General features: G+C 34.8%; 3 protein-coding genes across 7 annotated transcripts; all 3 read left to right on the forward strand.

Moving 5' to 3' along the window:
- Nucleotides 1-25820: 25820 nt before the first annotated feature.
- LOC141724667 (glycerol-3-phosphate acyltransferase 9-like) lies at nucleotides 25821-50841 on the forward strand. 5 transcript variants are annotated; one of them, XR_012576848.1, is made up of 13 exons: nucleotides 25821-26108; nucleotides 26265-26322; nucleotides 35926-36044; nucleotides 36580-36679; nucleotides 36910-37005; nucleotides 37097-37193; nucleotides 43429-43516; nucleotides 43590-43686; nucleotides 44538-44623; nucleotides 47487-47606; nucleotides 47712-47827; nucleotides 48615-48716; nucleotides 50480-50841. XR_012576848.1 is itself a non-coding variant. In XM_074526888.1 (12 exons), exons 1-11 carry the CDS (start codon nucleotides 26017-26019, stop codon nucleotides 47788-47790), a joined length of 1032 nt encoding a protein of 343 aa, XP_074382989.1. In that variant the 5' UTR covers nucleotides 25823-26016; the 3' UTR covers nucleotides 47791-47827; nucleotides 50480-50841. The 5 variants fall into 5 exon arrangements, 3 of the variants coding, with proteins under 3 accessions (XP_074382989.1, XP_074382990.1, XP_074382988.1); XR_012576847.1 differs by having other exon boundaries at nucleotides 25823-26108; nucleotides 47729-47827; XM_074526888.1 differs by lacking the exon at nucleotides 48615-48716 and having other exon boundaries at nucleotides 25823-26108.
- Nucleotides 50842-56272: 5431 nt separating this feature from the next.
- LOC141660529 (uncharacterized) lies at nucleotides 56273-56722 on the forward strand. Its single transcript, XM_074467521.1, has one exon. The coding sequence runs from the start codon at nucleotides 56273-56275 to the stop codon at nucleotides 56720-56722; it is 450 nt and encodes a 149-aa protein (XP_074323622.1).
- A 127-nt stretch (nucleotides 56723-56849) lies between these two features.
- On the forward strand, nucleotides 56850-57551 carry LOC141660530 (uncharacterized). The gene has a single exon (XM_074467522.1). It carries the CDS (start codon nucleotides 56850-56852, stop codon nucleotides 57549-57551), a length of 702 nt encoding a protein of 233 aa, XP_074323623.1.
- The last annotated feature ends 14538 nt before the right edge of the window (nucleotides 57552-72089 follow it).

Raw genomic sequence — 72089 nt, forward strand, 5'->3', positions numbered from 1 at the left:
TCGATTTCGATTAGGACTCTGATCGAACTGGCCTTCAAAGTGACACTCTAGTCGACTGAAATATTGGCATAATCGACCAGAATTCCTGATCAATTTCGATCAGGATTCTGATCGAACTAGGTGGCTTTCTACCATTCTGATCGAATGAAATATCGATTTGGATCCTCTTCTGTGTCGATCAGGACTCTGATCGATCTTAGTGGTTTTCTTCCTTCTTGCTCGAATGAGATATCGATCAGGATCCTTTTTGGGGTCGATCAGGACTCTGATCGAACTTAGGGGATTTCTTTCCTTCTGTTCGAATGAGGTATCGATCAGGATCCTGTTTGGCGTCGATCAGGACTCTGATCGAACTTAATAGGTTTCTTCCCTCTTGATCGATTGAAGTATCGATTAAGATTTTCTTCTTTGTCGATTAGGACTCTAATCGAACCATTTTAAAATTCTGGTCGATTTTCGACCCTTAATTTTCCACAGGAGCTTCTAGATTATTCCTGATATTTCTAGTAGATGGGCTTTTAGGTTGGGCCTAGCTAAATGGGCCTAGAAATGCCTCGTATTCCGAGCTTTTCGCCTATATAAGTGTAGTGTGAAGTGAGAATCCTCACTTCACTTCATATTTCTCATTTTCTCTCACAAATCTCTCTAGAGTTCTCCCTTTGAGAAGGCGATTTCCGGCGACCTCAGCCACCGCAGCTCCACCTTTCTCAGGTTTTTCTGGGTTTCAAGCCTTCAACCGAAGCATATCAATGGCGGATCGTGACTTGGCTCGTTTGTAGAAGATGAATGTCTCTAAGAGAGGTACAAACATTCAAATTCAATCTCCATATACTTCCCTACTTGATATGATTAACTCGAGAGGTGATAAATATCCCTCTCTATCTGAGTTAGATTCGTATAATCATGGTAACACCTTTCATGAGTTAGATGGTAGGATAGAGTCTATGAACACCCTGTACAGACTTCCACCCCACCTTAGGATCACTCCAGCCGCCCCTGGGGATAGGACTTGTAATTGGGAGGGGGATACTTTGTTTATCTATCGAGGAGCCCTGACCGCGGGTCTCAGGTTCCCATTCCATGAATTTATTCCTCGCTTACTTGCAGATGTACAAATTAACCCTTGTCAACTCCCTCCTAACGCTTGGAGGAACATTATCTGTTTTATGGTCCTTTATCTTAGAAACAATTTTCCTCTTTCCGTAGCTGTCTTTAGGAAAGTTTTCCAATTCTATAATAGCGCCATGAATCAACCAGGTTGGGTTTTAATTCGTCAACGGCCCAAAATCCCTCATATCTTCGATAGTAATTCCATAGTTGAGAATAACCCCAAATGGAGGGACGAGTTTGTGAGGCTGACCTAGGCTGGGGGTGATTGGGCCACACTCTTTCGTAGGCCCTTTTGCAAAGTGTCAGATGGGAGTCCAGGTAGCATCAGATTATCTGATGAGGAGGAGGTGGCCTACCAAGCCTTAATTTCAGATGATGGGAAAACAGACACCTGGACCCTCTTAGAGGAGTTTTCTCTGAAGAAAGTTGGTCTCTCTCAGGCCAGTGATAAGGGTAAATTTATAACTGGATAACCATTTTTCCTTCCCTTTAATTGTAACATTTTATCTCTCCTGCAATTTAATATTATTTCTATCTTTCTTTTTCAGTTTGCGAGGCCATCAATAATGTCAACAGGCCCAAGGAAGGGGAGTCAGGCCGCCAGAAGAGGGCCAAGCTAAACAAGGACGCCACGAGCAAACCTGACGGTCCTTCTTTTCTTAAGCCCCACGTCCCGGTGGTCGAGTTGGGGGACGATGTGGATCCTCCACTTAAGGCACATTCCTTCAGGCCTAACGGGGGCTTTAGGAGGAGCGATACGGTGGTTGGATCCACCAAACATGCTAAGGATTGGTCGTACCATTCCATCACTCCCCACGACTTTACTGACATTGTTACGGGGAGTGATATCGAGACTATTGAGCTTCTGGGTTCTCAAGCCCAAGCTGCGGTAACTTTCTTTTTTCTCTTTTTCTTTGAATCCCAACTTTCTCGTATTTCAACGAACTTGTGCTAACTCACACATATTTCTTTGCAGAGTAATACCTACTTCCAGGCGGCCCTCCACCAGGCTAGGTCCTGGAAGGGTAACTCAGATGGGTTTGAGAAGGAGATGAAGAAATGGGAGGAGAGAGCCAAGGTCCTGGAGAAGAAGCTGGACACGAAGAAAGAGGAGCTGGCTAAGGCTCATTCCGAGCTGGTGAAACTTAGGAGCGATAAGGATAAGCTCATTGATGACTACATGGATTTTGACAAGTTTAAGAATCTCATGGAGATTCATGATGAGGGTGTTTATTCCCTAAAGTTTACTCAGGGATGGGATACGGCCGTAAAGGCGGTTTCTGAGAAGCACCCGGGCTTAGTCGACCCTAAGGACTTTATAAGTCCCGAGCAGGCTGAGTCGGAGGACAGCATAGATGCCCTCTTCAACTCCCCTCAACCAGATGATCGCATCTTGGATCCTAACATTGCTTCTCCTCCCGCTTCTCCTGCGAAGGATGCTGAAGGCGCTGATAAGGAGCAAGAGAATGAAGGCTCCCGCATGGAGGAGTAGTTTTTTTATTCTGTAATTTTATCCTTAACTTATGTCTGGACTTTTGTTTGTATTAAAACTTATTACCCTCTGGGGTTATTTTATATGCTACTTTCCTTATTCGCATCTCTCTCCTTTATTTTTCCGATACTTTAATATGCATTCAAACTTGGCCTAATGGGCCACACAAGTATTATCTCAACTCAAACATCCATAGGTTGAAATAATTTCGAACTCTTCAATTTCAAGTCTGGTTTTCCAAAACCTTACATAATATGGGTTCAAGGTGCTTTTAAACCTACTTGTCACAATGACAAGTGAGAATCGTACTTTGACTATCTTACACGTAGTAAACCTTCAGGTTTTGTGCGTGCCAGGTTCTCGGGACTTCAAAACCATCCATAGTCTCCAGCTTGTAGGTTCCTCTACCCTGAACGCTCTTGACTTTGTATGGCCCTTCCCAATTTGGGGCAAGTTTCCCTTTCTGTCCTACCCCAGAAGCTTCTATCTTCCTCAAGACTAGGTCACCTTGTTTAAAGAACCTTTCTTTAACCCTTAAGAATGGGCTTTGGAGTCCTAGATAGTAGGAAACTGATTCCTTATCCTTTTAGGTCCCCTTGAGGCCAATCTACAAGGATTTATATCCCCACTAGGACTTATCTTAATAGCTGTTTTCCTCCTTTATTTATTAATTATGAAATTAATAAATAATCAGGACTTTTGGGCCTTCTTTGTTCCATCAGGCCTGATCTGGTCCATCAGGCCTGATCAATGTGTTGACCTTCTTGGTTTGAATGTCATACATCTTCTTATTGGGCCTAGCAGCCCACATCTTGCAATATTTAATTATGGAATCAGGATTTATTTATCCCTATCAATAGTTACACTAAACGAGTCCCTTAAAACCTTAATTAATATAACCAGCCCCTTAAAAGCTAATTAATTTATATACTAAAACTAGCATATATTTCTATTTCATGATATCAATTATTTTAGATAGTGAATTCTTAACACTAACATTTATAAAGAAGCATACACTTCAGAGTATTATTCATGTTACAAAATTATTGGTTGGCCCCTGCCTTATTAATTTCTCAACAGGGTCAGAGCCGTTAGTCTTCAATCCACTTTAGTCGTTGTTCACCAATAATGACTCCTTAATCTCTAAGCTAGTACATATAAGTCATTACTTTTTATTTCAGCTATTAAAGTTCTTACTAGGTTCATATATGGACCAAAATTACAACTTAAATCTTAATTAATACATTAACAACTCATTCTTTTTACCATGTTATTCACCCTATCTTATAACGATCTGATCTGCCGAATCGGTGAAGTGATTAAAGTTTGTTACACATTTTAATTACATACCTAATTTCCACTCGCAACATATGGCAACATTACTTTAATTTACAAACCAACCTGTTGTAAACTACCTATTAAACATCTACATTGTCCTAAGTCGCAACTATGCACAAACTCACACTTGTAAGCAAACTCTAAATCAATTCCGTAAATAAAATAAACAAGCGCAAAATCAAGCACTTATAAGCAAACTCTAAATTATTTTGAAATAATGATTTGTAGAACTAATATTCAGATAATGCATCTGAATATCTCTTTGATGCAAAAAAAAAACTCGAACACAAAACAAGCAAAAAAACTAATTACAGTGAAGAACAAGACAAGTAACAGGTTATTTGTTTTATATCAAAATACAAACATACATAAATAAAGACAAGTAAACAACCCGACCAGGCAAAATCATAAACCGACCAGGAAAACATGAAGAACAAGACAAGTAAACAAAGATGCATACTAACAAAAAGAAAAAATAAGGGCATACAAGAAAAAATACCTAATTACAAGCAAATAAAAGAAGAAAATAGCTCTGAAAATAAGGGCATACAAGAAAAAATAAAAGCACATAAATCAAACCCTAAATACCTAATTACAAGCAAATAAGAGAAGAAAATAAGAGCACACCTGAATAAACCCGACTGAGAAAAGCTCGATTGAAAAGAAAAGAAAGCTTGACTGAGAAAAGAAACCCTAAACCCGACTTAGAAAAGCCCCAATTTTCGAACCCAACTGATTAGCTCTGAACCTAATTCATCTTCAGGAAATCTAACAACTATAACCCAATTGATTAGCTCTGAAAAGCTCAAACCCAACTGATTATCTCAAACCTAATTCATCTTCAGCCCCAATTATGTTTTGATGTTTGTGTTTGTGACGAGAGTGTTTGTGTGTATTTTGGACATGTGTTTTTGAGATGTGTTTTTGGGCAAAATAAATGAGCGGGGTATTAGTTAGTTTTGGGATGCCCAAAATTTTGGTCCAAAAAAGAACCGCCTAAATGTTGTCCAAAGAGTAAAAAAAGAACCGCCTAAAATTTCAGTTCTATGGTACCGCATTTTTTGACATCAATGCTTACAATTTTTTTTATGTTACAATACCAATTTGCTCCTGTCTATGGTAACAATTTCTAATCTCTACTGCAACGCATAAATTATTGGGTTTCGAGCACATAAACGCAACGGAAACAGTAATTAAAAACATAAAAAAATCAGAATTTTCGAAACCCACCGTAGGATTCATGCGAAAAACATATATTTAATTCATAGATCAGATTGTTTACTTTAAGAAGCTTTACCAATTGATTGACTAAAGGAGATCCAAAGCTTGTTCAATCACCACGCATCCCGCTCTCGCGATCTACGCTCTATCGGTATCCACACGAATGCTTGAACTCAAGGATTGGATGTGTACAAGCACAACCCGTTTCTTCTTGCTCTCCCCATCTTCTCTCTTGGTGGCTAGGGTTTTAGTAATAAAAGTCTTCTTTGCAAAATCAGTCACAAGAGATATTATATAGAGAGTAGAAAAATGAAATATAACTCTTAACTAATTAGGAGTTATTATTAATTTAAAATTCCTATTTGTATAATAATTAAGTCACACTTAATTATTTAATAACTGAATTTCATAATTAATATTAGTAAATTCGAATATCATTATTCATCTAATTAATTAAGTCATACTTAATTAATATTATAAATAATTCGAATCACTATAATATAATTTAAATACAATTTAAATTAAATAATTCTTCAAGCATTCTTAGTGTGTGACCGTATAGGTTATTATTATGTTGGCAACGAATTTTAAATCTAATTTAAAATCGTAAACAATGAGCGGCATCTAGTAATACATCATTGCTACCCAAGTAATAATAATTGAATCGATGATCGATTAAACCTTTCGTGAATAATGTTCAATGTAATATAATTCCTTTAACCACATATTATAGATTAAACTGGAGGCATGTAATGTGTCATTGTAATATCCCATATTTTCAAATATTATTATTATGATTATTTGGAATTGTTTATGTGATTTTTCTGTGAATTTTGGTGAATTATCTGGTAATCGGAGTGATGTTTTGGATGTTTATATGTGATATTCTTTGAGTATACTAATTTTTATATGTGCAGATCAAAGTATAGATAATTGTGATGTTTTTCAGGTAATTTTTGGACTGTTATATAATTTTATAATGATTTATGAATTTATTAATTATTTTTTGAGTATTTATAAAACTATTTTATAAAGCCGGAAATCGTCCAACTTCAATTGTTTTTGTGTTTTTACTACCCGAAACTTTTCCGAAAACTCCATCCTAACCTAATCTGGATATTATGAACATTTTCCGTGCTTTGACTTTTTCAATCCGGATTACGGTTTGACCCGTACGCGTCCCGTCGCAAAATTTTCGGTATGATAATCGTTTTGATAAATCAACAAAACCCGTATTATCGAAAGACGGGATATTATTACATTATCTTCGTATAAAGTGTTTTATAAGAAGCCCGGTTTTGATAATTATCCAAATCTGATATTAAATGGTATTGTTTCATAGTTACTTAGCGGCTAAGTAATGTATTTTCGGATTCGATATGACCCAATAGAATACTTGTTACGTGTTTAAACTACATTTATATGAATCGATCTGCAATCTGGACCCGTATTTATGTGCGTCTTTATCGAGGTATTCGTTTTATCTCGTTTTATGTGCATTTAAATGTATTATATGGGTTTTCGGTGCTTTCTGTTAATTTAGGAGTCGTATCTGTTTTTCGAAAATAAACGGACCGGGACCCCACTGGGACGTCAAAACCTACAAAATTCATGTTTTTATTTTTATAAAATTATTCATATTTTAAATACCCAGTATTTCTGCATTTTTGAATTATTCACAATTTTAGGGAATTTTAATACGAATTTTATATTTTACTGTTTTTAAAATTATTCTCCGTAATTATCATTTGGGGCTTAATTATTTTAATTATGGGAATGAAAACACCCTAAATTTTTTTTAGGATATTAATTTTACAGGTAATATAAATAGCCCATTTTCTTTTCTTTTATTTTTTTTTCATTAAAAACCAAAAATTCAAGGACAAAAGTGGGGGTGAAATTTTGTTCTTCATCTTTGATCGATGATTCCAGGAGCCTCAGTAATCCATTTTTGATGTATGAATAACCGAAATGAAGCTCTTGAAGGGCCCTTCCTTTTGATACCAATTTCATGATCTGAGGGTAAGTATAATGAAAAATCAATTTTTAGTTTATGTTCTTGAATTTCGATTCTGAAATATGATGATTGTTGATTGATTTTGATGCTATAGATAGCTTTAAAATGATCTGGAGAGTCAATTTGTGTACTTGGTTGAGTTGTTTTAGTTCGAAATTGATTAATCCGGGTATTGGTTTTTTGAGATTTTTGAATCGATTTTCCAGCTTAAACTGATGTTTTTGATTGTGCTTGAGGTCAGGATTAGATTGTACTTGTTGTAAGCTTCATTTTGGTACTAAGGCCATGATTTTTGGCGTAGAAATGAGAGTTTTCGATATTTACCGGGACCTCGCCGGATTTTGGTTCGTTGTTGGCCGGGAAACGAATTCTCGGGATTGTTTGGAGATGAGGACAGTTGAATCACGCTCCTGGAAGTTCAGAGAATCTTTTGGTATAGAAAAGCAAATGTTTTGATGCGTTTTGGAGGGGTCTAGGCTCGCCGGACCGTCGAACGGCGCTGACCGTTTTCTGGGTAACCCAGAATCCGGCGGCCTGTTCTTCAGGTCCCGTCCGTTCAACCACCATCCCACGCCCCCGTTTGATCGGGTGGGGAAGAAGGCAGCAACTCAGAAGTTGTTTCTGAGGTTTATTTTTTTTTTAATCAAAATGCTATTTTAAAAACTCCTAAAATCCTTTTTAAATAACAAAAATAATTTGGTTAATTATTTAATAATAACTGAATTATTTTAAATTCCAAAAATTGTTTCTTTTATTATTTTCAAAAATCCAAATTTTTTTAGTTATTTATAATTTATTTTAATTATTTATTTATAGATTTAATTAGTTGATTAATTCATTTAATCAATTAATATTATTTATAGATAGTTAAATAAAATACAATTATTTATAATTAATTCAAATAATTCCTAAAAATTATTTTTGAGCTTTTAAAATTTATATTTAGGTATTTAAGAATCAATTGATATTATTATTAATTGATTTATTTCTATTCATTTCTTATTTTATTCGTAGAAAATAAACCGTTTATCCGTTTAATACGAAACGAACGCGTACAGACTCAGAAAAATATTCCGCTTTCAATAAAAATACTTTCAAGACCCAAATTATTTTGTTTCGAAAGGTCGCTTGTTTTACAAGTCATTCCGAGTCGATTTTTTTATCGATAAATCATATTTTTGACCCGATTTCAGTTTTAAACGTACCTAGTTGAACCTTTTGGCGAACCGAGTCATATGTTATAGGAATTATATGATACGTGAGTTATGTGTTTACGTGCTATGTGAATTACGTGTGTATATGAGTTAAGAGTCTTGTGTTTGACTGTTTTAATTACGTGCGGGCTATCGTATGGGTAGAAAATAGGGTGTTGACGCGCAGTTCGTCGAGTAATTATCGCTTAGACACTTAAAGGTATATCTTTTAATTATAGATGCATATCATTAGAGTTGATTAGGAAAAGACGTTGGATAAATAATGAGATGGAATGGTATTGGATATCTGGCTTCTAGCAATCGCAGGAACATCATATCAGTAAAGTGTTGAAAAGAAGAACGGTGATGTTTTGAGGCAAAATGTCAGAATAAATGCGTCATTGCGAGTGTGACTAACTGCTAAAAATCAAAGACAAGTATCCCTATCATCACTTATTGTTCAAGTGATATTTATTTTAAATCTTCTTATGCAAGTATTGTTTTCCCTATTCTCAGTTCTGAATAGATAAATGTTTTACATATCGCTGAAATAAATGATTCTGTTTATGCAGGTACTTATCTGCTATTATATGTTCAGAATAGTCAAGTGTTTTACTTATCCAACTATCGGATTTATAAATGTTTTGGATTTTGAGAAAGATGTTGTTTCGGTTTTCCTGCCCAAGTAAATGGGGGAATAAAATTATTTTGGGTGTCAATTATTATGACCCCTTTTTCAATAAAAGGTTTTAAGATTAGATCATAATTGTTTAAGTGACCGGGACGGACGGTACAACGGAGGGCTATTTCTAAGTATCATATGGAATATTATGACACAATTTTTGCCACAGGCAGGTATATTGCTTTTTGTTCGAGTATTCGTGTTTTGGGGTCATGTTTCTACGAATCATGACTCAGTGCTATCACACGGGCTGATCAGCATGTGATATTACGTCCGTTGGAGAATGATCCCAATCTAAATTATCATATCATTTTTTAATATTCATGGAATAAATGATTTAACAACTGTTTATGTTTTGGATTAACGATGAAATGCAGATTTAATTCAGTTTCTGATTTTGGGGATACTTACTTTGTTGTTAAATATCAAAGGTGGTATTAGTATAGATGATTGATGTTGACTTCAGTATGGGATGTTGTGAGCATCAAAGTTCGCATTGATATCTAATTTGATATGACAACAAAATGAGTATTAATATCAAAAATTCAGTTTCGAATAAAGTTTATGATTCAATCCATAATCATTGCTTCTTGTTATTGATGTTTACGATATTTCCGTAAACATTGTTTTATGATTCTTATTCTCGTCAAGATTCAAAGTATTGCTGAAGAATTTCACTCAAAAAAAATATCAAAATGGTTTTGAATACAATTAAGGAACCAATTCTGGGGTTCCTCAACTAAAATTTTATGATTCAGCAATTTATGATTTTTAAAGGTTTTGCTCTATTGCAGACGTCGGTTTTATATCAAAAAGACCCTATATATGTTATAATGAACTTGCTGAGCATTTCTTCCGCTCATACTTGTCTGTTTTTAAATTTAACCTCCAGTGAGGATTAGCTTGCGCTGTTTAGCCGCGTAATTCGAGGAAGCAAAAAAAAGCTCTTGGAAGGTGGGTCCAGGGTTTGCGAACTAGTGTAAGTTCTATTGTATAAAGTTGTTTATATTATATTATATTATAATTGTGTTATTTTATAGTTGGGCCTAGTATACTTCTTTTCGAAGTTATACTAGGGGGTTTAACTTTGAGTTTGGAATTTATTGAAAAAAAAAGTTTTAAAAGAAAGTGAAAATTTTATCTGTGGAATTTGGATTTCTTGTTTCTAGAACTGTAACCTTAAAAGATCTTGGATTAGTTTGGGGTCATAGATGATAAATGTCTTCTGCTGGCATTTAATTATTGATTTAACAGATTATTTTTTATTGAGGTTTCATAGTAACGACCAAATCCTCTGACCCGGATTTGGGGGCGTTATAGGTTGGTATCAGAGCCAGGTTATAGTAAACTAGAAACGAGAGTGAGTAGGAGTGTGTACAGCTATATGAGGACGACTGAGCTCATATCGAGTTCCTATTGGACTATTGGATATAGTACCAATGAGTAAGTTAAGGTAGGCGCATTCGTTTGAAATGGTTGTGTTGAGCTGGACGGAACTCCGGGAAACTGCAAACTTCTATTGTGGAATCTTTTGAGGCTGCTACGATTCGACGACGAGGAAGATTATCGATATCCTTGGAACATGAAGAAGTGTCTAGAATCAGATGGTGAGTCAACTGAAGAGTTCAAATAGAAGATAAGTATTAAGACCTTGGAAATACCTTCTCTTTCTATAACTTCTTTTGACATTTCTCAAAAAGAGGTATCTGTTAGAGGATATATTCCCTAACACTTTTTTAATCATTTTGTGCAAGAATTTTGTTCTCTGGATTTCATTCTCTCCAGAAATATCAACTTTGAAATCTTTTCTGTTTTATTCATTTGATTTTGGATTCCTTTGATGTTCTTTTATTCTGACTGAGATGAACAACCTTAACTATAAGGGACACAAGGTATATCTGTCTGTGTGATAGGAGTTGGATGGTACTCCATCACTTGTGTGTATTATGACTACAAAAAGGTTAACAACCTTTAGTAGTGTCTTAATTTGGACACGCAATACCAAGTTCACTTGATCATATTGATCTCTCAGTTATTCTTTTATTTTAACAATACTTTTTCACAAATTCAGATTTTGGTCCCGTTAGGGTATCAAATTCTTTTCTTTTTGAAATTTCATGATTTATTATCCCAAACATTCGAAGGTATGCCAATCAACTTAAGTTGAGTTATCCTGATCAAGTCAAAGCAGGGTTATGTGATGGAATTACCAAGGACGACAATGGACTACAATGTAATTAAAATATCAGTGGCGTATAGCGAAGTCAATCAGTTTCTTTATTTCTCTCTCTATTTGTCTCTCTCTTTCTTTTTCTTTCTCTCTGTCTTTTTCTCTATTCTTCTTTCTCGCGATCAGTAAAAGTGGTTTCATTGAGGAATTGATCAAAGTATGTGGATGGAACAATGTTGCAGAGTGAAGCTCCCGTGGTAACTGTGTGGTATAAGGATTTGCAGTGTTATTGGAAAATTTTGAGAAAATTTGCATATGCAAGATTGGGAAGTTGGTTAGAAAATCCTCAGTGCTTTCTTATGCTGATTCCGAGGACAGAATACTTATAAGGGGGGTAGATTGTAATATCCCATATTTTCAAATATTATTATTATGATTATTTGGAATTGTTTATGTGATTTTTATGTGAATTTTGGTGAATTATCTGGTAATTGGAGTGATGTTTTTGATGTTTATATGTGATATTCTTTGAGTATACTAATTTTTATATGTGCAGAATAAAGTATAGATAACTGTGATATTTTTCTGGTAATTTTTGGATTGTTATATGATTTTATAATGATTTATGAATTTATTAATTATTTTCTAGAGTATTTATAAAACTATTTTATAAAGCCGGGAATCGTCCAACTTCAATTGTTTTTGCGTTTTTACTACCCGAAACTTTTCCGAAAACTCCATCCTAACCTAATCTGGATATTCTGAACATTTTCCGTGCTTTGACTTTTTCAATCCGGATTACGGTTTGACCCGTACGTGTCCCGGCACAAAATTTTTGGTACGATAATCGTTTTGATAAATCAACAAAACCCGTATTATCGAAAGACGGGATAATATTACATTATCTTCGTATAAAGTATTTTATAAGAAGTCCGGTTTTGATAATTATCCAAATCTGATATTAAATGGTATCGTTTTCATAGTTACTTAGCGGCTAAGTAATGTATTTTCGGATCCGATATGACCCAATAGAATACCCATTACGTGTTTAAACTGCATTTATATGAATCGATCTGCAATCTGGACTCGTATTTATGTGCGTCTTTATCGAGGTATTCGTTTTATCTCCTTTTATGTGCACTTAAATGTATTATATGGGTTTTCGGTGCTTTCTGTTAATTTAGGAGTCATATCTGTTTTTCGGAAATTAACGGTCCGGGACCCCACTGGGACGTCAAAACCCACAAAATTCATGTTTTTATTTTTATAAAATTATTTGTATTTTAAATACACAGTATTTCTACATTTTTGAATTATTCGCAATTTTGGCGAATTTTATTACGAATTTATTTTACTGTTTTTAAAATTATTCCCCGTAATTATCATTTGGGGCTTAATTATTTTAATTATGGGAATAAAAACACCCTAAATTGTTTTTAGGATATTAATTTTACAGGTAATATAAATAGCCCATTTTCTTTTATTTTATTTTATTTTTTCCATTAAAAACCAAAAATTCAAGAACAAAAGTGGGGGTGAAATTTTGTTCTTGATCTTTGATCGATGATTCCAGGAGCCTCAGTAATCCATTTTTGATGTATGAATAACCGAAACAAAGCTCTTGAAGAGCCCTTCCTTTTGATACCAATTTCATGATCTGAAGGTAAGTATAATGAAAAATTGATTTTTAGTTTATGTTCTTGAATTTCAATTCGGAAATATTGTTGTGCATATGTTGTGTACTTGATGATTTCATAAATAAAACATCTAAGTAGATTTTACTTAGTGAAATTATGTAGCACTCAATGGATAAGAATTATAGTCCCGATGGATAACTCATTATAGTCCCGACGGATGATTAACTTATTATCCATCGAGTGAGTAGCTTATGTAATAATAAGTTTGTAGCACAGTTATATATGCACCTTTGTATAGAATCTGTAGAAGCATATAAGTCATGTTGACTTTAACTAGATATGCAGAATAGGTTGATTAATTGTACATAATTGATGTCTTGTAATTCTGCATAAGTGATATAGAGTCAAGTGCCAAAATAGCTACCGACGGATGATTAACAAAGCCATCGACGGATGATCAAATGACTATCAACGGATGTTTAATATAGCAGTCGATGGATGATCAATTAAATCATCAACGGATATTCTGAAAGTCGACGGATGATCATATGAAGAATTCAAAAAACAGTTGAACAGTGAAAGCTGACACACAGCCGTCGAGATGTATACAAACACACTGTGGAAGCCCATTAACTGGGTAATAGAGGACGAAAAGCAGCAAAGCTTAAGACTGTTAGATTTTATATTTGTTCAGTCTTTTTGACTTTGTAATCTTGGTATTATATAAACCAAGAGAGTAGCAAATAGAAAAGGAACTGAGATAGCTGAAAAACACAAAAACAGAGAAATCTTTGTAAGCAGAATTTTTAGCATTTCATGTATTCTCAATAGTTCCATTTGTAAGCAGCTGTGAGCATTTCTGCACACAGAGTCCTCTCGATATATTATATATATCTCTGGTGGAAATTGTTTAAATCCACCAGAAAGTTTTTAAAGACTCTTGTTTTTAATTACTTATGTTTTGGTTCAATTAAGTTTACATTCCGCATTGTGCTAATCAAAACAAATATATCTATAATCGAGTTGAACATTTTTATTTCAAGAAAAAGGTTCAAGAATTCCAGTCAACCCCCCTTCTGTAATTCTTGCTACATTGTTAAGGGACTAACAAATATGATGATTATTGATTGATTTGATGTTATAGATAGCTTTAAAATGATCTGGAGAGTCGATTTGTGTACTTGGTTGAGTTGTTTTTGTTCAAAATTGATTAATCCGAGTTTTGGTTTTTTGAGATTTTTGAATCGATTTTCCAGCTTAAACTGATGTTTTTGATTGTGTTTGAGGTCAGGATTAGATTGTACTTGTTTTAAGCTTCATTTTGGTACCAAGGCCATGATTTTTGGTGTAGAAATGAGAGTTTTCGATATTTACCGGGACCTTGCCGGATTTTGGTTTGTTGTTGGCCGGGAAACGAATTCCCGGGATTGTTTGGAGATGAGGACAGTTGAATCATGCTCCTGGAAGTTAAGGGAATGTTTTGGTATAGAAAATCAAAAGTTTTGATGCGTTTTGGAGGGATTTAGGCCCGCCGGACCGTCAAACGGCGCCGCCCGTTTTCTGGGTAACCCAGAATCCGGCGGCCTGTTCTTCAGGTGCCGGCCGTTCAACCACCATCCCACGCCCCTGTTTGATCGGGTGGGGAAGAAGGTAGCAACTCATAAGTTGTTTCTGAGTTTTATTTTTTTTAAATCAAAATTCTATTTTAAAAATTCCTAAAATCCTTTTTAAATACCAAAAATAATTTGGTTAATTATTTAATAATAATTGAATTATTTTAAATTCCAAAAATTAATTCTTTTATTATTTACAAAAATCCATATTTATTTTAGTTATTTATAATTTATTTTAATTAATTATTTATAGATTTAATTAGTTGATTAATTCATTTAATCAATTAATTTTATTTATAAATAGTTAAATAAAATATAATTATTTATAATTAATTCAAATAATTCCTAAAATTATTTTTGAGCTTTTAAAATTTATATTTAGTTGTTTAAGAATCAATTGATATTATTATTAATTGATTTATTTCTATTCATTTCTTATTTTATTCGTAGAAAATAAACTGTTCGTCCGTTTAATACGAAACGAACGCGTACAGACTCAAAACAATATTCCGCTTTCAATAAAAATATTTTTGAGACCCAAATTCTTTTGTTTCGAAAGGTCGCATGTTTTACAAGTCATTCTGAGTCGATTTTTGATCGATAAATCATATTTTTGACCCGATTTCAGTTTTAAACGTACCTAATTGAACCTTTTGGCGAACCGAGTCATATGTGATAGGAATTGTGTGATACGTGAGTTATGTGTTTACGTGCTATATGAATTACGTTTGTATATGAGTTAAGAGTCTTGTGTTTGACAGTTTTAATTATGTGCGGGCTATCGTATGGGTAGAAAATAGGGTGTTGATGCGCAGTTCGTCGAGTAATTATCGTTTAGACGATTACAGTTATATCTTTTAATTATAAATGTGGATCATTCGAGTTGATCAGGACAAGACGTTGGATAAATAATGAGATGGAATGGTATTGGATATCTGACTTCTAGCAATCGCATGAGCATCATATCAGTAAAGTGTTGAAAAGAAGAACAGTGATGTTTTGAGGCAAAATGTCAGAATAAATGCGTCATTGCGAGTGTGACTAACTCTAAAAATCAAAGGAAACTATCCCTACCATCACTTATTGTTCAAGTGATATTTATTTTAAATCTTCTTATGCAAGTATTGCTTTCCTTATTCTCAGTTCTGAATAGATAAATGTTTTACATATCGCTGAAATAAATAATTCTGTTTATGCAAGTACTTATTTGCTATTCTATGTTCAGAATAGTCAAGTGTTTTACTTATCCAACTATCGGATTTATAAATATTTTGGATTTTGAGAAAGATGACGTTGTTTCAGTTTTCCTGCCCAAGTAAATGGGGGAATAAAATTATTTTGGGTGTCAGTTATTATGACCCCTTTTTCAATAAAAGGTTTTAAGATTGGATTATAATTGCGTAAGTGACCGGGATGGACGGTCCAACGGAGGGCTATTTCTAAGTGTCATATGGAATATTATGACATAATTTTTGCCACAGGCAGGTATATTGCCTTTTGTTTGAGTACTCATATTTTGGGGTCATATTTCTACAAATCTGACTCAGTGCTATCACACGGGCTGATCAGCATGTGATAGTACGTCAGTCGGAGAATGATCCCAATCTAAATTATCATATCATTTTTTAATATTCATGGAATAAATGATTTATCAACTGTTTCTGTTCTGGATTAATGATGAAATGCAGATTTGATTTAGTTTCTGATTTTGGGGATACTTACTTTGTTGTTAAATATCAAAGGTGGTATTAGTATAGATGATTGATGTTGACTTCAGTATGGGATGTTGTGAGCATCAAAGTTCACATTGATATCTAATTTGATATGACAACAAAATGAGTATTAATATCAAAAGTTCAGTTTCAAATAAAGTTTATGATTCAATCCATAATCATTGCTTCTTGTTATTGATGTTTACGATATTTCCGTAAATATTGTTTTACGAGTCTTATTCTCGTCAAGATTGAAAGTATTGTTGAAGCATTTCGCTCAAAAAAATAATATCAAAATGGTTTTGAATATAATTAAGGAACCAATTCTGGGGTTCCTCAACTAAAATTTTATGATTCAGCAATTTACGATTTTTAAAGGTTTTGCTCTATTGCAGACGTCGGTTTTATATCAAAAAGACCCTATATATGTTATAATGAACTTGCTGAGCATTTCTTCCGCTCATACTTGTCTGTTTTTTAATTTAACCTCCAGTGAGGATTAGCTTGCGCTGTTTAGCCGCGTAATTCGAGGAAGTAAAGAAGAAGTTCTTGGAAGGTGGGTCCAGGGTTTGCGAACTAGTGTAAGTTCTATTGTATAAAGTTGTTTATATTATATTATATTATAATTGTGTTATTTTATAGTTGGGCCTAGTATACTTCTTTTTGAAGTTATACTAGGGGGTTTAGCTTTGAGTTTGAAATTTGTTGAAAAAAAAGTTTTAAAAGGAAGTGAAAATTTTATTTGTGGAATTTGGATTTCTTGTTTCTAGAACTGTAACCTTAAAAGATCTTGGATTAATTTGGGGTCATAGATGATAAATGTCTTCCGATGACATTTAATTATTGATTTAACAGATTATTTTTTATTGAGGTTTCATAGTAACGACCAAATCCTCTGACCCCGGATTTGGGGGCGTTACAGTCATCCTCATCAATATTTAATCCAGGGTTCCTTGATCAATGATTAGACTATCATATCAAATCAACATTTGAGCGTGGCCACGCATTTCGTAGTCTAGCTCACACAAGAGGCCAATAATATCACTCCTAAAATAGGAGGGTTAAATCCCATCTAGATCATTCATATTTCTCATATGATTCATAATATACCTAATGTCCACTTTTATCTTTCCCCGGTCAAGGATAAATTTTAATGGAATCAATGTATATTAATTCTCGTATAGAAATATAATGACTTCAGGTCTAAGGACCATTACATCATTAGCACTGTGAGAATTACTTATGACACAACAGACATGTAAAATCTCACATCGGGTCTGTCCAGCACCATGTACATATACATCTGCCTGTGTCTTTGACTTTAGTATCACTATACCTATGATCAATGAGATATGATCATCAGTCAACAAACACACTAATCTTAATGCATTATTATTGTTCCTTAATAATAATAATACTCGACTAGGGACCTTTAGGAATATTGATACTATTCTCATAATCTCATTTCTAAGTCACGTACTTAGAGATATAGAATTGCATATCATATTCCAAGGATATTTATTAATCTAACATTTATATCGCAGTAAATTAAGAATTAATAAATTATAAAGGGAATAATCGATAGAACATAAACATTAATAATCCCAATGACTTAAACTAAAGCATCATAGTGTTGTCTCTATGGCACAAACACTAACAAAAATAATATGTTAGCTTAGATCAATTTTGGGGGATGTAAGGTAACATTTTTTCTTGTAACACCAAAAAAAGTGTTGGGAGAGGCCATATATGGTATAATGTCTAGTTAAAAATGAATAAAACTAAATTAATGAGTTTGGTTATGATTTTGTGTGTAACTCGCCCATTACAACGGGGCCCGCTCCTCTACTTTTAATAATATGATTTGAGTTGAAACTTTCTATTCAACCTCCCATAACATGATTAACCCTTAACACCATTGTGGTAGATAAATATAACTTTCTACTTGAAAGCTGCTTCTAAATGCAACCGTACATAGCCAAACTTTTATTTAGTTAAGTTGGCATATGAACTTACTTTAACTAATATTATATACACTTTTGACAGTCTTCATGTTGGAACTTGATCAAAATGACTCTCTGTGAGTATAATAGGTATCATAGTAAAAACTTGTACTTAAAAAGATCCACCAAGCTTGCTTTTTTTTTATCTTAACATTGTTGTACATAGACATAATATTTTTTTTATTCTGAATGACCTAACCGAACTCAAATTCTAACGGACCCGAACCGATTGAATTTAATATGATCTTTAATTGGGTTAAAAATTATTAAAACTGAATTAATTGGGTTGATTTAGAGCTTTACATTTAATCTGCCCAACTCGACCCGTGAGCACCCCTAATAGTCATTCTTAGAGTTATCTCACTTTGTTTAACTATGTGTAAGACATCGGTTAGTTCCCCTCAGGTAATATTTGTATACATCTTTAATGACCGCTATATTAGTATTCTTTTTAAAATTTACCGCTTGACCCTCGTCTATTTCTCATAACATCGGGTTCAGATGAACTCAAGTACACGGATATATATATCAAGTTCATAGTACATTGGTCTATACGAAGTATTGCACATATTTGATGATCTAATTTTTTAACTAATTTTAACACAAATTTACTGCAATTTTTGTTATTTTTTTGAATATTTGTGTATTTTATTTAATTAAGTTATTAATAAATTTATAAACAAATGTAATAATTTTTGGATTGACTGTAACACACACACACACATTACTTTAAGTACAAAAAATAATTGAAAAATAAGGTATATGTAATAAAAATAAAAATAAAGGTCACTAATTGCCCACGTATTTATTATTTGATTTAGATAATTGATTGATATAACTTTGCGCTTCAGTTTAATATATCTTATAAAAATCTGTTATAAAAGACACACATTTTTTCATTCCAATTTTACAAGTTTTTTCATATTTAAATTTACAAAAAGATTGTAGAATGTTTAATCGATGATAATTTCTTTTGTGTTTGCGATATCTTATGTTTTATAATCTCAACCTAGCTATTCACATTCAGGGTGAATATGGTGAATATGGAGAGTTCGAAAGTTTAGAAGTGTAAATGTTTTTTTTAAAAAAATCTTTGAATTAGTGACAGTGAAATAAATACCTAAATTAGTAAATAATGACATGTCATTTTAGCGAGCGTACATTACGAGAAAAATTAATAAGAAATAGATTGTACGAACATACCGTAATCGGGCTGTCCATTTTTGTCATATAATTTAATATATTTAATCAATGGTCATCTATTATAAACTATGTATTTGCGCTTTTCAATACTTGTTTTTTAAAGTTTTGTAGAAATTTCCGATATTATTGTTAACCGGTAAAAAATTCAAAATTTGCAGGTTATTAGTTATCAATACCTTAAATAAAAATCACATTTTATGTTATTTGATAATATTTTCCAAGTATGCGATGCATCACATACTATCCGGTTAGTACGAGAAATTATATAATAATGCTCAAATTCGGTTTAAATCTGATTTATAATATCCGAGACTACCTTATATTCGAATCAAATTATATTAAATTCAAATATAGACATTACAAATTAAAATGATCTCATTCTTGAGTATGAATTTATTCGGTTTCACCCCACTTTACACCCCCTATCAGTAACATGACTAATTTAAATAAAGTACATAAAATAATGTTATAATAATTAAAAAATATATTTAGCATTATTTAATCAAAAACAATTTAAGGATACTAAAATTTATAAAAGATGATTGAATTTATAATTATATATAAAACTATAAAAACCGAAAAAATGGAATTATATAAAAATATAATCAACATTTTATTTGCTCAAAGTTAAAACAATATAAGAAATTAAGACAGAAAGAGAGAATATGCTTTATTTAATAAAAATGTTAAAATAAATTCAAAGATCTTTGTAGCATAATGGTTATGAGATCAGTTTTCTTGTAGAATGTTAGGTGTTCGATTTTTAATATTCACATAGTTTTCTTATTTTAGCACAATTATATTCGAATGTCATTTTGTAAATTTTTTGTATACAAGGGTAAAATGGTAACTTCACATAATTTTCTTTTTTAGCACAATTATATTAAAATGTCATTTTTGTAATTTTTTTGTATACAAGGGTAAAATGGTAACTTCACACCTATTTTATTGGCTCAATTTGCCCATAGTCCCCTTTAAATATATAGAAGAAGACTATAATAACTAAATTAAAAAAACGGGGTGACATCAATAAATAATATAAATCAATATTTTATTTACTCAAAAATTAAATTTATTGAAAGAGAATTTAATAAAAAAAGAGAATATAGCTTATCTAATAAGAATTTTAGAATGAACTCAAAATGTTATGTAGCACATATGGTAGTGACATAAAATTGATACCTAGAAGGTAAGGGGTTCTATTTATAATAGATACAATGATTCTACTTATTTTTAACTGAAATTGTGTAAGAATGACATTATTATAATTTTTTAATATAAAGGGCAAAATCATAATTTTACAGCAATTAAAATGACTCAATTTACCCATAGTTCTCTTTTAATATATACGAGCTTAAAACCCGTGCGATGCACGGATGCACAGATCTTTTTTAATATTATATAATTTTTTAAACAAAAATATCTTGAATTTAATTTTTTAAATTTGTTCATTAATTTTTTTATTTCTACCTTTTCAAATGATATGATTTAGTGATAATTATATTAATACACGTATATGTTCATAGTTTTTTAAAAATATTATTATAGCGATTTTGTAGTTTTTTGAGAATAAAAATATAATGTTCGTTATTATGTTGGAACTTTAGAAAATATATATTATATTAGAGATGTTATTACTTAATCGATAAACTATAATAGTTATTTGGAAAAGATAATAGTACTGATTGAATGATATAGTTTTATTGATCATTTTATGTGTGTTTTAAAAATAAAAATACTTATGTTTAGTTAAAAGTTATTTTTGGTTTATATCAATAGAATACGAATTATGCTTGAACTGATATTAATTTGATTCATCCGGTATTAGTGGTTTACTTAATTTTATTTTAGCTCGAGGCCCATTACTATGACCAAATTCAACTAATTAAATTAAGTTTAATTTTAATTTTTTATGTCCAGATCAATAAAATAGTTTTGTTTTAGCCCGAATAATTAATATATGTGATTTTTTATTTTAGTTGGTTGAATTATATTTTAATTATTTTTGGATGATTAATATGTATTATTTCGTTTATCCTAGTTCAATAGTATAATTTTTTAGACGGATTGGTATTATTTATTATTTTTTCTTAACCGGATGCACATTATATCAACTAAATTCAACTAATTATATTTATTTTGCTTAAATTTATTTTTGTCCGAAATATCAGTAAGAATAATATAAAACTAAATGTGAATTAGAATTTAAAATTCGTAGAAGAAGTTGACTTTAATATCAATTAATAATGATATAGAGTTGGATATGAAATAGAATTTAAATTTTTAGAGAAAATTGACTCCAATAACAATTAGATATAATTAGAATTAACTAATCGATCAACAGAACAATTATAATTAGAATAATAATTAATGGTAAATAAGTAATTTCAGCAAGTACCGATCGACTACCAAACTTTTAATATTTCGTCTATTATAATATAGTATTAGTATATAACTCATGCGATGCACGATTGTTTTTATCATATATATTGTAAATTCTAATTTTGATTATACCTCTTAAAAAATATTAATTTTTTTTTATAATTTTAATATGTTGTCGGCAGAATTCGAACCTTATACCTCTTAAATCTATACTGTATCACAGTAGATGAGACATTAAAAGTTTGGTAGTCGGTCGGTCGGTCGGTACTTACTGCAATTACTTAATTACCCTTACTTAATTTTTCTAATTCTAATTATTGGGGTCGTTCAGTTCTAATTCTAATTGATATTGAAATCAACTTCATCTATTACTTTACCAATTTCAATTCTATTTTATATCGAACTTTATATTACTATAATTTATATAAAATTCAACTTATTCTACCAATTTAAATTTTAATTCATATTAGTTTCTATATCATTAATTTGTTACTCCGGGCTAAATTAAATTTAAACAAACTAAATATAATTCTTAATATTAGGTTGATATATAATGTGACTCGGGTTAAGATAAAATAATAATACTTTTATACTATATACTATATTATAATAGACGAAACATTAAAAGTTTGGTAGTCGGTGGGTCAGTACTTGCTGAAATTACTTAATTACCCTTACTTAATTGTTCTAATTCTAATTATTGGGTCGTTCAATTATAATTCTAATTGATATTAAAATCAATTGCCTCAATTACTTTACCAATTTCAATTCTATTTTATATCGAACTCTATATCACTATAATTTATATTAAATTCAACTTCTTCTATCAATTTAAATTTTAATTCATATTGGGTTCTATATCATTTTAATTTGTTACCTCTGGCTAAATTAAATTAAACAAACTAAATATAATTCTTAAAATTTGGTTGATATATTATGTGATTCGAGTTAAGATAAAATAATAATACTATCAATCCTCCTAAAAACATTATACCAATGAACTTGGATGAACAAAATAATATATTTTATTTATATAGGATAAATAAATACATTATACAGTTGATTCAGACTAACACAAAACTAAAATAAAAATACAATTCGACCAACAAAAAAACATATATACTAATTATTTAGTCTAAAATAAAATTATCTTATTGATCCGGAATTTTAAAAAAATAAAATTAAAAATAATTAGTTTGATTTGGTCGGTGTATTGGGCATCGGGCTAAAATAAAATAATGTAAATCACTAATCCGAGATAAATCAAATTAATATTAGACTAAGTATAATTCGTATCCTATTCATGTGAAATGAAAAATCAAATTTTATTTAAAACATGACTTTTTTAAATACACTTAGAATTATCAATAAAACTATATCGTTCAATCAATAATATCGTCTTTTTCAAATATCTTTTATAGAGTTATAGATAATCGATTAAGTAATCACTATGCTAAAATAATAGTTTTTTAAGATACCAACATAATGGAGACATTATATTTTTACCCTCAATAAAATAATAATTTCATTATTATAATATTTCCTCTCTTACCAATGTTATCACTTTAAATAAGTTTAAATGTTCTAAAAATTTATGAACATATACGTTCACTTATATATTTATCATGAAATTATATCATTTAAACTTTTAATTGAACAAAATTAAGAATTGAATTTAAGTATTTTTTAAAAATTATGTAATATTAAAAAAATTCCGTGTAGTCCGTGCATCGCACAGGTTTTAAGATAGTAATACTAATTTTTAAGAATAAATATAAATGTCAACAACGATCGACAACCAAACTTTCAATGTTTGGTCTTTAATATAATAATATAGATAGGAATATAATATAAGTGTCATATTTTAAATATAATAAAATTTATAGGCAATTAATTTTAGGTGTCCTGTTTTAAAAATAACTAGCTTAAAACCCGTGCAATGCACGAGCTTTGTATAAATTTATTAATTTATTTTATGTAAACAAATTATCTATGTTGAACTCTTGAATTTGTTCATTTAAAACTTTTACATAATGTGATTTATGATTAATATTAATATTCGTGTATGTTTCTTATTTTTAATAAGAGGTATTTAAAATTATAATATAAATGAACGATATGGTTTTATTGATTAAAAGTTAAGTTTTAGTTCGGATAATACATTTATGCTTTGTATTATATTAATTTTGTTTTATTAAGGATCAATAGTTTACATGTTTGTGATCTAACCCAAGGCTCTGACCAATAGTTTGCATTATTGTGTTTTAACCTAAAATATGTTACATCGACTAAATTTAATTAATTATTTTTAGTTTGATTATAAATTTTTTAAGCCCATATAATTTTACTTTAACTCAGATTAATAGTATATATGATTTTTTTTACTTGATCAAATTATATATTTATTTTTATTTTAGTTTGAAACAATTGTATAATATAAAATCGACTTCAATTCGACCAACTCAAACAAATTCATATATACTATAATTAATCGAGGCTAAAATAAAATTATCCTATTGATATAGGTTTAAAAAAAATTAAATTCTAACTACAAATAATTAATCGGATTTAATCGGTCAAATGGATCTCGGATTCGAAAAAATTAACGTAAATTATTGATCTATATATAACGAAACTAATTATGATTGTCGTGTACTTTTAATTTGAACTAAACTTAGCTTTTAATTAAAATTAGATTAATAGTATATATGATTTTTTTTTACTTGATCAAATTATATTTTTATTTTTATTTTAGTTTGAAACAATTGTATAATATAAAATCGACTTCAATTCGACCAACTCAAACAAATTCATATATACTATAATTAATCGAGGCTAAAATAAAATTATCCTATTGATATAGGTTTAAAAAAATTAAATTCTAACTACAAATAATTAGTTGGATTTGATCGGTCTAATAGATCTCGGATTCGAAAAAATTAACGTAAATTATTGATCTATATATAACGAAACTAATTATGATTGTCGTGTACTTTTAATTTGAACTAAACTTAGCTTTTAATTAAAATTTGATTATTTTTTTTTGTAAAAAACACATTCAAATATCAATAATCCTATATCGTTGAATCAATAATACTATATGTTTCAAATATCTCTTATTAAAAACATCAAGGAACTATACATGTAGTAATATATTTGTCATGTTATTTTATTTTAACCCGATACCCAATACACCGACCAAACCAAACTAATTATTTTTAGTTTAATTTTATTTTTTTAAAGTCTCGATCAATAAGATGATTTTATTTTAGACGGAATAATTAGTATATATGATTTGTTTATGTTGGTCGAATTTTATTTTTATATTAGTTTTGTGTTAGTCTGAATCAATTATATAATGTATTTTTTTTATTCTGGATAAATAAAATATATTATTTTGTTTAATTTAGTTCATTAGTATAATTTTTTTAGGAGGATTGATAGTACTATTATTTTATCTTAACCCGAGTCACATTATATCAACTAAATCTTAATAATTATATTTAGATTGCTTAAATTTATTTTAGCTCAAAGTAATAAATTAGAGTAATATAGAACTCGATATGAAAAAAATTTAAATTGGTAGAAGAAGTTGAATTTAATATAAATTATAGTGATATAGAGTTCGATATAAAATAGTATCGAAATTGGTAAAATAATAGAGGAAGTTGATTTCAATATCAATTAGAATTAGAATTGATCGACCCAATAATTAGAATTAGAATAATTAAGTAGGGGTAATTAAGTAATTTCAGCAAGTACCGACCGACTACCAAACTTTTAATGTTTCTTCAATTATAATATAGTATAGATAGATAGATATTAAGTGTCATAATATAAGTTTTTTATTTTAAATATAATAGAATTGATAGGCGAGTAATTTTAGGAGTATTGTTTTAAATATAATATTAAGTGTCTTATTTTAAATATAATATAACCACTAACAACTAAACTTTTAATGTTTCGTTTTAATATAATAGTTTAGAAGATAAGTTAAATTTATCGGTGAACCGGAAATATCTAAATTTTGAATTGGGCTTTGAACCCTCTCGAAATCGACAGCCCGGTTGGGGGCCTAGACCTAGATACAGTGACACAGCAAATTCATTTGCTAATTCTTCAAACTCTCAGTTTCATCTTCCTTTGCTTAAGCTAAGTACTAAAGTAAGACACCATCTAATGATAATTATAATAATTATATAATATTACTGAGTGTGATCAAGATCGAATTAGATATTATAGGATGAAATCATCTGGCTCGGAACTCAATATTGCAGATTATCTTCCTGCTGATTCAATCCCTCTACCTCCTTCACACACTCACCAACTTCACCTGTATGTATTTCATCCCCCCTCTCTCCCTCTCTCTGTTTTTATTTACATTTTAATTCTCCTATTTTACTTATATAACTGTTCTCTGTTCTTGTTTTGCATGATAATCGTGTAATTTTTAAGTACTAATCATTTTTATGTTACTCTATATGTTCACAGGCGCGATCTGCTTGACATTTCACCTACCCTAAACCAGGCTGCTGGAGCTATTATTGATGTATTTTTTATTATCCCTCTCTCCCTACGTTCTATGCTTCTAGTCTCTTTATTAGTACTAATTAGATTGCTTAAATTTTTGTAAATGTACATGAGCATTCTTAATAGTTCATAACTTTATTTTAGATTTTAACAGATTAATAATACTCCCTGGATTTTAATAGATTGTAGCCGATTTAAGCTTTTTAAATGAAGTCTATGTAGAGTTCACAGAGTTCATGGAGAGTTCATGGAGAGTTGAGACTAAATTTAATAGAATCACTTGGATTTAGGTGAGATTTCAAAAGTTTGAAATAAGTATGAAATACAACAAAATTCATTAATTTATAAATCCATCAAAGTCAATAAGTTTTGGAATACCACCAAATTTTAAAAGATTATCTATAACAAGATACATCCAAACTCTTAAAAATCTGGATTGAATACCATCAAATTTAAAGGAATTTGCCCGCAAGGGTTGGCTCAGCTGGTTAAAGAGAGAAAAACTATCCTCTTGGTCACAGGTTTGAATCCCATGGGAGGAGAATTTATGATTATGCCTCCTGAGTCAGAGCCTGTCGCTTAAATGCGGTTTACCTTGGTTCACATGGTTTGCAGGCTATTGCGTGAGCCCGTAGGATTTACCCAGTGCGCACCCGAAGGGTAGCGGCTGCGGGTTACCTACGATAAAAAAAAAAAAAATTAAAGGAATTTTAAATTCTTTATTGTATACAACCAAATTTTAATAGATTTCTAAGAATTCAAATTGAATACCCTCAGAATTTTGAAATCCAAAATGATCCTTTTGAATCTAGATTTTGGTAGATTTTTTTGTTTTTTTTTTACTAAATACTATAATCTGTAGAATTTTTTATAGGCTATGTTTGTTCCAAGGGATGAAGTTCGGGATTGGACTGTAATCATTCGTTTGATTCGTAAAACCTTAATTGTGATTATCATCCAGGGAACTTAACGGATTTACAAAATGACTTGTTAGACGGAATTAAATAATAACTCCTCAACCTAGTGAGTCACGTATTCTTTATTCCGAGTGAAATAAACATGTCATTGGACTATTTGAAGGATTATAATTGAAAAGTAATTTCTTATCAATGACAAAAATTAGTTGGATAATAGTCCTTGGACTAGAGGCTCCTCTCACAAACATAGCCCTTGATTGTTGTTCACTAAAAATGTAATAATTTGATTAGTATTTGTAGCCTTGTAATAGTTCCTTTTTTGGGTTAACACCTTGCTTTAGTCATATCATTCATATATATGGTGAACTAGATTAGCTACCGGGTTAATGTAATATTTTTAATTCAAAAAATATTTGAATGTAGTACAAATAACTTTTAATTGTACATATGTTAATTATAACATTCAAAATATTGTTCTTAGTACTTTATCTTTCTATTTTCAATCTATTGCAGCAATGATAAAGGATAGTGAAATAACCACATTCAATATTTTTAAAGCTACATTAAAATTGTACTAGAAAACTGAATATATTCGGTTACTTTTGTTAAAATATATGTTTTTTTTGTCATAAACAAAATCTCAAGTGGTAGTCGGTCGATAATCGACATTTGGTACTTGGGCTTTGGTCCTTAACCTAAATGAAAAGATTTGGTTTCATGACTTCCCGAAGAGGTAGGAGGTTGTGTCAAGACAGGAAGAGTGCCAGTATAATTAGCTGCTATTAGTTAGTCTATCAGTACAGTGTTATTGTCTGTGTGCGCGCTAAGCATTAGTATAATAGAAGCCAAGCCTGTGTGCTGAATACAGTATTGATTACTATTAGTGACTAAGGGTACTTTTGTCATTGTCCCGTGTTATGTATTGTGTGTGCTAGTATAAATACCACAGAACTGTTCTATTTGGATTATGAATTGATATATGAAAATGGGATCTCATTCCAGCACTCTCTCTCTATAACTGCTTTCTCTCTCTAAAATTCTGGCTTGTTCTACAAGCATTCTCTTCTCATCTTAAATCTGATCTGATCTCTTCTGTTTTTCATCTTATTTCTTCTGTTTCTCACCTACATTTCTGCTTAATCTCTACTGTTTCATTGCTATTTAGCTGTTATCTTACTTGTTAATTCAGAAAATACCAAAAATAAACACAAATTAGGTCAGAATCTCACTTGATCCTGACAAATTGGTATCAGCGCACAATTTTTGATCGAATCACTGCTTCATTAGAGCTGTGCAAGTCAAGGCGAGTTGTGCGGTTGAAGATCCACTGTAATCTCTTGAGTTGATGCAAAGTTATACCTAATCTCATTTCAGGATCTCTGTTCTCTGCTATATTTCACAGATCTGGAGTTAGGACGGTAAAAGCTGTGTTTTTAGGATAATTAGTAGTTAATTGCATATTGATTACCTTAGTACTAGTTGTTTACTGCTTCCTTATAAAAAAATCACAAAAGAAGAAGTGTGGAGTGAAGAATAGTAGAAATTGTTGGAGTGCCTGCTAAGTGTTTGTTGAATTGCTTGTGAGAGCTAATAGTATAAAGAGAAGTACTGAAGATGACTTACAGTACCAGGAGTAGTAGTAAACAGGTAGAAACTTCAGATCATGGAACATTGAGAATGATGAATCAGAATTTCAATGGATTTATGGAAGGTTCTGATCAAAAGTTTGATAAACTGCAAGAGCAGTTAGGATTGTTAATCAATACAATCGATGGAATCATGAATACGCAAGGAGAGGTGGAGGCTGATTTAGTAAATGAGAGTGGAAGTGAGTCAGGAGATGAAGCTGAACTTACATTACAGTCTAAAGGTATGTTTAGAGATCCTGATCATGCAGCTAAAATGAGACATAAGTCAGGCTCTCCTAAGGCACATAAGAAAACTGATGAGATTAGAGGAACTAAGGAAGGGAAGGGTGAAGGTACAACTGATTTCCACAATTTGAAGCATCTGAAACTAACCTTTCCTTCACTCAAAGAAGGGGGAGATGCTGTGGAGTGGTTAAGGGATTGTGAGGAGTATTTTGCTATTTTTGAAGTCAGTGATTACAGGAAGTCAGCTATTGCTGCAATGCACATGAGTGGGACTCCCAGATACTGGTATAAGTCATTCATGGTGGGAAAAGATAAAGTGTCTTGGCATCAGTTTACTCGGGCTTTTCTGGCTAGATTTGGTGAATTAGAAGCAGAACTGGTGTTTGATAATTCAAGAGACTACATCAAGTTTCCTCTGTAGAAGCCTATTTTGATGAGTATGAGAAGTGCAAGGGACAACTTCTTAGCAAGATTCCAAGCCTCACTTTAGAGTATTTTTTGGAAAATTTTGTTGGTGGCTTACAATCAGAAATCAGAGGAATGATAAGATTGTTAGAGCCTACATCTTTGGAGCAGGCCTTGAGGTTGGCTAGGTTCTATGAACAATCACATGGAAGTCAATTCAAGAAAAGGAGGAGGATATAAATCTACTTACAATGGCCAGAGCAGTTACAAGACTAATATCGAGGTTCCAAGTGCAAACACAAATAAGGCTGCTTTATTGACTCGTGTTAAGAGTACATAATTGCTGCCTTCCAAGCCAAGACCTCTGACTTATAGTCAAAGAGAAGGAAGGAGACAAAAGGGCCTTTGTTTTTATTGTGACGAGAAATTTATTAAAGGCCATGAGTGTAAAAATCCACAAGTTTTTTTAATGGTGGTAGAGGACATACCTGGAAATTATGATGGACCTCCCATTTATGATGAAGACCCTAATGAAGACCACTGTGATGAACATGAGCAAGAATTGGTTCTAGCAGCCTTGGAATTGCAAGAAAACAAATCCAAGGGGCCTATTCAGATTACAGGATTCCATCAAGAGAAGCAGTACAAGGTCCTTATTGATGGAGGAAGTTCCTTGAACCTTATATCAAAGGATTTGTGTAAGAAATTGCAACTGGAAGTTCAGCAGCAAGCTCCTGTATCTGTGAAGCTACCAAATGAGACTGCATTCATTAGCTCTGGTGTTTGCCCTAATCTACAAATAAAGATAAATGAAACAGACATTACAGCTAGCTTCCATGTAGCAGATCTCACTCAATGGCAGATGATTTTAGGAGTATCTTGGTTGGAACAACTAGGAGATGTGAGTTGCAACTACCTCCATCAGACTATTCAATTTACTTGGAAGGGGCAAAAGGTGAATTTATCTCCTACCTCACAACTAGTGATCAAGGAAACATGTTTTCAGTTATCTGAAGTAGTTCCCAAATGGATGGAGCAACTGGAAGCTAGTTATGAAGGAGACCTAGAGATACAGGCTCAAATTGCTGAATTAGCAATAGATAAAATGGGACCACAAGAGTATTACTTTAGACAAGGATTATTGATGTTTAGGGGAAAATGGGTTGTAGGAAGTGCTGGGGAATTAAGAAAACAGCTTGTAAATTTGAAGCAAGGAACGATGACGGTAGCAGAGTACATGCAAAAGTTCGATGAATTAAAAACAAGAAGTCAGTTTGTTGAAGATCCGCGCCATAGCTTGGCAAGATTTAAATCTGGTCTCAGATTTGAAATCAGAATGGAAATGCTGAGATACACTCCGTATAGCGTGGAAAATGCTTTCCAAATTGCACTTGACTTGGAGGAATATTTGAATATGACAACTTTTATAGGTTCTGCTCAAATGAAAGAGGTAGTAACGAGAAAGTTTGATGTCACCAGCGTTGTATCGAAGCCACAATACACTACAAATAAGAAAGGAGGGAGAGGAAATGGTGTGGACAATAGTGATCGGTGTTTCAGATGTGAAGGCAAGGGACATAAAGCTTATCAATGTCCATTAGGAACAATCTGCATATTGGTGTTTTAGAAGAAGAGTCGAAAGAAAATGAAATGGCTGAAATCGAAGATGGTGAAGAAACTCCCCAATTCAATGCCGATGACTTGGCTGATTCTGACGAGGAGAACTCTTTGAATATGGTTGTTTGACGCATACTTGCTGCTCCAAAAGTTAAGGAAGCGGATTGGAGGAGGACGATAATATTTCAAACACCAGTAACTTGTAAAAATGAGTTACTTAAGCTGGTGATTGATAGCGGAAGCTGCATGAATGTAATTTCAGTCTCGGCAGTTGTACGACTAAAACTTCCTATATAGCCACATCCTCAGCCCTATCATGTTGCTTGGATCGATAATACCCGGTAAGTAAACGCTGCCTAGTTCCAATAACGTGTGGTCGTTACAAAGATTCTATTCATTGTGATGTTGTTCCTATGAATGTGACGCACATTTTACTTGGACGTCCATGGTTATTCGATTATGATGTATATCATTGTGACAAGGAGAATACCTTCCATTTTTTCTGGGAAGGTAATAAAATTACACTTTATCCTAAAAGTTCCGAGGAACTGAAGGAAATGAAGAAAATCAGGCCAAAAGCTTCAGAAACTACAACAGATCAGAAGTTACTTGATTCAAATTCTGCAGTTAATAAATCAGATCAGCCATTTAAACGGGAAAAAAAGGTCCTACAGTTTCTAACAAAGAAGTTCTTGCGCGAAAGCAATGAAACTGGAGTTATCTATGGAACGGTGATCAAGCGAGTAAATCAGAATGAGGACTCGACAACAAAGAAATTACCAGATTAAATTATAACATTGTTGCAAGACTTCTTTGATATTGCTCCCGACAAACTACCTGATGCTTTACCTCTGATGCGCGAGATACAACATGCAATTGATCTTGTCCCAGGAGCTCAACTTTCGAATCTTCCAGCCTACCGACCGAATGAATCCCTCTGAACATGCTGAACTAAAGAAGCAGGTGGAAGGACTCTTGTCAAAAGGATTCATTAGAGAAAGCCCAAGTCCATGTGCGATTCCGACCCTTTTAACACCAAAGAAGGATGGAAGTTGGCGCATGTGTATAGATAGCCGTGCAATTATCAAAATTACTATTAAGTATCGTTTTCCAATACCACGGCTCGATGACTTGCTTGATATGATGACAGGTGCTACAATATTTACAAAGGTGGATCTAAGAAGTGGCTACCATCAAATCCGGATTCGGCCCGTAGATGAATGGAAGACTGCATTTAAAACCAAAGATGGCCTTTATGAATGGCTGGTCTTGGCATTTGGGTTATGTAATGCCCCTAGCACATTTATGAGGATAATGACCCAAATATTTCAGCCTTTTATTGGTAAGTTTGTGGTCGTATATTTTTACGATATTTTAATATATAGCAAGACCAAGGAGGAGCATCTCTCTCATTTAAGACGAGTTCTAAGAGTTCTACAAGAGAAACTCTACATCAACATAAAAAAGTGTTCTTTCATGACATCCAATGTTGTATTTTTGGGATTTATTGTATCTTCTGAAGGTGTGGCAGCAGATTCCGAGAAAGCGGCAGCTATCATTAATTGGCCATTACCACAATTATTACACGAGGCCAGGAGTTTTCATGGATTGGCAACCTTTTATCGGCATTTTATTAAAAATTTCAGCACTATTATGGCTCCAATTACAGATTGTATGAAGGGCAATTCAAGTGGACATTGGCAGCTTCTAACGCATTTGCAAAGATTAAGGAGTGCATGACTCTAGCTCCAGTTCTAAGGCTGCCAGATTTTACAACGGTGTTTGAAGTTGCATGTGATGCTTCACATGTAGGAATTGGAGTACTCAGCCAAGGACATCCGGTATCATATTTTAGTGAAAAGCTCAATGAACCTAAGCTGAAATATACTACCTACGAGAAAGAATTTTATGCATTAGTACAAGCACTTCGATATTGGCGTCCCTATCTTATTTATAAAGAGTTTGTGCTATATTCTGATCATGAAGCTCTTAAGCATCTTAACAGTCAAAAGAAGCTAAACCAGAAGCATGGGAAGTGGATAGAGTTCTTGCAAGAATATGCTTTTGTTATAAAACATAAGGCTGGGGTGGAGAATAAAGCAGCCAATGCTCTTAGTCGGGTAATTTATGTTATGAATACATTATCTGTCAAGGTGGTGGGTTTTGAAAGGCTTAAGGAGGACTATCTGTCATGTAAAGATTTTCAAGAGGTTTATTCTAGCATGACAACCGGACAAAAGGTTCATTCTACTTTCTCTTTACGAGATGGTTATTTATTCAAAGGGCATCGTCTTTGTCTACCATCTACTTCAGTTCGTGAACAAATTATTTGGGAATTACATGGCCGTGGTCATTTTGGAAGGGACAATACAGTTGCCATGGTTGAAGAAAGATTTTTTTGGCCACGTTTAAAACATGATGTGGCTGTTGCTGTTTCTCAGTGTCGCATTTGTCAAATGGCCAAAGGAACAAAGAATAATTCATGATTATATATGCCTCTTCCGACTCCTCACAAGCCTTGGCAAGACTTAAGCATGGATTTCATACTTGGCTTACCAAAAACAACTGAGGACATGACTCAATCTTCGTGGTTGTAGACCAATTCTCAAAGATGGCGCATTTTATCCCTTGTTCAAAGACACTAGACGCAGTCCACATTGCAAAGTTATTTTTTGAGGTAGTTCGACTTCACGGGCTGCCAAAGACTATAGTGTCAGACAGGGATGTGAAATTTCCAAGTTATTTCTGGCGAACCTTGTGGAAATTAATGAATACGTAGTTGAAATGTTCTTCTGCCTATAACCCTCAAACAAACGGGCAGACAGAAGTTGTTAATAGGAGTTTGGGGAATTTACTACGTTGTTTGGTTGAAGATAAACTTACAACTTGGGATCAGATTTTGGCAATGGCCAAGTTCGAATACAACAATTCTGTCAACCGAACTACTGGCCGCAGTCCTTTTGAGATTGTGTTAGGTATCCAACCTAAGAAACCAATTGATTTGGCCCCTTTACCTATATCTGGCCGTCATAGTGCAGATGCAGAAGCTTTTGCTGAACATATCCAGCAAATTCATGCCGATGTTCATCACAAAATTTCTGCCAGTAATGCTAAATACAAAAAGCAGATTTGCATCGTAAAAATACTGAATTTAAGGTCGGAGATCAGTTTATGGTGCGCATCCTACCTGGATGTTTTCCGAATAGCAAGTTCAAGAAGCTGCAGTACTCACGTGTTGGACCATATACAATCAGTCATGAAATTAATTCAAATGCTTACGTTCTAGATCTTCCAGCTGACATGGGAATTAGTAATATCTTCAATATTGAAGACTTAAACATTTATCACGGACATAGTGACTCTTCAAAATCAATTGCTCCACTTGGCTTGCCACCTGCTTCAATTGTTTGTGATGAGATTGAAGATATAGTGGATACAACTATTGTTTCTACTCGAAATGACGGTTATCAGAAATATTTGGTCATAAATCGTGGTCCGATTGTACATGGATTTACGATGAAGAATTTCAACGTTTAGATCTTGATCTTTATAACAAGTATCACTCGTTTAACTCGTCGGAGTCGAGTTTTTCCAAGCCGGGGAGAAATGATGCAAATTCAAGGAGGTATGGAAAAATATATGCAAGAAGGCAGAAGAAGGTTCCAGAAAATAATAAATTTCATTGTAAGGAGTCATAAAGTCCTAACAGAGTCAAACAAGTCTAGAAGTCTTTTAGGAGTTTGAAAGTCCCCTACATTAAATGTTATCTAGCCAGAATGTTCCAAAGATTACTATAAATTCTTGTACCCTATTTGTCTAAGGCAGAGTTGAATGAATTAAGTTTATTAATTTCCTTAGGTGTGAGACCTAAGTAATCTAGGTGTGAGGCCTAGTTATTCTCTCTTTCTTTCCATATAATTTTGTTATCTTCACTTAGTGTTCCATTATTTACTCTTGAGCTATTCTGTATAAGAGTTCAAAGCGCTGAATATAAAGATCCTACATTACTGCAGTTTAGTTCTCTTTAAATTTATCAAAGTTGTTCCATCACATAAGATAAATTTAAAAGCTAAGGAGTATTAGATGATAACACCGAGAAAGAGAAGAGTGATAAACTCTACACATTTTGTACGAAAAAAGAAAGATATACTAGTAGTATATCAGGAAAATGATACGTGTCAATTAAATGACTGAATTGGTGGGAGTTTGCTCACACGGAGTTTAGTCCATGTCAAGTTTAAGTACCGAAGCTTGAAATTACGTAAAAGCTTCTGGTTTGCCAATCAAACCTCTGATGAACGCCCATAAAATAAGTATTAATTAAATAAATTCCGGTGACTTGCACTTTTTCTAGGTTTATTAATTTATAAAATTTCAGTGAAATATTTTATAACTCAAATTAATTGTTTTATTAAATGCATATATACAACACAGCAAGTAATGGAGGATCAGGTTCTTGTAAACCTTAACAAAAACTAATTCAAGTAGTTATACATGAATGTGTGCATTGATTTGATTAGAGCAAATTGAATCAAAAACATTTTTAAATGTCACAATCTTGTTCCCAATCGAAGAAAGTGAAAAATGTATGTTCCATTATCTTCCGGATTCCAGTTATTCTGCTTGAATCTTACCAATTTGCATCTCCCCCTCTGTCCCTCTCTATGTATTGTTCTTCAGTATAGTAATTTTGTAGCTTATGTTGTTTGAGATTACTTTTCATATGTTTGTAGCTACTCCTGTCCTACAAAAATTTTGATTGTGAACTGACCATTATAGATTTTAAGGAAATATCTTTTGTATCCGCAGGATTCTTTTACGAGATGTTTCAAGTCTAATCCTCCGGAACCTTGGAACTGGAATATATATTTATTCCCAATGTGGTGTTTGGGGGTTGTAATTAGACATGGGATTCTTTTCCCAATTCGGTATATTTTCTGGTGCCTAAATAAAACAATAAGCTTATATTTGTGCTTGAATCTAATTTCCACTACACTTCTCATTTCAGTAAATAGTGTAAAATATAGTAATTTTTCCAAGAGAAGTTGAATTTATTATCGAAATTGTTAGATGCAAAGAGCGCAATCATTTATTTGTGAGCATCCTAATATTAGTTATTTTGTACTCGGTGGCCGAGGCAGATATTAATACACACATACTGTAGTCTAATTCACACATGAACACGTCAAGTTGCAGTGGTCATATTTTCTTTTTCTATGTACTGTAAATCGAGAGTTCAAATGGAGGGATTTGATAAATAATTTGATAGTATTGCACAAATATTACTTTATTGTTGGGGAACGGCCTTGTTTTTTTCCAAAAAGCAACAAATAAATTTATTAAATCATCAATTTTTTCAAATGCCCCAGACTCTTAGTGGATCCCCGCCAGTGTTGGTATTGCCTAATTTGTGTCATTCTTGTTTCTTTATAGTCCATTTAATGTAGCTTGTTCAAATTGCAGGGTTCTAATACTGAGCATAGGATGGATATTATTCCTTTCATCCTACTTCTCTGTTCATTTTCTATTAAAAGGGCATGAAAAGTTGAGAAAGAACTTGGAGGTGTGTATTTTGGTAACCGGTGGTTAAAATATAACCTTTAATAGTTTGGATTTCACTTAATTAATTTCACAAGATTAACTTCTGGAATTGCTAAGCTGTCTCAAATTTATAGCCTTTTTTTAATGATTTGCACTGTTTTCTCATTATGAATATGCATTCTTTTGTCGAAGAAACTGATTATAGTGTCAATTGCATTAATGACTAGTATTTGTTGTGTTGATTTTATTCAGAGAAGTCTGGTAGAGTTGATTTGCTGTTTCTTTGTCGCATCTTGGACTGGTGTTGTCAAGTACCATGGTCCACGACCTAGCATACGACCAAAGCAGGTCAGCCTTGGTAACAGATATTGTTAAATTTGGTGCTTAGGTGGTTCATGTTTAAAGGAATATCTGACTCTAGCTTCGATGATGTGAACAGATTTTCGTTGCCAATCACACATCAATGATTGATTTCATCATTTTAGAACAGATGACATCTTTTGCTGTTATTATGCAAAAGCATCCTGGATGGGTTGGTAAGTCATGGCCAGTCTATGTATGTATATGAAGTAGAAATGTACTATTCAAGGTGGTAAGACTTAAATGTACTATTCAAGGTGTTACGTTATTATAACACCCCCTTCTTTAAATAAAAAGGAGATATTACTTAAAATCCAAAAACCTGCAAACAGAGCACTAATATATTTCTAAACAATAATTAAACAGTCCGAAATCTCTAAAATAATATTAAATCTCCAAACAGTCTAAACCAATAATATAGATGCCAAATCTCTAAATAATTAAATCTCGATAATGATAAAGTCAGAAATCCTAATCAACGAAATGAGGTAGCTCTCCATCACACAGCCCAGATCCCCCTAAGCACCTGCCAGAAAAAGAATACGGCATGAGCCAAACGCCCAGTACGGATTTGGATTACAGTTTATAAATCAAGAGATCAGAAATAAATAATCAGCAATTTATAATAAAACGACAATTTTAAAAATAAGTAAGGCTCAAAAACAACGAGGGGTTAGGATATTTCATACCGAGATCAGAACAGATACAAATACACACATCATAGGGTACCTAATGTGTGCAACAGAATGGATAACGTGTACGGCATATACAACGTCACCATAAATCAAATCACAAATCAAACTCTGGGTGCACCCACGTATCCTGAACAAATATCAAATGCGCAAAAGCTCCTCCCAAGAGCTAACAGAAGGATACGCCGTGACAAATCACACTGTCACGGAAGTGTCATGTCACTGGTGCCGCAATGACATGGCTGTAGTAGCCCTACAGCTGGTTAACTAGGTATACCCTAAATCACACTAAGGGTTCAAAATAAATATTCTCGCAAAATTTAAAACTCACCTGAGACAAATGATACAAATTTCCAAAGCAGATGAGTGTCATAAATAATTTTTGAGAACCGCATAAACAGATATCTCAATTTTCAAAATCAAATTTTAAAATAATTTCCGGAAGTTAAAATGACCAAAGCAAATATTAACGATATGAGCAGAAAGTAGAACAGAACGAATCAAATAAATATAATGAAAAAGAGGAGTAGCGCCGAATAAAAAGGGGACAGAATCCGTACCTCAAAAAGTGATAAGGTCTAATACTAACCGAATCGACAATCGATCCTCTAAACTTCTGCCTCCCAATCTATTTATAAAAATACAATTTATTATTATACATAAGATTTTATGTGTATATTATTACTTCTATTTATTTATTAACACATTCATTTGAGACAAAGTGTAAGAGACCGTCTTAAATTTATATTAATAATACAAACAATTAAACTAAAACGAAATACTAGCAGTAATCTTGTGTCTCTGACTTTACTTATGTTAAAACGTAGTTAACAGCTCCTCATTACTATTACAGCTACTAATATAATTTATGACCTAAACATGTATTTAACAACTTGAATTTAATAAATACAAACAATCCCAAATCATCTCATCTTTGTAAAGTGATCATGGCATTATACACAAATAAATTATATAATATTTTCACATGTACATTAATTACTCGGTCTATTATATTTAATCACCCGATCCATGTATATGGCACTTGAAACAATATAAGCCCACTAGTGCATTATATTTTTAAATGAATTTCTAATACTAGAGTCAACATGTTATCAAACAATTATAACTCCAATTTTAACCTATATTAACATTATCACTCGGCTTTGTTGAAGTACTGTAACATAATTTACATAATGCTTCATATCACTAGCCTATTATAAAACTAAAACTAATGTTTATAAATAATTGTCAAGGTTCAGAGGCTATAACCTGCACTCGTGTATTTGCCTAATGGTGTTACATGACAATAATAAATATTAGATTTCTTGGCTTATGCACGTGAACTAACACCACAACTAAATTCAAATACAATATATTAAGATCAATAATAAGGGATAAGAATATTAGTAATAAGGTTAATGGAATTCGGTAGTATTTGTTTCAAAAGTACCTTCATTATTTAGAGCTCTGAAGTTTCAATATGCTCTCTCTCGATCGCTTTACTTCTCTCCTGTTGCGGCTCCTCACACCTAATTTCTTTTAGGGTTGATTTAATACGAGGAGGTACCGAATGTATATAACACGCTGTGTCATAGATTACCGACTAATGATATATATATAGTTTATTATTCATTAACCTTATTCTTTTCTAATTAGCAATAACTTAAATCAGAATTTATTTATTTATTTATTATTATTATTATTATTAAATTATTAAATTCTCTTATATTACATATATACCCCCTTAAAAAGGATTCCGTCCCCGGAATCAAACGAAACTAAATACTCGTACCTGATTCGAACAAATGCGAATATTTCTCACGAATAGATTCTTCTAACTCCCAAGTAGCCTCTCTCTCCGAATGATTTTTCCACAAAACTTTCACAAACGGAATGGTGTTCTTCCTCAAAACTCGCTCCTCTCGAGCTAAGATAGCCTCAGCTTCTTCCTCACAAGAAAGATCCTCTCTAATCTTATGTAATGGGTACTGAACTACGTGTAACGAATGATATTTATAGCCCCTCAAAATAGACACATGAAACACATTATGCACATGAGATAGTTGTGGTGGCAACGCAACTCTATAAGATACTTCCCCTACTTTCTCCATAACATCAAAAGGTCCAACATATCTCGGACTAAGCTTTCCCCTCATACCAAAACGCTTCACACCCTTACAAGGCGAAACTTTTAGGAACACATGATCACCTGGCTCAAATCCACTAAACTTCCTATGTTGATCAGCATAACTCTTTTGACGTGATCGAGCTTCCTTCAAACTTTCTTTAACCTTCTCTACCTTCTCATTAGTGATTCTAACCAGCTCCGGCCCTTCAATGACTCTCTCACCCACCTCATCCCAACAAGATGGTGCCCTACACCTTCTACCATACAAAGCCTCAAATGGTGGCATACCAATACTCGCGTGCCAACTATTATTGTACGCAAACTCAACCAGATACAGGTACTTGTCCCAATCACCTTTCCACTCTAACGCGCAAGCCCTCAACATATCCTCCAATATCTGAATCGTCCTCTCTGACTGTCCATCGGTTTGCGGATGATAAGCTGTACTAAAATTAAGCCTCGTACCCCAAGCTTGCTGGAATCCCTTCCAAAAACGCGATGTAAACCTCGTATCTCTGTCAGAAACTATCGACACAGGTACACCATGAAGTCTAACAATATCTCGCTGAAAAATCTCTGCCAACTCATGAATAGGAGTAGTCTCTCTAATAGGCAAAAAGTGAGCGGACTTAGTAAGTCTATCAACCACCACCCATATGACATCGTTCTTCTTGAAAGTCCTCGGCAAATGAGTCACAAAATCCATAGTAATGTTTTCCCACTTCCAAACTGGAATATCTAGCTGCTGCAACAATCCACTAGGCCTCTGATGGTCTATCTTCACTTGTTGACATGTAAGACATTTCCCCACAAATTCTGCTATATCTCCCGTCATTCCACTCCACCAAAAGTGCTTCTTCAAATCCCTATACATCTTGGTGGAACCTGGATGGATAGAGAATGAAGAACTATGAGACTCCTTTAAAATATCCTCGCGAATTATCGGGTCTGTAGGAACACACAATTTTCCGCCCAACCATATTACACCTTCCTCATCAACACGAAAATGTGTTTGCTTTCCACCTACCACCTCAGATCTAATAGCTTTTAAACCCGTATCACTCTTCTGAGCTTCCTTAACCCTTGAAATAAGATTTGGTTCCACTTTCAAACTTGCAATGCTACCACTTGATCCTCTAACATACAACTCAACACCCAAGCGCTCCAAATCTGAAATAAGGTTCGGCTGAGTAATGAGAGATGCAACACTCCCCAAGTTCTTCCTACTAAGAGCGTCTGCCACTACATTCGCCTTCCCTGGATGGTACTGAATATTTGCATCATAATCCTTAAAAAGTTCAAGTCACCTCCGCTGCCTCATATTAAGCTCTTTCTGAGTAAAAATGTATTTGAGACTCTTGTGATCAGTAAAGATGTCACAAGTCTCTCCATAAAGATAGTGTCTCCAGATCTTCAAAGCAAATACGACAGCTGCTAACTCTAAGTCATGGGTAGGATAGTTCACCTCATAAGGTTTAAGTTGCCTAGAGGCGTAAGAAATCACTTTCCCATGCTGCATAAGAACACACGCCAATCCTCTCTTAGAAGCATCGCTATAAACCTGAAAACCTCCACTTCCTGATGGCAACACAAGTATTGGAGCAGACACCAACCTCTTCTTCAACTCTTGAAAGCTCTTCTCACGATCATCATTCCACTCGAACTTAATTCCCTTCCTCATTAGCTGAGTCAATGGCAAAACTATGGAAGAGGAACCTTCCACAAAACGCCTGTAGTAACCTGCCAGACCCAAGAAACTCCTCACCTCCGTCACATTGCTAGGTCTGGGTCAATTAGTAATAGCCTCGACTTTCGCAGGATCCAACTCAATGCCCCTACCAGATACAATATGCCCCAAGAATGCCACTTCCTCCAACCAGAATTCACACTTGGAAAATTTCGCAAACTTCTTCTCCCTCAAAATTTCAAGTACAGTAAGTAAATGCTCCCCATGCTCCTAGAGTATATCAAGATATCATCGATGAAGACCACCACGAATTTATCCAGATAATCATGAAAGACCCGATTCATCAAATCCATAAATACCGCTGGTACATTCGTCAACCCAAAGGACATCACGAGAAACTCATAATGACCATAACGAGTGCGAAATGCAATCTTCGGAATATCCTCCTCCCTAACTCGTAACTGATGGTAACCTGATCTCAAATCTATCTTCGAAAAGTACTTCGCCCCTTGTAACTGATCAAACAAGTCATCAATGCGTGGCAAAGGATACCTGTTTCTGATAGTCACCTTATTCAACTCCCTGTAGTCAATGCACAACCTCATGGAACCATCCTTCTTCTTCACAAACAGCACAGGAGCGCCCCAAGGAGACACACTTGACCTAATAAATCCTCTATCCAACAACTCTTATCCAACAACTCTTGCAACTGCTCCTTCAATTCTTGCAACTCAAGTGGTGCAACAAGTTATTTTGTTACCATATGTAGACTCTGATACCATATGTGACAACCCGGGTCAAATCCCGAGCCTTTTTTGAAAACCGGGTCAAGTCCCGATTCCGAGTCCGAAATAAGTCGAAGCATACTGTCCCGAGTGCAGCCAACTTGGGTTACGACAAGCCCACCACAGACCCTCAAAAGATCATGATTTGTTGGTACACACAGTAGTAGTACTTTGCCTTATAAACTAAACAGAAGTCCCAAATCTCCTCGATGTGGGACTGGGGTGTTACAAACTCCCCAACTTAAACTCCTGACGTCCTCGTCAGACACGAACAGACAACCCATAGGACCAAGATCGTACCTCTCTAGCCATTGTAGGATAATACTGGCTGGCTTTGTGTCCCCACCTCCGGACCTCTTGCTATTGTGGGATAATACCACCAGCCTTCGTGTCCCCACCTCCGGCAACTTGACGCATCAAGCTTTCGAGAGTCGGCTCTGATACCATATGTGACAACCCGCGTCAAATCCCGAGCCTTTTTTGAAAACCGGGTCAAGTCCCGATTCCGAGTCCGAAATTAGTCGAAGCATACTGTTCCGAGTGCAGCCAACTTGGGTTACGACCAGCTCACCACAGGCCCCCAAAAGATCATGATTTGTTGGTACACATAGTAGTAGTACTTTGCCTTATAAACTAAACAGAAGTCCCAAATCTCCTCGATGTGGGACTGGGGTGTTACAGTTATATTCTTGAACAACAGTAAACAAATGAACCGTAAGGTTTCACTTTGTCTTCAATCACAGAAGTTATATCTATTGCTTTCTAATGTTTCTTCTTAAATTAGTTTTAACTAATCAAGTGATGAAAAGAAAATTCTGAACATAGTAAAACTCAAGCACTCAAGCTTTGGCATACAACATATCATCTGTTAAATGTACGAATTTACAACTTATTTCTGCATGTGGCATAAACATCAAGTACAATATGGTCTAGATAGTCTAGAACCTGAATCCAACTCTTTGGTTGGTCGAGGTCAGAAAATGAATTAAAGTGTGAAATGGTTGGTGCCCAAGTGTAACAAAATAACTTGATATGTAGAACTGCGGGATATAAACAACTGTTTGTTGTTAAATTTGATTCCTTGATCAGAGTTGTGTGTTGAAACTGATTTATGTGCAGGACTATTGCAGAGCACCATTTTGGAAAGTTTAGGATGTATCTGGTTTAATCGAGCAGAGAAAGAAAATCGTGAAATTGTAGCACGAAAGTACGTTTTACACAACTAAATAAACATTGTATTATTCTACATGCTGGATAATATCTGGATCTGTACTTTCCAGAATAAGAGAACATGTGGAAGGGGCAGACAATAACCCACTTCTTATATTTCCCGAAGGGACTTGTGTAAATAATCAGTACAGTGTAATGTTTAAAAAGGTAAGCTTTTCTTATTTTTTTTCAGTATTTACTGATCTACACACCTTGGACCGAAACACAGTATCCTATTTATATTTTTTTTGCATGTATGGGGCAGGCGTAGTTCTTTAGTCATTAAGCTTCTCTACCAGACATGACCCAAATTTTTTAATGGTCAATTACAGGAATTCAAATACTTCTGCATACATCTTTAGTATTTTACACTAAGACTTGAACCCTGGGTGTCCCATGACCAAGAGGAGAGGGATACCCGCTTCGCTAATCCCTCGAAGATTGGGACCCTATTGATGTATCAAACACATATTTCTAACACAAACCTTGAGAGTTTACTAGATAGAAGTTAATAATATACAGGGCAATGGATATGCCTGATTGTGCAGCTAAGTTACAGAACCAATCTTCTTGTGGTTTCTTTGTTAAGTTTCTTGAAACTTCACCAATAGAATAAGAATGCAAATTAATTAATGTATTTATGATTTCAGTTGATTTAGCTATGTTGCTTGTTATATTTTGTATTTCGGATGGTTTTAATTTAGTCGCTAATTATTATCTTGAAGTAGATGGATAAATGTTCGCTTAATTTGAAGATATAAACGTCCTTGTATTTTTGTAGCTCCTTACATCCTCAACCAAATAACTCAATTTTTCTAGGAACTTCAGAGTTTATAAGTAAACTCTTTTGCCCTATTATATTGTAGCTTATTTGGTAACTTGCTTTGGTGATTCCTTGTCTTTATATAGTCTTTTCTATCATCGCCCCCCTTCTCATAAATTGTTGTCTTTTTAATCTATATTCCCAAACTTAAGGTGTCACATACTCACATGTGACATGTATTTTTTCCTATGCTTAGGGTGCATTTGAAATTGGCAGCACTGTTTGTCCAATAGCAATCAAGTACAACAAACTTTTTGCTGATGCCTTTTGGAATAGCAGAAAGTAAGATCCTACTATTACCATGTAACAAATTCTGAACATGTAAAAGAAATTCCACTTTACTGAGGATGTGTGTTTATTTTTATGTTTTATACTAATGAACGACGCATACATTCTTCTTAGTATAAGGTTTTACTCCCCTCTCTATTTAGTATCCCTTATACGAGAATTCTGCTAACATACATGTAATTAGTTGCCGTCTTACTGTAGTTCCAAATAGACTAAATCTATATAACTATATTCCACTTTACCTTTGTAATTTGTATAAATATATTTTTCTTATGGATTTGAAGTTAAGTAACATGCCAAGTTTGGATAAAGAATCTTAACTATCATGCCCGGTACTTAGTCGCACTTGTTTATTGTAAGTGGTCACACCTCTTTCTCTTTAGTCATTTATTGTATTTAATGGACCATAATTATAGTGCTGAATAAGCATGCTTGTTCAGTATTTTCTCAATTACACTCTACATGAAGCCAAGAAAGCAATATAAACAATAAGCATCTATTTCCTTACTCACCCTAGGATAATAATATTTTTTAATAAAATATTAAATTTTCCAATATTAAAAATTACTGTAAATATTATTCTTTTCAAAATAATCTAGAAATTCATTATTTTCAAGTATATTATTTTGTTCAAGATAATACTATAGTATTAAAGCCGAAACATTAAAAGTTTGGTAGTAGGTCAGTATGTTACTTATTTTCTGGTACTTGTTCCCATTTAATTTGGTAGTTGGTTTGTTATGGGTCCCTATTATACATATCTATATCCATACTAATCTGAACACATTGTCTATTTATTTTAAAAACATATTTTTTACGGTTCTAATTATTTTACGAATTTATTCTAATTAAAACATATATATAGATTATATATATATTATTTAATTTAAACACATAGCTAAGGCTTAATTGTTTAAGAAATATCTAATATAAAAAATCTTTACGGTCTACTTATTTTAAAGGCCTAATTATTAAAAACTATTTTAGTAGGCCTAACTTATCAAAACACATGTAACTATTTAAAATAAACACATATGCATGATTTACTTATTTTTAGAACCTATTTTAACGGGTTTAATAATTTTAAAAATTATTTAAAAATATATACTTATAACAAAAAACAAATATGGTTAAAATATGTAAGAAACATTAAAAGAAATAAATTATGTTTTTTTTGTTTCATTTTCGGACGACCATTTAATTAAATAAATATTAAATAAAATAGTAATTTCATAATGAATATAAGTAATTAATTGTTTTTTTGAATAAAAAAACATTACCTTTTCTAAATAAAATCTATAACCCCTCATCTAAAAATACCACACACAACATATATGACATCAATTTCCAGAGAAATCATAAATCGTATCAACAACGCTGATAAGAGTAAGTTACATGTTCTTACCGATTTGACTCTCGCGATTTCTGTATGTTATTATTTATTCATTTTAACTCAACCTTCGATCATATCATATGATTAAACTTATGAATTTAAAAAAAATAAAAATATAATTATTAGAAGAAACCATGCATCGCACAGGATTATAAATATTAGTATATATAATTAAAACCAATTATATCATGTATACTACTTCGGTTCCCATGTTTTAAATCCAAATTTATTTCAAGACTCTAAATTAAGTATATGTTTAGGATGATATTGTAATGGGCCATTTTTGCCACCCATTTTATATCATAATTCAATATTTTTATATAATATACCTATTTCTCGAAACCCATTTTCCATCGCCCACTATTTTAACATAATTACATTTTTAACTCAATTGCTTTAGTGGCCCATAGAACCAAAGTACAGAAGGATATTAAATGACGAAAAATCTTCTATTCGGCTTTAATGATATATTGTAATATAGATTTCATTTTCATGCGTTTATGCACACAAACATAGATGCAACTCTTGCTTTTCTCATCTCTCGCTTCTCTCTCCCCCTCCCTCATGTTGTGTGTACATAAACGCTTAAATCTATATTACAGTATATCATTAAAATCGAGTTGAATATCTTTCATCGTCACTACTTTGGTGCTATGTAAAGCAATTGATTTAAAATATATAATTAGGTAAAACATGACTGGAAAAATAAAAATAGGATCGTAGATAGTATATATAAAGTTGAGTTAAAAAGTACTCCATCCGTCCCCCTCAATTCTTTACATAGGGGACGGGGGCTCGACACGCACTTTAATACTCTTATTAAATGTAGTTGCATAAATTTTTTAAAAAATATTTTTCTTCTAAATAAAAATATAATGTTTAAATTTTTATAAAAAAAAGAAAATTTTAAAAATGAATTACGAAACTATACTTTATATTTGCCTTAAAATGCGTGTCAAACATGTGAAAAAAAAGAGTAAAGAAATGAGGGGGACGGAGGTAGTATAATGGAGTTGAAATAAAGATGGTGATTCGAAGAATAGATATGTTATATAGATATTGAATTAGGATATGAAGTGGGGGGAAACATGGCCCATTACAATATCATTCTAGATATATAATTTTCTGGGTAAAAACGATATTAGATTTTGAACATGGGAGCCTAGATCTTTCCCTTTATCTTTTAAAATCCTCACCTACCAATAGGAAATGATGAAATACCTGATGTTAAATTGTTAATACAATTGGGCTTGTTTTGTCACCATTTTGTAGTTTAGTTTTTTTTTTAAAATGCGGCAAGTTGGTAATTAGGGGTGAGGTAGATCATTATTTTTTGGGTGAGATTTTTTTGCTGCATAATATTATGTGAAGTGCTAATTTTTTTTAAAACTAAATTATGTGAAGTGCTAAACTTATTATGTAGAATCCAGTGAGTAACTTTCTTGCTGTTTATTATAATTGCAGGCAGTCTTTTACTAAGCACCTCTTGCAGCTTATGACTTCATGGGCTGTTGTCTGTGATGTGTGGTACCTGGAGCCCCAAAATTTGATGCTTGGAGAGACACCCATTGAGTTTGCTGAGAGGTGAATATCTACTTTTAAGCTGCAAAGCTTGGTATTACTTAGCATTCAAATGTCTTTGGGAAATAAGATATACCTTTAATTTGTCTATTAATTTTTTTATCCAAGTATGGTGATCCTTTCAGGGTCAGGAATATTATATCCATCCGTGCAGGCCTTAAGATGGTTCCTTGGGACGGATATTTGAAATATTCTCGACCTAGCCCCAGACATAGAGAGCAAAGGTAAGTTGCATTGGGTAGTTTGGCACATTCTATTGGCAGTACTCTTTTGATGTAGGACTGGGGTAGGGAAGGGGTAAAGGGATAAGGGTCTATCTCCGCAGAGAATTAGCAAATCACACCAAAATCCGCAGATTTTAATTCATAATTCAACTCGATTCAATAAAAAAGGATTACAAGAGTTTATATAGCTAATTAATTACTTGAGAGCCAAGTAATTTCCTAATAAAACTAATCCCTCTAAATATCTACTACCATAACTAATTGAAGGAAACAAATTCTTCTATTATTTTTCTAAAATCTTCCTAATAAATGTACTTGATATAACTTAACTACGTAATCAATTATAATTACTTTTAAATCCAAATAATAATGTAAAATATACAGAAATTATTTTATTTATTCCTTGCTCCGCATCATCTTTCACTTTCTTTTTATCTTGCACACATCGAACTTATATATATGAACTCCAGGACTCCACAAAAAACATGGACTTTTTAGAACTTTCTTATATATATATATATATATAGGGGGTTACTCTAGTGAGACCAAACTTAAAATTAGAACTTAGTATGGACCTAAAATCAGGCTCAACAGATAAAAGTGACCAGGCGTATTACCATTTAAAATTTTAAAGATATATACGACAGTACATACAAAACGATTACTGTACACAATTTCCCACGCAAAACTAACACATCTTTTTCGCCATCACTCCTTCGCTGCTCCAAACAAAATTAACTATCAACTCCAAACATACAAGGCGATTTCAAATTGATGAATTTTTTAGGTGATTTCAAGCAAGATTCCAGTGTTGAAGGCTGTCAGAAAATGATTTTGAAGGTTGTTCAAGCAAAGCACGATTTCTTCACTGTATTGGTCAAATAATCAGGTAATTATCTTTTAAAACACAAAGTACTAAAAATTCAGCACAAAGCACCGAATTTTAACACAAAACACTTAAAAATTTCGAAACAATCACTCAAAGTTCAGCACAAAGCACCTAATTTTAACAGAAATCACTTAAAAAATTTCGAAACAAATTACTCAAAATTTTACACAAATCACCGAATTTAGATACAGATTACTAAAATATTTTAAAACGAATCACTAGAAAATGCTATCTCGACCATACATATCATCACCGTCTCCGAAAAAATCTTCATCCCCAAACTTCTATTACCACCGTAACCGCCTTAACCACCTCTGTTAAATTAAAAGATCTGAAGAGCACTTACCAGATACATGCCATATAGGATTGGCGTTTTTTTAATATATCTAAATTAATAGTGATCAATTTGAAATGATAGATGATGATGACTTTGAAATGATAGATGATGATGACGAAAACGGAGAAGTTGTATGTATACATACGAATGTTGTGTGTATATATATTTGCGAGAAGAGATTCGAATTGATTGCGAAGTGGTGGCTGGAGGAGTTTAGGATGACCGAAACAGAAACGAAAACGATATGGATGACCGAGAGAGAATATACAGTCGATGAGAGAGAGAGAGACAGAGACAGACGTGTAGTTTGTTATATTATTGATATATGGTTAGGATTAAAAGTCAGCGCGCGTTGTTCTTTCCTTATAAGGTGGCCGTGATTGAATCTAAGTTCTAATTATAAGAGAAGGGTCTTATTTGAACACTTGCCTATATATATATATAGTTTTTATTTAACTTTAGTTTCTATTTGATCATTTGCCTATATATATATATATATATTCTTTTTTGTCTAGCAAAAAAAAATTTAGGCTATTTACATGTTTATATGAAACCTTCCAGCTGTAACAAATAAATTTTATCTTAAGATATATATATATATATATATATATATTCTTTTTTTGTCTAGCAAAAAAAAATTTAGGCTATTTACATGTTAATGTGAAACCTTCCAGCTGTAACAATTAAATTTTATCTTAAAGACTCCATTTTGGTATGACATTGCTCATCTTATAGGTGATTTTTGTTATACTGCTTCCCGCAAACGATTGCCGTTTACACGAGGCTGTCTAGCTCTAAAATATGTCTTCTTCAAAGCTGGAATTCATGTTGTGGGGTTTTTTGAATCATAAGGGTCCGAAATGAAAAAAAGGGGCAAAATTGTTTGTAGCAGAACACATTTAATCTTGAGAAAAATTTAGAATGTAAAAAGTTGTATAGGTTATAATTGTTATATGTTTTAGATAGCAAGATTGAAATTTTAATCTGCCATGTTTATCACAAAAAATATGAATGGAATTCCCGCGTGGGAAAACATGCAACTAAACACAGGTTTAAGTCTAGTCTTGTGTTTTTGGTCTGCGACGTCTGAATTACTATTTGCTAATCTGAGTTTCGATAACTTTAAGGAAAAAAAATAATCTGAGTCCTAAATTTGAAAAAATGCCAGCTTATTATATTTTACAGAGACAATTTAGTACCTTGGAAACAACTATTTGATCATCAAGTTGCATAATTGTAATAATCGAACTATGCATTCTGTAGCTGTCTGTAGATCTCTGTAATATTCTTTATAGCTATCCCTAGTTTAATTTTGTGAACTTGGTAGCATTATTAGTAAAGCTTGCACATTCTTGCATTTAGTTGTACACCTTGATTTATTTTGAGTAATAATTATAAGAGATCCTTCATGATCTTATACTTGCAGGCAGAAAAGTTTTGCGGAATCAGTGCTCCGCCGCCTGGAAGAAAAATAGAGCATTTTGGACAGCTAGAAGTACTTGTAGTTCTACTTGATGAACTGACTATAGGATGTTCTAGGAGGAAATTAGGTGCACTTGTGATACTAACACGAATTTTTGACATAAGTAAACTGATCATAAGGCTTTGCTTGGCATATGTCCGATTTGGTCCCTTGGAGCAACTCCAACTTAGTGGATTCATTAGATATGCCAAATTTGTTTCGTAAATTGGCGAGGCAGCTCCAACACAATGACATGGCACACTACTTTATACATTATGTGATTTCACTCGTTTCTTTTGACTATTGACCTGATCTATCTTTTTATAGCTTCTAGTATTATTTATGTTTGTGCTGTATCTCATCAAACTCATCTATATTTTGTATCATTTGTTGCAGTTTCTTCTTTTATTAATAATATAAAAAAATTAAAGTAGAGAGTGTGACTGATAATCTCAACGGAGAATACACAATTTCAAGACAAATAAATTTGGCTAATTATTATCATATTTTAATTTGCGGAGTTATTTATTAGTGTTGGAGATGGTTTCACGAGGGAGAATCTGATAAAAATAACTTATTGTTAACGTCTTTAAGATGTGAATCTATTCGAATTAACTTCAATTCAAACATGTTTCAAACATTTTGGGTTTATACTGGGGTACATTGATTGTCAATGTTACTTCAAAAAAGTTTTATTTTTGTGTTGTGTTGATTATATGATATCTATGCTATCTAGTATTGTCATAAATCATTATTTTAACTAATTGAGGAAGGATTTGCAAATCGATAAAATCCGGTGGTCGGATTTTTCATCTCCAAGGAAAAACACCTTTATCTCCTATCAGAAAAATTATGAACATTTATCTCCTATCAGAAAAATTCATAATTCTCCTTTTGGGGCTTCGACTATCACATAAAGTTCTTGTTTTGACAATTCAAAAGTAGGAGAATTTTTTTTTGCGGATAAATCGATAGGGGTCCCTGAATTCCTTCTAAAGCCTGTTGAATAATTTTTATTATTTCTGTCATTTCACTAATGATAACCTATAATATCACAGGCCCAGCGGTAAGAGCCCAAGCCCAATAAGAAAGGTCTAGGAACCATTCAACAATAACCCTGGAAGACCCCAGGACACGTGGCAATATCACCACCGTCCAAGTAGCCCGGATCCAGAACGTTCCTACGGTCCGTATTCAATAGTACACAAGCTCATCATGGACGTCCACACGTCTTACAGTCCAAAAAACACACCTACGGTCCAGATCAAAAGGTACAAACCCCTAAATCCTAATGGGAAGCCTATAAAAGGCTGAATAGAAGGTGTAGGAGGGGTTACTTCATCTCTCATATATACATATACATACACACACACACGCCAATATACTCGTATAATTCCCATTTTACCACTTTCTCTTCAAAACCCTTTCTCATTCTCACGCCGAAGGTGCCGTGGGGACGCCACCCCCTCCGGTTCTGTTTTGTAAGTTCCCACCCTACAGCTACACCACACGCCGCTGTTATTTCCTTCCAAACGGAGTTTGAGCCCGGGTTCAACTAGGAAGGGACCCCAGGGTGATTTGTGATTATCATTGGCACTAGAAGGAGGGGTCGAACCTCCGTCCAGTGGTGTTCATATCTGTCGCTATTACCCCGCCTAGGAAATCAGAATACTACACTCCAGTAAGAACTTCACTCCCAATCTCTCAGATCTACTTTTTATCTTGAACTTGCTTGCTTTAGTACCGTTAATGGATCTTGTTAGCCACTCTAGTCGTAACATTGTAATAGTTCTGGAGCTTTTGGTAGTTGTTTACAGCGTGCTTTAAATCTAAAACATCTGTGTTACTATTCGAAGTTGTGAGTTTTATTACTATAAATTTGTGATATTGTTAAATAACCTTGACGTCAAGAAAGTGCAAGACAACTGTTTCCGCCTCTTTCCTGCCGCCCCAACCCAGGGACGGAGAAATGGAGGATGTGGATGAAGGGCCCCTTATAACCTAGACTCCCTCTAAAAATCTCCAACCAGGGGATCAAAGACTAACCATCGAGAAAGCTGCACATAAGTATGCCGAAACTTTGGCCAACCCCTGGGGGGACATGACCCTGGGTCAGATACAAGCTGCAATGAACCTGTGGAAGGAAAAGCATAATTCCGAACCCGAGACCCGCCCAAGGGATCAGGAGGAGCGTTCTGGGGAATCCCGGGGATCAGTCCTGGATCTAATTGCAAAAAACCTGAAGAGACCTCTAGAAGATGCTCAGGATGAAATCAAAAGAGCTGCCATGCGTGAAAGGATTCAGAAAGAAGAGGAAGCCAAGGCTAAAGAAATCATCGAGAAGAAAATCCGGGATGAAGAAGCAAAGTTGAAAAAGAGATCCCACCGGATTCATGTCTCCTCTGATTCGGAGCTCGAAAAAGAGTCCAAACAAGAGCAGATGGCCCGGACTCTTCGTGATCTCAAGAGAAAGGTAGAAGGTGACATGGAAGTTGGTGTGGCGGAGACCCCTTTTACCAGGAAGTTAGAATCAACTCCCAGAGAAGCCAGGCTCAAACATTTCAATTTCGACTCCTTTGACGGGTTAGCTGACCCCGAAGAGCATCTAAATTACTTTGAACAAATCTCAAACATTTATGATTACAGCGACCTCACAAGGTGCCGTTTTTTCGCATCAACGATCAAGGGTAGGGCTAAAAAATGGTTCAACCAAATTCCGTCCCGGAGTGTGGATTCCTGGAAAGCTTTTCGTGAAATATTCTTAAAAAGGTTCAGGGCTAACTGAATGAATGAGCTGCAGATGTGCCACTTAGAAACAATCCACCAGAGAAGTAAGGAGTCCCTTTCCGAATTCATCAAAAGATTCCAGGAAGCAGTCAACCAGCTCTCTAACTTAGAAGAAAAGGAAGCTGTAAACATCTTTCGAAGGAACTTGCATCCAATATCCTGCGAGGGATATGTCAAAGATTTGATTCACAGAGAACCCCAGAGCTTAGCATCTGCCTATGCCTTGGCATCTAAGTTTATAAAAGAAAATGACTTTCTCAAGTCAATGAAGATGAATAGGAGAATCCATGATGACGATGAGTCCCCGGAGCGTCGCTCTTCCTCACGGAAAGATAAAAGATACAAGTTAGACAGACAAGCGAATTACATCCAACAATCTCGGGGAACCCCACTCCGGGACTCATACTCTGAACCCATAAAGAATGAAAGGAAACCCAAGGCTAAGAGAGAGCCCAAACCAGAACCAGAGTGGACACCTCTCAATAGGCCCCGGGCTGACATCTTGCGCGAAGTTAAATGTAAACCATTATATTATCCACCGAAACCTTTACTTGCGCCCCCTGAGGACAGGGCCCGTGACAAACATTGTGGGTATCATGAAGATCATGGACATACAATAGAAAACTGTCTCTCTCAAAATGTTCATTGAAGATCAAATCAAGAAAGGAAATATGAACCAGTATCTTTAGAGAAGGTTGAATGACAAGGACAGGGTCCCGGGAAGCGAAAAAATATGGTAAATGTTGTCTTCCGTGGCACGGCTTCACCACCCCGGAGCCTAGAGCCCGAACCCTGATAATGATGTGATGATGATCCAGCCTTTTGAGGATGAGCCAATATACTTCTCCTACTCTGATTTTGAAGGACTCGATCCGGACCACAACCAAGCCTTGGTGGTAACCCTTGATGTCGCAAATAACAAGGTAAAAAGAATTTTAGTTGATAATGGTTCCTCTGCTAATATTGTGTTCGAGCATACACTCAACAGGATGGAACTTGGCCACCTTCGCATCGACCCCTGCCTCGAAGACCCCTTGTATGGATTCAGGAATATAATGATTCCAATCCGGGGTGTCATTTATCTACCTATTATCTTTGGGACTGCACCCCAACAGGTCTCTCATATAATGAAGTTCTACGTGATAAGTGCAACCTCATCATACAACATGATCCTTGGAAGGCCTACGATCACCAAGCTCGGGGTAATCCCCTCAACTATTCACTTAAAGCTCAAATTCCCCACCCCGGGAGGCATTGGAGAATTGAAAGGAGACAGAGATATGGCAGGGAGGTGTTATGGTCAAGCCTTAGTCATGGCAGAATCGGAACCGGAAAACAGAAAAAAGATAATGTCCCTACCCCAGGGACAAAGCAGAAAAAAGCACCGTGAACATCTCAGTAAAAGGGCCAGACTAGACGTGAATATGATCGAAGACTCGGGGTATAGCATAACCAATGCTGACGTCCGGATTCAGAAGTTTGTGGAAACTAAAGAGAAGACAAAAGTCGAACCGACCCAGCAGATAATAGAAGTAGAGCTGGAAGCCTGGAACCCCACCCGGAAGATCAAAGTGGGCAAGGGCCTGGAAACCACCTTCCAGAGAGAGCCTATTGATCTATTGAAGGAATATGCTGATGTATTCGCCTGGACCCCGGAGGACATGCTAGGGATTGATGAATCTGTTGCAATGCACAACCTGGACGTAGATCCAAAATAAAGACCCTTCATGCAAAAACGAAGAAACTTTGCCCCGAAAAGACATCAAGCAATCGATCAAGAAGTGGAAAAATTATTGAAGGCAAATATCATTCGCGAAATTAAGTACCCGGATTGGCTAGAAAATGTTGTACTAGTCAAGAAGCTCAACGGAAAGTAGAGAATGTGTGTTGATTACACAAGTCTCAGTTTGGCATGCCCTAAAGACTCCTACCCCTACCCAACATCGACTAATTGATAGATGCAACTTCGGGCCATGTTATGCTAAGCTTCATGGAAGTTTTTTCTGGATATAACCAAGTCAAAATGAATCCGGAAGACATTGCGAAAACTGTATTCATTACACACCGGCTGTGTACGCCTTCGTCATGATTCCATTCAAACTAATCAACGTTGGAGCAACATATCTAGAAAATGATGAACACCATTTTCAAAAGCCAATTGGGGAGGAACATGGAGTCCTATGTCGATGACGTGATTTCAAAGTCGACCACAGTCCCATATCACATCAAAGACCTCAAGGAATGTTTCGACAATTTGAGGAAGTACAACATGAAGCTGAACCCGGAGAAATATGCTTTCGGAGTACCATATAGGAAATTTCTCGGTTTCTTGGTTAGTGAACGGGGAATCAAAGCCAACCCGGAGAAAATCAAAGCTATAATGGAAATGGCAGTTCCCCGGACTCAAAAAGACATTCAGAAACTGGCAGGATATTTGGCAGCCCTTTGCAAGTTTATCCCAAAACTAGCAGAAAGATGTCTGCCTTTCTTTGAGTTATTGAAAGGAGCCCAGAACAGAAAGCTAATCGACTGGACTCCGAAATGCCACGCGGCCTTCGAAGAAGTCAAACAACACCTATGAATCCACCTATACTTTCAAAAGCCAAACCCGGGGAACCTCTTTATCTCTATTTTGTAGCCAGGGCAAGAGCGGTCTCTTCAGTCCTCATACGGGAAGAAAATGGGATACAGAGCCTGGTATACTATGTAAGCCAAGTCCTCAAGGATGCTGAAACCCGGTACCCAAACTTAGAAAAAATTTCCTTAGCTCTTGTGCACTCAAGCAGGAAGCTAAGGTAATATTTCCAAGGCCGGGAGATCAAAGTGATTACTAACTAGCCACTTCGAAAAATCATTCACAAACCGGATACATCCGGAAGATTGGTGAATTGGGTAATCGAATTGAGCCAATTCAACCTTAAATTTATTCCAAGGACGACCATAAAAGCCCAGGCATTGGTCGAGTTTGTCATGGAGTGCACTTTCCCCGAGGTCCCAGAAGTGCCAGCAAACCAATTTGGAGGCGAAAAGGAGACTAGCGACAATACTGCGTGGACATTATATGTTGATGGCTCGGCGACAGTTGAAAGGTCCGGAGCAGGCCTAATCCTCTCCATCCCGGATGGATTCATAATTCAACAAGCCATAACCTTCGCTTTCAAAACAACCAACAATCAAGCTGAATATGAAGCACTCCTCTCCGGACTCAGGTTAGCCAAATCCCTTGGGGTTAAACGTTTGATCATCTATAGTGATTCCCAAATTGTGGTCAAGCAAACCAATGGAGAATATATTGCGAAAGATCCCAAGCTGGCTCAATATCAAGCAATGGTGAGAAGTATCCTGGAAATCATCCCGGATACCACCATTTTGCAAATAAATAGAGAAGAAAACTCCAAAGCAGATATCATGGGGAATTGATATCATGGGTCCTTTTTCCTGGGTCAAAGGAGATTTGCGCTATGTGCTAATGGCAATTGATTATATGACCAAGTGAGCAGAGGCCAAAGCCATAAGAACCATCAATCAGCAGGACTGCATCAAATTCATGGACTCAATTGTGATGAGGTTTGGGATTCCAATGGTTTTGATCTCGGATAACGGACTGCAGTTTATTGGTTCAGACTTTGAAGCGTATCTGAAAGAGCTCGGGATCAAACATAAGAAAGCGTCCTTGGCCCACCCCCAGGGAAACGAACAAGTAGAAGTCACCAACAGGACCATACTCCGAGGCCTAGAAAAGAGGTTGGAAGAATCTAAGAATAACTGGCAAGATGAGCTCCCGAAAGTCTTATGGTCTTACTGGACCACCTCCCGGACTGGAACCGGAGAAACTCTTTTTAAGCTCGCCTATGGCACCGAAGCCCGACTACCAGTAGAAACCGGATCCCCCTTCCACAGAGTCATCAATTTTGATGAAGTCTCAAATATTGAAGGCCTCAAAACTAACCTGGAACTCTTGGATGAAGTAAGAGACCGGGCTGTGGAAAAGATGGAAAACTACAAAGAAAAGACAAACCTCTATTTTGCAAAAAAGGCCAAGATAAGGGAATATGAAGTGGGAGATCTAGTACTCCGAGACACCGAAGCTTCAGACCCAACAAACCAAGGAAAGCTACAGCCCAACTGGGAAGGCCCCTACATAGTCAAAGAGGTTCTCCGCCCGGGAACGTATAAGCTAAACTACCTCAGCGGAACCGAGGTCCCCAACAACTGGCACAGAGCCCGGCTAAGGAAATTCTACCAGTAAGGGAAAGGTGCACATTCTGGGATCATCTCTACGTTTATGCTATGATATCTTGATTTAAACACTCTTCTCATTCACTCCATAATGTAATTTTTGCTGTATTTTGATCTGAATAAAAAACTTTACTTTGAGCATCCCATAGCTTAAATCAATTTCATTATGTTGCTTGTTTACTATCATCATACTACTTCGAAAAATTTCTATAAGTTGGAAATTTTACCCCTTCCCGGGGTCATTTAAAAATACAGCCCATGTATACTTAGAAAATTTCTTAAAATTGAAAATTTTACCCCTTCCCGGGGTCATTTAAAAATACAGCCCATGTGTACTTAAAAAATTTCTTAAAATTGGAAATTTTACCCCATCCCGGGGTCATTTAAAAACACAGCCCATGTGTATTTAGAAAATTTCTTAAAATTAGAAATTTTACCCCTTCCCGGGGTCATTTAAAAACACAGCCTATGTGTACTAAGTAAAATTTATAAGTTATAAATTTTACTCCTACCCGGGGTCTAATACCACAACCCATGTGTACTTGGAAAATTTTTAAGACCTGAATTTTACCCCACCCTGGGGTCAAGCAACATTACCCATGTGTACTTATAAATATCTTCATATAAGCTAGAAACGCTCAAAGGCAAACCAAAATGACAAGCAGAAAGATGAAGAAAAAGCACAAGTACATTAAACTAGACCGGGAAAAGGATCCCGAGAAAATACCACAATATCTTGATTACATACAAGTTAAAAAAGCCAAAAGGCTCAGTTCGGAATTGCATAAACTAAAAACAATAAAAGGAAATTACATGCCAAAAAATGGCAAAGTCTTCATTCTTCTACAGCCGGTTCGACGGAAGGGGAAGGAGGCTACTCCGGATCATCTTCAGGAAGCGGAGGCTGCTGGGTAAGAGGGGATTCGGGGAGAGGAGGGGCACTGCTGGAGGTTCCGACTCCGCACTCCCTTGCGAGGATGGCTTCTGCTTCTTTCTCCAACCGGGTCTCCTCCTCAATTTACTTCTCAAGGAAGACATCAATTGTACCCTGAAGATTTTCGCCAAGGTACTTAGAGGCAACCCACCAGCAGATCTGGATCTTCTCCAGCGCCTTGTCGTTCAACTCCTCAAAGTACGTAAGAGTACCCCGAAACTCGGCCAAAACTTCTTCAGGATTGGGTCGGGCGGCCAGATCATCTCTTAGCTTCTTATTTTCCGCCCTCATATCCCGAACCGAAGCCTCGGCCCGATCCTGCCTCTCCCGAATCTCATCCAAGATCTTCTTATAAGCTGCAGCCTCCTTAGAATTAGCTTCCTTCAAAGCCTTCAGCTTCTGGGATAGGTTCTCGACCTCAGTCTTGGCAACCTCCGCAACATCCGCTTTTGCCTTGAGACTCCGGGTAATGCAAACCAATCCAGCAACCTAGAAGTTAGCCTGAAAACAAACTACATGTCAGAACTAGACGATACAAGGAAGAGAAAAGAAAAGTATGAAAACAATAAAACAAGTATTTACAACAGTCATTTCCTCCTGAAGAGACACAAGGAAATCCTCCATAGGCTCTTTCCGGTACTTCTTCCTCTCAGCAGTGGAGGCATAGTTCTCGAAGAGCTCTTTCGGGCGAGTCTCCGGAGTAAAGTTGGCCAGCAAGGCCTTATGCGTTTCCGGTGTGTCCAAAGCCAGTTCCGTAGCAATTTTCTTAGAGGCCCAGCTCTCCGAACCCTATCCTTCCTGCTCCCCGAATCCCACAGGGGTATTCTTCCTCTTTCGGGGCACCTGGACCCTCCTCGTCTCCTTCTCTTGAACTAACTCATCCCGGGGCTCATTGATAACAAATGTTAGTCCTCCCCGGATGGGTCGGCGTGGCCTTCCGGGCCGCCTCTTCTCCCTCACCAACCTTCTTTTTCCCGAGATCGACGCTGGTCAGGCCCCCGATTCTGTTAGGCACAAAACATGCGCTAATAATTCACGCAAGTATACGCGTTCGCAAGTAATATAGAATGATTTCTAGTTCGTTCCCACAAAGACTTTGATTAATTATATTTAATTAACACTTACTCACCAATGTATGATTACTCTTCAACGTCAAGACAATAACACTTAAGATTGATTAACTAATTATTAACTATGAGAATTAAACACTTAAATTAACACTTGAATTAACAATATTAAACACACATGAGATCATAACTTCATTACTACTTCATTCAATAGTCATTGTTATTACCCTTAGCATGTAACGGTGATGATATTAATCGAACAACACGAAACTGATAAAAGCCAACTTTCGTTGCACAAGTACCATTCTACCAAGTATCCACAATTAAGATAGAAGTTGAATAGGCATCAATTATGTTGAGACCCTATATGTCTACAGAATTTGACAACATAACGATTTAAGGACAAGTTATTCATTATTACACAGGGCAAGTAAAACAGTTAGAGTTACCCACTTATCATGCATACAATACATAAACCTATGCTAGCATGGCAAGTTCTAAATCTCAAGATTCACTGTCGCTTCACAAGAGATTAACAAGCTATCTTATATGTTCGTGACACACATAAGACGAATAAGCACAACCTATGCTAGATATCATACAATCATCACATACCAAGTTATTAAACAATTAACTAAAAAAATCCATAGTAAATCCGCTACGACTATATGATCACGATTAGCCCATGATAGAACTCATCGTCACCATGGGTTCATATAAAAACATGATAATAACACAACGATATAAACTAATAAAAATATTTAATAAAAACAGAGTACGTCACAAGAGTATTAAGGTTCAAAGAGTAAAGAAAACTAGCATCCACTGTTACAATGAATTAAAAGAATCACAAGATAAACGTATGCTTCCTCTTCTTCGTTGTTGCGTGCTAAACGGTCATCTTAATCTTCTCTCCTTGTTACTTGCTCCTTGTTTGTTACTTGTTGTTGTGAAAACGTCTCCCAAGATTACTTATATAAGAGTCCACAAGAAACAGCAGTTGCAGAAGCCCAATAGAACTCAAATTAGAAAATCTAGAATCTGAAAATCCGACCCCAGGCGGTCGCCTCCAATCCCACGCGGGCGCCTGCTCTCCAGGCGGTCGCCTGCAGTCTCCAGGTGGTCGCCTGCACATCTTCTGGAAAATTCCACTTCTTGCTTCTGATTTTGCTGATTTCTTTGCACAACTCCCCGTAACTGGTTCCAAGTACTTTCCTAGGCTTATTATGATGAAATCCCCCTAATTACGCAAGTAATACCCTGAAATGCAAAAACACTAGAAAAACACATCAAATACACAAAATACTTGATTTGAAGACACTAATTCAAGCCATTATAAGACATTCTAAGTGGTATAAAATGCCACTTATCACACCCCCAAACTTAAATCGATGCTTGTCCTCAAGCGTCACAGACTCAAAAACAAAATAAAAACATACATGAATGCAAACTGCATGAATGCAGCGATCCCCATCGCGATGACTAAACCAACCAACACATGACATCTCAACAAATGCAATTGGGCGACTAAAGATCAATCAAATCACACAAGCTAACATACAACTAGAAATGTGGTGTGTGCGAATGCTTAACAGATATGCTTCGAAACTAGATCAATTATCATAACTCAATTATCCTCAAGACAATCACAAGATTATACGAAGAATATATTCTAGACACAAAATGACTTATAACACTTCAAGATCACTGGAGTTTATTACGGAATCATGCTTTATTCAACACAATAAAAAAATGCTTATTTGATCATACAATGAGTGAGGTCCACAAAAGACTTATGCAATGGTACCCATTTAGCGAGTGTTAGGTTAGCAGATCCCAGACTATAAAAGCCTTAGGTCACTAGGCACAAAGTCCCCTAAGAACTTAATAACTCGAATACCAAAGAGCTCACTCGTGATCAATTATGCATTAAATCATATTTTTTGCTTTTCTTTTTTTTTCACTCTTTTTTTTTTCTCTTTTTTCACTCTTTTTTTTTTCTTTTTTTTTCTTTTTTTTTCTTTTTTTTAAATTTCTGAGCAAGTGCGTTTCGCTCCATCTTGCTCAACCCTAGACTACTCGCATACAATACGAGCCGGCTACTAGCCATTTGACGCCCAACCATAACTAGCAATGAATTTCAATTTTTACTCCAATTTTATCTTTTCATGCCTTTTATCATTAAGAGCCTATCATATATTCTAAGTATAATCAATAGATTAACCTCAAAAACCATCAAACCATGACAACAATCTAGTCCTTAAGCATACTTTAAGACTTAGTGAAATTACAAGTGTTTCCAGCATGCATGCCATCCTAACATGATTCAACATCACTCTAACGCTATCACTACACTTGCATCAATATCACATATCAATCAATAAAGCAACCCAAAAGGGATCATGGTATATGCATGAACTATATGACATGATAAAACTAAAAAAAACTATATGACAAAATATGCAACTATATGAGCTAAACTACATGAAAATACAACTATATGACACACACACAAATATGTTCCTTAACTACCACCCCAAACTTAAATTCTTCACTGTCCCCAGTGAAGGTAATAGAAAGGAACACAGGGTATACCTACTCAGAGAAATCATCATCATCATCCTCAGAGTGTGGAGTGTCAGGAGGCGGATAAGCAGAGTCCTCACCAAAAACGGGCCACTGGATGTCAGCTTCAAGGCCTCTAAAAGCAGTCCCAAGTGCTAGGGTGAGCTCCTGCGCAAACCTACTATGCGACTCATACATCGCATCCATCCTCCTGGAAAGCCTCCTGTACTGGACATTAGCCATACCCAAACCGTCTCCTCCCTGGCCTCTAGAAGAACCTGCCTCCCCCTGAGCCTGACTGGGCCTAGCCATCATAGCACCAGCTGCTGGATGTCCTCCTGGGAGATGATATCCCAAACCATGCTCCTCAGGCTCTCCACCGTCCACTCCTGTATCGCATTCAGCGTCGATGAATCAATAGGAGCCGCTGGCATCTGCAGCTGCTCATAAGAAGGCCAGTGGACTCCAACTGCCTTGCACAGCTTCGTGACAATGGAGGCATACGGGATGTTGTAATGCGACTTCCCCCTCAAAAACTTCAAAATCCCTTGGTAGATGAACTCACCAAGGTCCACATAATACTCCTCATTCAAAATCTCCCACAACAACCTGGCTCTCTCAACTGTAACCTCATGTGCATGTGAAGAAGGCAAAATATTAGCACAAATAAAGGCATTCCATGCATGGGCATACATGTTCATCGCAACAGCCGGGAAAGAACGATACTCGTCGGATCCCGTCTTAAACTTCCACACTGTTCCCGACTGACAGAGAGTAGCAATAATCAAATTTGAGTCAAAATCCTCAGGGGTCTTCTCATTCCAATTCTCCTCCTGGGGCTTCCTTTGTCGCTGCCCAATAACGCTGCGAATCGCCGCAGGCTGATAATCAACAGTAAGCCCACGAACAACAGAATACTCATTCTTGTCGGCCTTGGAATTCACATAGAACTCACGAACAATACTCATCGGGACCGCCTCAGGTGACTCGCAAAAAGTCATCCAACCCTTCTCTACAATCATCGGCAATAACTCACCATCCTCCCCGATGGCAAAAACCCCCTCTCCTTCAAAATCGGCTTAGTCAGAAGCCTAGCATACTCCTCCTCAGCAGCCCTATCCACCAATCGGGGCCTCGCAGCAGTACCCCTTGAAGAATCAGCAGTCGGAATGGTGCTGCTGCTATCTACAGTTCGAGATCTCTTTGGGGCCATTGAAACTGAGAATAAGAATTGTAGAGTTGTGTTTTGTGTGTGGGAGAGAGTTCGTAAGTTGAAAGTATAATGGATGTGTATGAAGAGGTTGTGTGTATATATAGGGTAGGATTAAGGCTAGAATTAGATTAGGAGTGGGGTTGTGGCTAATTTGTAGGAAGAAAATCGTGGGTAAGGGGGTTTGTAGTGCTGTGGTTGTGTTTTTGTGTTTTTTTTATAAGCTGAAAAACTGAATTTTCAAAACTCAGGTCCGCAGGCGGTCGCCAGGGAACCAGCAGGCGGGCGCCTGCCAGCAAGCGGCCGCCTGGAACCTACAGGCAGGCACCTGCAAGGTCCCTGGAAAAAATATTTTTTCAGCCAGCTTTTTCTGATTTTTTTTTGGTTTTTGGATAGAGTACTAAATTCTAAGGGTTCCTATGGTCTCATATCTTGGGTTGCCTCCTAAGAAGCGCTTCTTTTACGTCATTAGCTTGACGTAGAGTAGTTCGATCAAGTTGACAATAAAACGACACTAACCACTTCTCGGTTTTCCGTATCTCCATAATAGTGCTTCAATCTCTGACCATTTACTTTGAATGCTTGGCGCGGATCGTTCTCAAAAATCTCCACCGCTCTATGTGGAAACATAGTTTTGATGATAAATGGTCCATACCACCTTGATTTCAACTTTCCAGGAAAAAGTCGGAGACGGGAGTTGAATAGAAGAACTTGTTGCCCCGACACAAATGACTTAGGAGATAGCTTCCTGTCGTGCCACCTTTTTACTTTTTCCTTGTACATCTTGTTGTTTTCGTACGCTTGAAGTCGAAATTCATCAAGTTTATTTAACTGAAGCATTCGCTTATTCCTAGCTGCATCTAGATCAAGGTTTAACTTCTTCAATGCCCAATAAGCCTTATGCTCAAGCTCCGTAGGTAAATGACATCCCTTACCATAGACAAGTTAAAACGGGGACATCCCAAGTGGAATCTTGTATGCTGTTCTATAAGCCCAAACAGCTTCATCGAGCTTTAAAGACCAATCTTTCCTAGACGGTCAAACAACTTTCTCTAGAATGCGCTTGATCTCTCTATTAGACAGTTCAGCTTGACCATTAGTTTGCGGATGATAGGCAGTAGCAATATGATGATTCATATTGTAGCATTGCATCATAGAAGTGAACTTACAATTGCAGAAATGCGACCCCTCATCACTTATGATAACTCGTGTCATTCCAAACCTTGTGAATATCTGCTTATGAAGAAAACTCAACACTACCTTTGCATCATTCGTCGGTAGAGCCTTAACTTCTACCCATTTCGAGACATAATCGACTTCCAGCAAGATGTACTGATTATTGTAGGATGAGATAAATGGTCCCATGAAATCGATTCCCCAAACATCGAAGACCTCAACTTCAAGCATCACATTTAAAGGCATCTCATACTTTCTAGTAAGATTCCCAACTCTTTGGCAACGATCACACCTTGAAATGAACTGATGTGCATCCTTAAACAACGTGGGCCAGAAAAAACCTGCTTGAAGAATACGAGCTGCTGTCTTTTCACCACCATAATGTCCACCATAAACTGTGGAATGACAGTCTCGTAATATCCCCTCCGTCTCACAGAATGGGATACATCTCCTGATGATCTGGTTAGCTCCTTGTCTAAATAAATATGGTTCATCCCCCATGTACCAGTTCACCTCATGCAGAAACTTCTTCTTTTAAGCCGCATTCATATTAGGAGGCATTATATTGCTGACAAGATAGTTCACAATGTCTACGAACCATGGCTCTTCCTCTTGAACTGTGAATAACTGCTCATCCGGAAAAGATTCGTTGATCAATGTCTTATCATGTGAAGTAGATACGGGATTCTCCAATCTAGAGAGATGGTCAGCTACTTGATTTTCAGTACCTTTTCGATCCTTGATCTCCAACTCAAATTCCTGTAGCAAGAGCACCCAACGAATTAGTCTAGGCTTCGAATCCTTCTTTGAGACCAGATAGCGAATGGCAGCGTGATCAGTGAACACTGTCACCTTCGTCCCAAGTAGATAAGATCGAAATTTTTCGAAACCAAAAACTATAGTCAAGAGCTCCTTCTCAGTAGTGGTGTAGTTCATTTGAGCTCCATTTAACGTCTTACTTAGCATAGTAGACCACATGAAAGATATTATTCTTACGCTGCCCAAGAACTGCTCCCACTGCATAATCACTTGCATCACACATCATCTCAAAAGGTTCTCTACAATCAGGTGCTGTAATAACTGGTGCAGTTATTAACTCTTCTTGAGAGTCTCAAATGCTGCCAAGCATTCATCATCAAATTTGAAAGGCACATCTTTCTCGAGCAAGTTGCATAACGGCTTAGATATCTTAGAGAAGTCCTTGATGAAACGCCGATAAAAACCCGTATGACCAAGAAAACTACGGATTCCCTTAACAGAAATGGGTGGCGGAAGATTTTCAATGACTCCCACCTTGGCTTTATCCACCTCAAGGCCCTTGCTAGAGACCTTATGCCCAAGAATGATGCCTTGTTGCACCATAAAGTGACATTTTTCCCAATTAAACACTATATTGGTTTCCAGACACCCTTTTAACACCAAACGGAGATTATTCAAATATTCATCAAACGAATGTCCAAAGACGGAGAAGTCGTCCATGAACACTTCGACATTATTTCCAATCATATCAGAGAATATGGCCATCATGCATCTCTAAAAAGTGGCAGGTGCACCACATAAGCCAAAAAAAACTCTGCGAAAAGCAAACGTGACAAATGGACAAGTGAAAGTAGTCTTTTCTTGGTCTTCCGGTGCAATGCAAATATGATTGTAGCCCGAATAGCCATCCAGAAGACAATAATACTCATGACCAGCCAACCTGTCAAGCATCTGATCAACAAATAGAAGAGGGAAGTAATCCTTCCTCATGGCTTTATTCAACTTCCTATAGTCCATGCATACCCTCCATCATGTGACTATTCGAGTGGGGATGAGCTCGTTCTTCTCATTTGCTACTACAGTAATACCTCATTTCTTAGGTACACATTACACGGGGCTCACCCAAGAACTGTCAGAAATAGGATATATGATTCCTGCATCCAGCCACTTTAGAATTTATTTCTTCACCACTTCTTTCATGATAGGATTAAGTCTTCGTTGTTGCTCAACAGTCGGCTTGCTACCTTCCTCTAGAAGAATTTTATGCATGCAGTACGAAGGGCTGATCCCTTTTATATCTGCTATAGTCCATCCGATGGCCGATTTGAATTCTCTCAAGATCCTCAAGAGTTTGTCCTCATCACTACCTGAAAGGTCAGATGCAATAATAACAGGCAAAGTAGATGCATCACCTTAAAAAGCATACCTCAAGTGTTCAGGCAATGGTTTAAGCTCCAAAGTAGGTGCTTTCTTAATAGATGGTTTGAGCTTTCCCTCAGCATACTTGAGATCAGTATTACCAAGAGATTCAAATGGCATGTCTAGCTTTCGCTTCCAAGGAGAAGCATTTAGATATTGTAACTGCTCATTGCCTTCCTCATCATCACTGTCAAATTCCCCCAATAAGGTTTTTTCTAAGGCATCAGACCTTAGCACATGATCAAGTTCTGAAGTAATTGCAGAATCAATCAAATCCACCTTGAAACACTCCTCATCTTCTGTAGGGAATTTCATCGCATTGAATGTTGGACAAACTTAGTATTTTAGACTAAATTGTGAATCATTTTGAGACTCTATATGAGTGAGACACATTATGTGTTAATGGTGTGTATTTATTGGAACGTATTATCCTCTTCGAGGGGATTTCAACGCATATTTACACGCTCAAAATGAGTAAAAGGTGAATGAGAACTGATGTTCCAAAGTTTTACCTTTTAATATGAAAAGTGGTTTTGTACCACATCGAGAGTAGCATAAACCTATTCCTTAGTTTTTCTTATAAATACCATGTTCGAAAAGAAATACAAGTCCTTTCAATCCCCTCTTTATAAATAGAGTCTTAGGGCACCAGTTTTATTAAGTCGAGGAAATAGGAGTCATCTCTTTCATTCTCGGTCTCTTTAGTCTTAAAATTTTCCAATATTCTGGTGATAGTTCTCAGGCTCAGTTCAAGTTCGCTGAGAGTATATTCGATCTATCGATTATACTAGTATCTCGTTTTATCCTGGGAAGCAGGTCGCTAAACACGGATGGTACGGGGCGAAACTGCTTTAAGGAGACAGTTTTCTGGACTCGAGATTAAATCCAATATCTGTTTATTTTCTCAAACCCTTCTCCTAATTTAATTGTTAATTCTTATATGCTTATGTGATTTAAGAATTAGCAATGTTCTTTTGAATTAGTTATATATTCAATATATATATATATATAATAATGTCTTTATCATACAAGATTGATAACAATCTTAAAGCAGTTTCCTTCAATTTTCATACTTTCTTGTGAGTAAACGCAAAAGTCAAATTGATTGTTTAAATTGGATTTATTTATGGGTATATGAGTGGCCATTATTTAGTGCGTTAATTTCTTTGATCACTTGTTTCCATGTGCTTGAAATTAATATAAATTTGATTTTAAGTGGTGCTTTGTTTAAGCATAACAGGTACGAGGCAAAAGTAAACACAAAGTTGTTGGATAATTGGTTTCTTATAAGGCTATTGATGCTTTAATGGTTATTGATTTATGATTAACTTATATTCAAGTGGACATATTTGGTGACATCTCTCTCGGGTTGATCATTATAAATTGGTAGATTAAAACCAAATTTATAATTTGTCCATGTTTTCGCTATTAATGGATAGCTTATTATGTTTTGTTTAATTAACATGGTGATTGATAATATATGAGCTAGAGTTTCTTAATTCTGAATTGATTTCAGAATTATTAGTATACTAACACAAGAATCGTATATGCTATAGTTTATATGCGTGTTTGCAAGTTCATAACATGATATTTCTATGTAATTAAATGATATGGCTACATAAATGTGACCCTTCATGATGGAATTTGATTATTTGGTGGTTAATTTTTAATCATTGTTGAGTGATGATAAGGCATCAATTATTATTTAATCTTTAATAATGGAGTTATATCACAAACTTAAAATACTGGATAAATAGATGTCTTACCGCGTATCTATTTAATTGGAAAAAATAGATTACAAGCATAGGTTGGTGACAATAAACGTGATGCAAACTATGTAGTTCTAAACATCTTATTTTAATAGATTTATTTGTTAACAAAATGCTTTTAGTCTATATGGAGGCTTTGGAAAGCTATTAAAGGAGGCATAAGTTGTTTTATTATGTAACGTGTCTCGTTAGTTAACATTAGTTTGACTGGAAAAATTTGTTCTAGTATTTTCACTTGTGATGCACTTGATATAATGCAGTAATATGTTTGTTGTTAAACAATGTGACGAGTTGTGCAGCTGAAGTGAACCAGATTTACAATTGCTCAGGATTCTCCACATTAAAAAAAACCTAATGGGCCTGGAGTACAGGTTATGGGTCGGCACATAAATTATATTTTTCTGGTTGGATTTTTCCTCCAGTTAAATAGTAATTTCACGTGTTGGTGTCGGTCTGTTGCAGCAGTGACACACGAGCCTATTATAGTGATCCATGTGATACTTAATACGACGAATATTGATATCAGTATTTATGCTGAACTTCGGAGAGAATCCGAAAAGTTGTTAACCCTAACGCATCAGTTGATCAAGGATCATTGAATGTGGGTTTATTGAAAATTTATGTTCTTCCTTGGGCCTTTTCTAGTTGTACCAGTAGGTGAGCCAGAAATGTAGGTTCGTGTGAACCATGTAAATGTTTTAGAGAAATTCGGTAATTGAATTTTTAATGATAAGAACCATGGGAAGTTCTTTAAACATGATATTAAAATCTTATAGGTTTTAATGAATGACGTAAAACCTGGTTAGATGAGAGGTAGTGACACGATACGTGTTTACTGTCTGGTTTGATAGTAAAACATGTAACACCCCCAAATCCGGGGTCGGGGATCCGGGTTGTCACGAGTTCCATTTCCCTTAATAACACTCAATCTTAATAAATAATCAACTACTATGTACTGTGACCCCACAATAAACACACACACCACAAGTTATAGTCTCAGAGATGAATATCCAAAAATAATCACAAGTCATTTTATTCCACAATTATCTGTCAATACACCTTAAAAGGGTTTCTGAATAAATTTACATTTCTTTGCCATTATTACAATTCATAAATATACATAAGTCTAGTACATCAAAAGTTGAAAGCCTAGCCTATTGGTAGATCCTACCTCGGCAATAACGGCATCAACGCCTATAGGAAACTACGGAACGTTTCCTAACCGCTTGCGAATCGGGAGCTTGGTCCTGTTCATTTTTTCTATCTGTTGTTGTGTGATGAAAGAAGAAAGCAAGGGGGAGCAACAAGCCCACCGAAATAATATGTATAATAATTAACAATATATGAGCATTCTCATAGTACTCATGAAAGTCTTGGTCAAGAAGAAATGAGCCAAGTTTGATATCTTAATGCGACCAAGTCACAAAATATTCAGTATATATGTATATATATATACTTTTCAAAATCTTGGAAGTCCTCTTCCATGCATAATATACACAGAGTTCCAGTTTATAACTGTATAAAAATATCGTTGCAAGGTGATCTCATATATCTAACCTTGTCTCAACATTTTTGTGAAAATCTTTGTCATGCATAAGATAATCATTAACCAGATATAAGTTGAAAAGATGAAGTTACAAGATACTCCAATATACGTATATCTTTTCCGAATACTACTTGAACTACCACCGTTCAAGTTATAATTAGTTTCAAAAGTTCATCACATAGATGAGACTACAAGATAAGATTTGAATAGATTCAATCTTTGAATATCATTATAAATAATGAAGTTACGAGATACTTCATTAAGTCCCGATATATATATACACCTATATATATACATACGTTTCCTGAAAACCTCTGTCATGTAAAGTATGAACAGAATTGCAATATCCAATAAATTTGGAAAGGAAAGAATTTTGGCATAAACCTGATATCTTGCTGATCAGGCAAAGATACCAATAAGTAACCTTTTCTACTAGTAGATGGACGAATTCCCCACAGGTCATCACCCTGGTCGCAATAGGACCTTATGCTGGACTGCCACTCAGCCATTTACACATTTGATGGACTCCCACTGAGCCACTTACACTATCATGGACGCCCACTGAGCTCATGTTGCTTATGCCGACTCGATAGATGGACTTACTTCCCGAACGTTGGGTAAGTAATCAATTCATTTACCAAAACAGCAACCTCGTTGCGAATATAAAATACACCACAGAGCCGGATCCCTCAGGTTTTGAGCGAGTATTTAAATCCCCTTTAAAAGGAAGATCTTAAATATAAAAATGAGTTTTGGGATCCGCTCTAACTTTTAAAAATCATTTTGAAGACTCGAAAACACTTTAAAGAGTGTTTGGAGTAATGCTGATTTAATGAAGTAAATCAGTCCTAATATATTTAGAAAATATCTGAATATTATTATTTAAATAATATTCCCATAAAGAATAATCTTTATATAAATAATTGAAGTAGAAGTTGTAAGACTTATACTTGAAATGAGTATTAAATAACCAAAGATATACTTATACGAAAGTACTATCTTTATTTGAATAATCAAAAATAAGTTTGATTATCGACACCTTATTCTTTAATAAAATAAAGAATATAACTCAGCAATAATCGGAGTCATAGATCCTCAAATGAATATTCAAATAATATTCATTAAATAATATAAACTAAGTCATAAGCCCTCGAATGAATATTCAAATAATATTCAATTAATAAAATAAACTGAGTCATAAGCTCTCGAATGAATATTCAAATAATATTCAATTAATAAAATAAACTGAGTCATAAGCCCTCGAATGAATATTCAAATAATATTCAATTAATAAAATAAACTAAGTCATAATTCCTCGAATGAATATTCAAAATAATATTCATTAAATAGAATAAACGGAGTCATAAGTCCTCGAATGAAAATTCAAATAATATTCATTATTTAAAATAAAGTTATCGAATAAACCTTATTCGATTAATAGTTTTGAAAACTATATCAATATATATATATAAATATATATATATATAATATACTCGGGAACATCGACTCCCGGTTTTAGAAAATATTCACCTTTGGGTAAGGGTATACGCAACTACTGCTTATCTCTAGCATAAGTATTATGCAACTTATAAGCAATTGAATCAACAAATATATATATCAAGATTACGAAACAGACATGCATATATACCATATCAGCATGCTCCAATATATCGCAAAATTTGCTAATAACAATCATGCACTTATCACAAGATAATGCATATACATATATTTACATCACAACAACAGTATAACGGGTAGAAAACTTGCCTGAGTGCTCCCGGATAGACTTAAGCTTAGAGTGGGTCCGATAACCTATAAAAAATAACATAAGTCAGAATTAAACCCCGGTCGCTTAAGAAACTAGACTTTAACCAATTGAACTCTAACGTTCGCTTTTGCGCTTAATGATTCACTTAAGTCGCTCGAGTACCCTCGGCTCCACCATTTTTAATAAATTAACCATTAAGAATTTTAAAGCGATTCTTTCGCGAGTACCTTACCAACTGCCTAATCCACTTAACATAATTGTTTTATACCCCAATTAGTCATTTAAAGTCCTTAACCAAGGTTTCAAAGTAAGGCTAGGGGTAATGGTTCGGTCGC

The sequence above is a fragment of the Apium graveolens genome, chromosome 5 (genome assembly GCF_009905375.1).
Source record: "Apium graveolens cultivar Ventura chromosome 5, ASM990537v1, whole genome shotgun sequence".
Lineage (NCBI taxonomy): Eukaryota > Viridiplantae > Streptophyta > Magnoliopsida > Apiales > Apiaceae > Apium > Apium graveolens.

What these genes read in the sequence shown, in the direction of transcription:
- LOC141724667 (XM_074526887.1), top strand. Translation starts at nt 26,017, where the DNA reads ATGAAATCATCTGGCTCGGAACTCAATATTGCAGATTATCTTCCTGCT. An exon ending in CACACTCACCAACTTCACCT is followed by an intron (nt 26,109 to 26,264) that starts GTATGTATTTCA and finishes ATATGTTCACAG; the next exon opens with GCGCGATCTGCTTGACATTT. An exon ending in AAAGCATCCTGGATGGGTTG is followed by an intron (nt 37,194 to 43,428) that starts GTAAGTCATGGC and finishes ATTTATGTGCAG; the next exon opens with GACTATTGCAGAGCACCATT.
- LOC141660529 (XM_074467521.1), top strand. Translation starts at nt 56,273, where the DNA reads ATGGAGTGCACTTTCCCCGAGGTCCCAGAAGTGCCAGCAAACCAATTT.
- LOC141660530 (XM_074467522.1), top strand. Translation starts at nt 56,850, where the DNA reads ATGGACTCAATTGTGATGAGGTTTGGGATTCCAATGGTTTTGATCTCG.